At 47.9% G+C, this 68,561-nt stretch overlaps 7 protein-coding genes across 10 annotated transcripts; 2 read left to right on the top strand and 5 right to left on the bottom strand.

The window, feature by feature from the left end:
* Positions 1-18,628: 18,628 nt before the first annotated feature.
* On the bottom strand, positions 18,629-20,064 carry LOC106866181. Its single transcript, XM_014898937.2, has 2 exons — positions 19,026-20,064; positions 18,629-18,921 (listed from the first exon to the last, which is right to left on the bottom strand). Exons 1-2 carry the CDS (start codon positions 19,888-19,890, stop codon positions 18,905-18,907), a joined length of 882 nt encoding a protein of 293 aa, XP_014754423.2. The 5' UTR covers positions 19,891-20,064; the 3' UTR covers positions 18,629-18,904.
* Positions 20,065-25,079: 5,015 nt separating this feature from the next.
* On the bottom strand, positions 25,080-27,169 carry LOC100820892 (basic 7S globulin 2). Its single transcript, XM_010234951.3, has one exon. It carries the CDS (start codon positions 26,574-26,576, stop codon positions 25,248-25,250), a length of 1,329 nt encoding a protein of 442 aa, XP_010233253.2. The 5' UTR covers positions 26,577-27,169; the 3' UTR covers positions 25,080-25,247.
* A 179-nt stretch (positions 27,170-27,348) lies between these two features.
* Positions 27,349-30,422, bottom strand: LOC100846699 (alpha-1,2-galactosyltransferase gmh3-like). The gene is made up of 5 exons (XM_003566268.4): positions 29,910-30,422; positions 29,659-29,691; positions 29,455-29,545; positions 28,868-29,128; positions 27,349-27,767 (listed from the first exon to the last, which is right to left on the bottom strand). The coding sequence occupies exons 1-5, from the start codon at positions 30,351-30,353 to the stop codon at positions 27,667-27,669; spliced, it is 930 nt and encodes a 309-aa protein (XP_003566316.1). The 5' UTR covers positions 30,354-30,422; the 3' UTR covers positions 27,349-27,666.
* A 5,834-nt stretch (positions 30,423-36,256) lies between these two features.
* On the bottom strand, positions 36,257-37,504 carry LOC104582688 (holotricin-3). 2 transcript variants are annotated; one of them, XM_010233173.2, is made up of 3 exons: positions 37,377-37,504; positions 36,863-37,150; positions 36,257-36,756 (listed from the first exon to the last, which is right to left on the bottom strand). In XM_010233173.2, exons 2-3 carry the CDS (start codon positions 37,104-37,106, stop codon positions 36,635-36,637), a joined length of 366 nt encoding a protein of 121 aa, XP_010231475.1. In that variant the 5' UTR covers positions 37,107-37,150; positions 37,377-37,504; the 3' UTR covers positions 36,257-36,634. The 2 variants fall into 2 exon arrangements, with proteins under 2 accessions (XP_010231475.1, XP_024314428.1); XM_024458660.1 differs by having other exon boundaries at positions 36,863-37,428.
* Positions 37,505-44,924: 7,420 nt separating this feature from the next.
* Positions 44,925-52,153, top strand: LOC100822229 (protein BONZAI 3). Of its 3 annotated transcripts, none has more exons than XR_002963070.1 (17): positions 44,925-45,225; positions 45,972-46,019; positions 46,989-47,134; positions 47,215-47,263; positions 48,469-48,525; positions 48,683-48,853; positions 48,929-49,063; positions 49,168-49,229; positions 49,309-49,396; positions 49,486-49,597; positions 49,692-49,768; positions 49,842-49,979; positions 50,673-50,837; positions 50,907-51,020; positions 51,264-51,360; positions 51,480-51,697; positions 51,895-52,153. XR_002963070.1 is itself a non-coding variant. In XM_003568531.4 (16 exons), the coding sequence occupies exons 1-16, from the start codon at positions 45,052-45,054 to the stop codon at positions 51,620-51,622; spliced, it is 1,776 nt and encodes a 591-aa protein (XP_003568579.1). In that variant the 5' UTR covers positions 44,926-45,051; the 3' UTR covers positions 51,623-51,854. The 3 variants fall into 3 exon arrangements, 1 of the variants encoding a protein (XP_003568579.1); XR_730586.3 differs by having other exon boundaries at positions 51,780-52,125; XM_003568531.4 differs by lacking the exon at positions 51,895-52,153 and having other exon boundaries at positions 44,926-45,225; positions 51,480-51,854.
* Positions 52,154-54,137: 1,984 nt separating this feature from the next.
* On the top strand, positions 54,138-59,827 carry LOC100846087 (RNA-binding protein BRN1). Its single transcript, XM_003566266.4, has 9 exons — positions 54,138-54,646; positions 55,871-55,953; positions 57,228-57,279; positions 57,392-57,517; positions 57,630-57,712; positions 58,278-58,460; positions 58,755-59,091; positions 59,177-59,320; positions 59,403-59,827. Exons 1-9 carry the CDS (start codon positions 54,406-54,408, stop codon positions 59,531-59,533), a joined length of 1,380 nt encoding a protein of 459 aa, XP_003566314.1. The 5' UTR covers positions 54,138-54,405; the 3' UTR covers positions 59,534-59,827.
* Positions 59,828-60,194: 367 nt separating this feature from the next.
* Positions 60,195-66,560, bottom strand: LOC100845784. The gene is made up of 5 exons (XM_003566265.4): positions 66,110-66,560; positions 63,022-63,131; positions 62,550-62,921; positions 61,147-61,870; positions 60,195-60,673 (listed from the first exon to the last, which is right to left on the bottom strand). Exons 1-5 carry the CDS (start codon positions 66,351-66,353, stop codon positions 60,600-60,602), a joined length of 1,524 nt encoding a protein of 507 aa, XP_003566313.1. The 5' UTR covers positions 66,354-66,560; the 3' UTR covers positions 60,195-60,599.
* Between the last annotated feature and the right edge of the window lie 2,001 nt (positions 66,561-68,561).

Raw genomic sequence — 68,561 nt, 5'->3', positions numbered from 1 at the left:
ACTGGTTCCACCTCCACCCATTTGAAGAACTTGTCGATGGCCATGAACAAATATTCGTAACCGCCAACCGTCCTTGGTAGCTTGCCGACGATGTCCAGCCCCCAGACCGCGAATGGCCATGAGGACAGGATGACATGCAGGGCCTGCGCCGGTTGGTTGCTCTTCTTTGAGTGGAACTGCCATGCCTCGCACGTCTTCACAAGTTGCTCCGCATCGGCCAGGGCCGTGGGCCAGTAGAAGCCATGCCGGAACGCCTTGCCGGCTAGAGCCCGGGAGGCCACATGGTGTGAACATGTGCCTCGATTTATGTCTTCCAACAGTGCGCACCCTTTTTCCTGCGACACGAAGATGAGTTTGACACCGTTCGCACGCCTGCGGTAGATGTTACCATCTACCACAGTGTACATCTTGGCTTGCCGTGCTACACGCTCCGCGGCGACGTCATCCTCCGGGAGAGCCTCCCCTTTCAAATAGCGGGCGATTTCTACTGTGACGCGGTGCGCCTGGAAGTAGTGGCGCAGCTTGCAGGACGCAAGGAGAATCCCCAGAAGGAGCTTCTGTACTTGCGGGTACCTTGTCCGCGCGTCGCGCAGCACCGTACTAACGAAGTACACCGGGCGCTGCACCAACCGTTTCCGCGGTGCCAAGGTTGTCGACTCGGGGGCGGTCCCCGGGTCTGAGGCGGTTGCCGGAGGCCGCTCAGCCCCCTGCCCGCCACCCCAGTCCCCGGGACGTCTTCCTCCCTCTCGGCAATCAGCACCGACCTGACCACCTGGTCAGTCGCCGCTAGGTAGAGTAGCAGCGGCTCGCCCAGCTTGGGGGCGACGAGGATGGGCGGCGACCTCAGGTACCGCTTGAGTTGTTGGAACGCCGCCTCGGCCTCGGGAGTCCAGTCGACTGGACCCTTCTTCTTCATTACCCGGAAGAAAGGCCAGGCACGCTCACCCAGCCTGGAGATGAAACGTCCCAGCGCGGCAACACAGCTGTTGAGGCACTGGACATATTTCACCTTGCGGGGGGCCTCCATCTTCTCGATGGCTTCTACTTTGGTCGGGTTGGCCTGTATCTCCCGGTGTGAAACCAAGAAGCCCAGAAGCTGCCCGGAGTTGACACCGAAGGTGCACTTATCAGGGTTCAGCTTGAGCTTGATCCTGCGGAGGTTGTCGAATGTCTCCCGCAGGTCATCAACCAGCGAGTCCCTACGTTTCGATTTGATGACGATGTTGTCCATGTAGGCCTCCGCGTTGCGGCCTAGCTGGGGCCCCAAACATTCGCGCAGGGCGCGCTGGAATGTAGAGCCCGCGTTCTTCAACCCGAAAGGTATGCATGTATAGCAATAGCAGCCAACCGGGCTGATAAACGCTGTCTTTTCTTCATCCTCGACCGCCATCTTGATTTGATGGTAACCGGAGAAAGAATCCAGAAAACTCAGCAAATCACAACCAGCGGTAGAATCAACTATCTGGTCGATACGGGGCACAGGAACGGGATCCTTGGGGCATGCACGATTAAGATCGATAAAATCTACGCACATGCGAAACTTATTCCCTGCTTTAGGCACTACTACAGGGTTAGCCGGCCAAGTGGGATACAAAACTTCCCTGATTGCCCCGGCAGCCCTAAGCTTTCCCACCTCTTGCTTGATGAAATCTTTCCGCTCTTGTGCTTGCCGCCGGATCTTCTGCTTGACGGGGCGCGCATCCGGGCGCACCGCGAGCCGATGCTCAATCACCTCCCTGGGGACTCTGGGAAGGTCCGACGGTTGCCAGGCGAACACGTCGGCGTTATCCCGGAGGAAGGTGATGAGGGCTCTTTCCTATTCGGTGGCCAGGTTCGCACCGACGGTAACGGTGCGCTCCTTGTTGTCGGCTTGGAGGGGCAGCTTCTTCACTTTGGCGGCCTCCTCCCGGAGCCCCTGCCCCTTGCCGGGGCGCGAGCTCGAGCCTATGCCTCCCCTGGCAAGCCCTTGCGGGGTGGCGCGGGCCTTCTTCATTGCCGGGGCATCACCCGGCAAGCCGTCGTCCTCGACAACATCCTCGTCGCTGGCGTCAGCTGCAGCAGCGGCCCGGACGACCTCGCCAATGCACCAAGCCGCGTCTTTGAGGTCGCACCTGATGGAGAGGACCCCATAGAAGGATGGCATCTTCATCACGCCATAGGCGCAATGCGTAGCCGAAATAAACTTGATCAGCTATGTGCCACGTCGAACACTATGTGCTCGGTCCTGAACGCTTCCCGGGACCCGAAGGTGACCGGCAGCGTGATGCGTCCCAGCGGGTGCACGATCCCGGAATTCACCCCCTGGAACGGTTCGGTGGGCTTCAGCTGCTCCATCGGCAGCTGGAGCGTTTCCACCAGCCTGGCGGACAGGAGGTTAAGCCCCGCTCCGTTGTCCACCAGCACGTTGGTCACCGTCATATTGCCAATGATCGGCGAGACGACGAAGGGTATTACCCCTGAACCCAACTGCCGTGTTGGGTGATCGTCGGCGCTGAAGGTGATCGGCACGTGCGACCACCTCAGCGGCTGTTGCGGCTCCGCATCCGGCAACAGCGCGCACACGTCGCGGGTGAGTGGCTTCACCGTGGCGTGGGACGGGAGAGCGTAAGCTCGCCCATGAATGCAGGCGACGCCACGAGGCTCCTGGAAGCCTAGTTCTCCGCTGCCAGTATAGTCGGACTCGCGCTGCTCCTCAGCGCGCGCCCTATCACATCCCCGAGGAGGGCGTTCCTGCCCAGCGAGGGGATGGCCGCGCCCCCCTTGGGGTTCACCCCTGCCGGCACCACCGCCGGCCGGCCTCGGACTCGCTCTAGGGTCGTTCGGGCAATCTCGGGAGAGATGCCCGATGTTGCCACAATTGAAGCAGGCGCCGGCGGCGCGGCGCTCCTCGTGGCGCTGCTCCCGCCGCTGCTTGATCTCCTGCAGAACGCGGCAACTCTGCGCGTCGTGGGTGGAGTTGCTGTGGATGGGGCAGCGGGGCGCGTCGCCCTGCTTCCCGCCAGACTCTCCACCCGGCGAGGCCTTCTTCGCGGGCCTCGCGGCAGGAGCCCCCGAGTCCGCAGCGAGGACTTGCTTCCCGCTGCGCTTGCGGGAACCCTTCTTCTGCGAGCCCTCTCCGGGGCTCGCGGCAGCCTGGGCTGCCAACTCGGGCGCTAGGCGCCCTTCCTCGGCCATGGCGCACTTGTGCGCCAAGGCGTACAAGTCCTGTGTCGTCCGGATCCGATGCGTGCTCAGCTTCTCGCGCATCTTGGGATCGCGGACGTTGATGGCGAAGGTGTTGATAATGGCGGCCGCCTCCGCCTCCGGGATGGACTAGGAGAGGTTGGAGAAGCGGTTAAAGAAGGCCCACAGCGTCTCTCCCGGTTTTTGCACAATAGTGTGCAGCTCCGCCATGGTTCCCGGGCGCTTATAGCCGCCCTGGAACGCGCTCACGAACTGCTCGCACAGGTCTGCCCAAGTGGCGACGGACCCGGCAGGCAGGTTGAGCAACCAGGCAGGCGCTGATCCCTTCAGGACCATCAGGAACCAGTTCGCCCTGACCTTGTCGTCGGCGCCGATGGCATGCATGCCCAACGTGTAGGTCAGGAGAAAATCCTTGGGGTTAGCGGTCCCGTCGTACGTACCGAGCGCAGGCGCTTGGAACTTACGGGGCCACACCACCCGCCGCAGCTCGCGCGTGAACGCGCTGCAGCCGTCCTCGGGGCCCATGGGAGCGTCTTCCTGCTCCTGTGGGCGCTGGCGCTCCACCTCGCGCCTGCGCCAGCGCTCCAAGCGCTGGCACAGATCCACCTGCTGGCGGGCGTTCAAGATGCCACGCGCATCGCCCCCCAGAACGGTGGGCGATGAGTTCGAGGACCCTTCCGGGCCCCCGTCTCCCTGGCCTTGCTGAGGAGGGAGAGGGTTCTCCCCCTGTCGTGAGGCGGGTGGCGCATCTCCGCGCTCTGGGTTTCGCCCGTGGCCGGAGCCTACCGGGGCGCCCTCGCCTTGCGACTGCTGGGCGGCTAGGGCGAGAAGCGCTTCCAACTCCTCGCCCCATGTCTCGTGCGCCGGCGTGCCCTGCTGCGGCTCGTACCGCACCATGACGCGCGCGGCGACAATGGCTTCAGCCGGGGTTCGCACGGGGGGCAGCCGGTTTCCTGAACGGCTGCTTCCCGCCCTGGCCCCAGACGCCTCCGGGTGTGCAGGGTGCGAACCCCCAGGGGTTGCTCGTGACGCGCCATGCTCCTGGTGCCGCTGCCGCGGGGCATCCTCGGGCCGCGACTCAACCCGTTGGCTAGCCCGGGCGACGCCGTGCGTGCTCGCCCGACTGCCCCCGGCACTGGGGGCAGCCGGTCCCCTTGGCCGATTGTCGGTCGACGATCGACGAGGCGGCGGAGGCAGTTGCGTTTGCTGCAACCTTGCGTCGCGCAGCGGTGGTACCCCAGGAGCCACTAGTGCGACAGCTATTGATAGAGTGTTTGTCACTACCTGTTGGGAAACACACTTCCCCCTCTCCTCCATCTCTGCTCTATCCTCAGTGATCATACCCGTCTGGTGCTTGACTTTGAATATAACACCCCTCCTCTCAAAAGACCGTTTAGATTTGAAAAATGGTGGCTGGAACTGGAAAATTTTAAACAAATTGTCATCTTGAATTTGAATCTCTCCTGTCCTTGTTATGACCCCTTAGAAATTTGGCAATTTAAGATCAGGAGACTCAGGAAGCTCCTTAGAAGCTGGAACTCAAATGCTGAAGCTGACCATAAAAAGGTTAAGCAAGCACTTACTGCTGAGTATACTTGCCTTGACATTATGTCTGAAACACAAACCCTCCTTCCTGAAGAACACCAACGTCTGAAAGATATCAGGAATGAACTCAACGTCCTCTGGTACAGAGAGGAAATTAAGGCTAGACAGAGATCTAGGGAAAAAGATATACTTGAAGGAGATAGAAATACTAAATACTTCCAAGCTGTGGCCAATCAAAGGAAAAGAAAGAAATTGATTCTCTCCCTAGAGGGAGACAATGGACCTATCACTGATAATAAGGGTACGATGGAGATTGCTGTAGCTTACTACAAATCTCTATTTAGCTCTGAACCTCACTTAGATATCTCCCTTTCTCATGATTTCTGGGATGATGCTGATTTGGTTTCTTCTGAAGAAAATGAACTACTCACTCAGGATTTCTGTGAAGAGGAAATTAGGACAGCTGTCTTCAGTTCTTATGCCGAGGGAGCCCCTGGCCCTGATGGCTTCACCTTCTTATTCTATCAACAATTTTGGGGGGCCATTAAAACAGACTTAATGTCTCTAGTGTCCAAATTCTGCTCTAGCACCTTGGACCTGTATAGACTCAACTTTGCTATGATTACTCTTATCCCCAAGGAGGCTGATGCTACTAGTATCAAAAAATACAGACCAATTGCTCTCACTAATTGTAGCTTCAAGATCTTCTCAAAGGCTTGTACCTCTAGGCTTAGTGCCTGTGCAAACAGAATTATTAGCCCCAACCAGACTGCATTCCTGAAGGGGAGATATATTTTGGAAAGTGTGGTTGCTGCTCATGAGATTATTCATGACAGTCACATGAATAAAACCCCAGGTCTGGTACTTAAACTAGACTATGAGAAAGCTTACGATAGAGTTGATGTTGAGTTCCTTAGAACCATCCTTCAACAAAGGTTTTTTTTTTCCCAAAATGGATATCCTGGATGGACAATATCCTCTTTAGAAGATCCATTGGGATCAGGTTAAATGATGTTGATGGCCCTTTCTTTTCTACCAGTAGGGGGCTCAGGCAGGGGGATCCTCTCTCCCCCATTATCTTCAACATTATTACAGATGTGTTTACAAAAATTCTGTCCAAGGCTGCATCTCTCAATCTCATTTCTGGGATGATGCCATCCGCACACCAGGGAGGTGTGGTGAGTCTGCAATATGCAGATGACACCCTCCTCTTTGTTGACAATGATCTCTCTAAAGCCAGAAATCTTAAATGGTTCCTCTCTCTCTTTGAGCAAATGTCTGGTATGAAATTAATTTTCATAAGAGTGATCTTTACTCCCTGAACCTAGAGGATGAGCAGATCAGACCTTTTGCTCAAACTCTAGGTTGTAAACTATCACAATGGCCCATGAAATACTTAGGGATTCCTCTCCATTTTTGCAAACTAAAGAAAGAAGATCTACAACCTGTGGTAGACAAAGTTATTAAAAGAGCCGATGGATGGAGAGGGAGACTTCTTTCTTATGGGGGCAGGCTTACTTTGATCAAATCCTGCTTGGCTAGTATTCCTATCTATCTTCTCTCTGTGATCAAATTCCCTAAATGGGCCATCAACGAGATTAACTCTCAGATGGCTCACTGTTTGTCGCACCAGCGGCACCTGGGGTGCCACCGCTGCATGACGCGTGGGTCACATCGCTTGGTCCCTGGGAGAATCGCACCCCGGGCGGCAACATGCAGGCTGTCGGCAAGCTACCAGCCCGGCAGGGCTAGTGGGGCTTCGGGGAATAATCCCGCCTGGGCACCTCCCGAGAAGGTGCTTGCCAGGAGGGGTGCTCCCGGGCGTAGGTCTCCACCACGAGGGAAGGGCCGAGCAAACAGAGCAGCAGCGCCACGTGGGCGCGCGGCAGGTGCCCAGTGTGCAGTTTCGTCAGGACAAGTGAGGCCCACGACGCATTTAATGAGCCGACAAGAGGGGGGTTATCTGTTTAGTCAGCCAAACAGTGGCTGCCCAGAGCTAGTTTTTAGGCCTAGACCCCTAGCTACAAGGCTAGCATTTCTGCATGTATGCCAGCGCACCGAGGAGGAGCTGCCCAAGCTTCCTGCTCACCACTTGTAATTCATGCACCGTGGCACCTGTGGTATCCCTCTTGGCTATAAAAGGAGGACCCCCGCCAACGGTCAAAGGGTTCGATCTTTCGTTGGTTCAGTACAGGTATTACCAATAGCCAGAAGTAGCAAGAAGCCCTTAGCGAAAAAGAGAGAGAGAGCACCCGGGGACTCCCCCCGGCAACCTGTAAACCTTGGTTCACCGGCTAATAACAAACTCAGAAGCAGGACGTAGGGTTTTACACCGCAGGGTGGCTCGAACCTGGGTAAAAACGTTCTCGTGTTCATTGTGCTCTTGCGCTTTACATTGGCCTCGCCGACGATCGCCCAACCGATCCCCGTCGCCCACTGCCAAACCTAAAAGGGGGTGCTCGCGCATCCCCGGTGTCAAAGCCCCGTGCTGCGACATCTGGCGCGCCAAGCTAGGGGGCGCGTGAGGAGAGCTCGCTGGTGACTGCCGGCGGTGACGTCTACACCAACATTGGCCTCGTCTTCCTCGACGACAGAGCCAACCACCATGCCCCCCAAGCGGGCTGGTGACCCACGGATCGATCCGCGTGAAGCCCCAGCGGCACACACGCGATCACACGACGCGCAGCCCGCGTCGCGGGTTCAGGAAAATCTTGAACCCTCGCAAGCGCAGCTGCCACCCCCGCCTCCTCGACCGTCGGCAGACAACCGGTTGAGGGGGCTGGCAGCCCTCAGTGCAAGGGCCAGTCGCGCGAGCAGCCATGGTGCCGTCCGCGCCGGCCAGCGAGTCGAATCGCGGGCTGAAGACACGCAGCGTCAGCTGCGCCTCGAGCACACCGCGTCGTGAGCGACGCTGACGGGGTCGCACCCCACGCGCCCGGGTGCGCCCGGGGATAGGGCGAAGGGTAGCCGGTCGGAGAATCGGGTTCCCCCAGCCCAAACCCCAGCGGAGGCCATCATCGTCGCGCGGGTCATGGTGCGGTACGAGACGCAGCAGGGCACGCCAGCACACGAGGCATGGAGCACGGAGCTGGATGCGCTCCTCGCACTCGCCGCCCAACAGCCACAGGGCGAGGGCGGCCCGGCAGGCTCAGGCCGCGGGCAGAACCCGGGGCACAGAGATGGCGTGATGAAGATGCCGTCCGTGTACGGAGTCCTCTCCATCAGGTGCGACCTCAAGGACGCGGCCTGGTGTGTTGGCGAGGTCGTCAGGGCCGCCGCCGCAGCCAACGCCGGTGACAAGGACGTTGCCGGAGATGAAGGCTCGCCGAATGACGGCCCGGCAACTAAGAAGGCCCGCGTTACCCCGCAAGAGCTTGCCGGGGGAAGCGCAGGCTTGAGCTCATGCCCCGGCAAGGGCCAGAAGCTCCGGGAGGAGACCGCCAAGGTGAAGAAGTTGCCCCTCCAAGCCGGCAACAAGGAGCGCACCGTCACCGTCGGTGCGAACCTTACTGCCGAATAGGGAAGCGCCCTCATCATTTTCCTCTGGGAGAATGACGACGTGTTCGCTTGGGAGCCGTCGGACCTTCCCGGAGTCCCTAGGGAGGTGATCGAGCATCGACTCGCGGTGCGTCCGGACGCCCGCCCCGTCAAGCAGAAGATTCGCCGGCAAGCACAGGAGCACAAAGATTTCATCAAGCAAGAGGTGGACAAGCTCAAGGTTGCAAGGGCTATCAGGGAAGTTATGTACCCCACTTGGCTAGCTAACCCTATAGTAGTAACCCAAGGCGGGGAATAAGCTCCTCATGTGTGTAGATTTTACTGATCTTAACAGTGCATGTCCCAAGGATCCTTTCCCTGTACCCCATATCGACCAAATATTTAATTCCACTGCTGGTTGCAATTTGCCGAGCTTTTTAGATGCATTTTCCGGCAACCATCAAATTAAGATGGCGGTCGAAGACGGGGAGCAAACGGCGTTCATCACCCCGGTTGGCTGCTACTGTTACACGTCCATGCCTTTCGGGTTGAAGAACGCAAGTTCAACATTTCAGCGTGCGTCGCGCGAGTTTTTGGGACCCCAGCTAGGCCAGAACGTGGAGGCCTACATGCACGATATCGTCATCAAGTCAAAGCGTGGGGACTCGCTGATTGATGACCTGCGGGAGACGTTTGATAACCTCCGCAGGATCAAACTCAAGCTGAACCCTGAGAAGTGCACCTTTGGTGTAGACTCGGGCCAGCTTTTGGGTTTCGTGGTTTCACACAGGGGAATTCATCCCAACCCACAGAAGATAGAATCTACCGAGAAGATGGGGGCTCCCCGCAAGGTGAAGCACGTCCAGCGCCTCAACGGTTGCGTTGCCGCGTTGGGCCGCTTCATCTCAAGGTTGGGCGAACGCGCCCTGCCTTTCTTCAAGCTCATGAAGAAGAAGGGTTTGATTGATTGGACCCCCGAGGCTGAGGCGGCGTTCCAGGATCTCAAGCAATACCTGAAGTCGCCACCCGTCGTCGTCGCCCCCAAGCCGGGCGAGCTGCTGCTACTCTACCTAGCGGCGACTGACCAGGTGGTCAGCTCAGTGCTAGTTGCCGAGAGGGAGGAAGACGTTCCGGGGACTGAGGCTGCGGGGCAGGGGGCTGAACGGCCCCTGCCAACCGCCTCAGACCCAGGGACCACCCCCGAGCCGACAGCGTCAGCACCGCACAAGCGGCTCGTGCAGCACCCGGTGTACTTCGTCAGCACGGTGCTGCGCGACGCCCGTACGAGGTACTCGCAGGTGCAGAAGCTCCTCCTGGGCATTCTGCTCGCATCCCGCAAGCTGCGCCACTACTTCCAGGCGCACCGGGTCACGGTGGTGTCGGGGTTCTGCCTTGAGCGAGCCCTCACCAACCGTGAAGCCACCGGGAGGGTGGCTGAGTGGAGGATGGAGCTGTCGGAGTTCGATCTGCACTTCACCAACTCCAAGAGCATCAAGAGTGCGGCCCTGGCGGACTTCGTCGCTGAGTGGACGTCGACGGGTGTAGAAGAGGAGCCGGAGACCAGCCTGCCAGGCAAGCTGGACGAAGGCCACTGGATCCTATATTTCGACGGCGCGTTCAGCCTCCAGGGAGCTGGCGCTGGGGTCGTCATCGAGTCACCGACGGGGGATCAGTTGAGGTTTGCTATCCAACTCGATTTGCCGAACTCCACTAACAACACGGCAGAGTACGAGGGTTTGCTCGCCGGGTTGCAGGCAGCAGTCGCCCTGGACATCAAGCGCTTGGTCGTTCGCGGGGACTCCCAGGTCCTGATCAACCAGGTTAACAAGGACTACGACTGCCCGCAGATGGCACCGTACGTGGAGGAAGTCCGCAAGTTAGAACGCAAGTTCAAGGGTTTGTGATTCGAGCACGTCAAGCGGAAGGACAACTTCACGACTCACGAGCTGTCCAAGATGGCAGCAGAACACCGAAAGCCTCCGGCGGGGGTGTTCTGCCACAAGCAGGCGGCGCCTTCAGTCGCCCCCAAGCCGGTTGCCGGGGAAGCCCCTCCGGCAACCGAAGGAAACCCCGCAACAGCGGAGGTCCATGCCGCTGACGTAGCGGCATGCGTTGGCAGGGAGACCCCTCCCTGGGCGGTGGAAATTGCCCGTTACCTGAAGGGAGAGGCCCTCTCGGGAGACAACGTCGCCGCGGAACGAGTGGCCCGGCAAGCCAAAATGTACGCCGTGGTGGACGAGAACCTCTACCGTAGGCGTGCAAATGGAGTCAAGCTCCTCTGCGTGCCCCAAGATGAAGGGTGCGCACTATTGGAGGAGATACATCGAGGCACATGTTCCCACCATGTGGCCTCCCGGGCGTTGGCCGGCAAGGTGTTTTGGCATGGTTTCTACTGGCCCACGGCCCTGGCCGACGCGGAGCAGCTGGTGAAGACGTGTGAGGCATGCCAGTTCCACGTGAAGAAAAGCAACCAGCCGGCACAGGCCCTGCAAGTCATCCCGTCCTCGTGGCCATTCGCGGTCTGGGGGCTGGATATCGTCGGCAAGCTGCCGAGAGCGGTTGGCGGCTACGAGTACCTCCTTGTGGCCATCGACAAGTTCTCCAAGTGGGTGGAAGTGGAACCAGTGCGGAAGGTGACCGCCCAGACGGCCATCAAGTTCTTCAACAGCATTCTGTGCCAGTTTGGTGTGCCTAATGGCATCATCACCGACAATGGCACGCAATTCACGAGCACGGTGTTCCAGGCCTACTGCGAGGGCATGGGCACCAAGATCCACTTTGCGTCTGTTGCTCACCCAAGGAGTAACGGGCAGGCAGAGCGAGCCAACACGGAAGTGCTGCGGGGGCTCAAGACACGAACCTTTGACAAGCTCAAAGGCCACGAGAAACACTGGGTCGAAAAACTCCAGCCCGTGCTGTGGTCAATCAGAACCACACCTAGCCGGGCAACGGGCGAAACTCCTTTCGCCCTTGTCTACGGGGCAGAAGCGGTGCTGCCCCTCGAGCTCAAACACAGATCTCCCCGGGTACGCGTGTATGGCAACTTCAGCCAACACGAGCAAAGGGCTGACGATCTGAAGTTCATCGAAGAGCTTCGGTGCCGGGCTGCTGAGCGAGCCGCGCGCTACCAGCAGGGACTCCGTCGTTATCACGACAGGTGAGTCCGTCCCCGGGGGCTCGAGAACGGAGACCTTGTCCTGCGCCGGATACAAGGAACGAAGGCCGGGAACAAGTTGACTCCGAAATGGAAGGGGCCCTTCCGAGTAGTGCAGGTGACCAGGCCGGGGGCTGTCCGGCTGGAAACCGAAGGAGGCTTGCCGGTGCAAAATAGCTGGAATATGAGCACTTGCGCAAGTTCTACCCATGAAGCGGCGGAACCCGACCCTTAGGTGATGCCGCCGATGCATACCTCTCGAACTAGTGTAGCCGGGCACCCCCATTTGTAAACCACTAGTTACTGCGAATAAAGATAAGTGTTGTTTCCTGAATTTCAAGATTGCCTCGTTTATTTGTATGTTCCTCCTCCTTCTGTCTCCTGCTCTAAGTGCACAAAAGTCTCTTTCCATACTTGGGTGTGAGCAAAGGGCTGCCGGAGCCTCGAAAACGTAAACCCGTTGCCGGATTACTCTGACATGGGGCATGCAGTTGCCGGGCTTCCCGCAACGTGCATCATGCAGTCGCTGCGTCTGGGAATAAAAGTGCTCACATCCAAGTTTGGCATCGACCCTTCTGTGCCCGGGGGCTGGGAGGCAGGAGAGTCATCCATACTGCTCTGTGTTTTCGTGAATTTCGAAAAAAAAATTGCAGCATCTCGGGCTTGGTAGGAATCTAATGTGCAGGGTAAAGGTGGAATCCTGCGCACTGTACTGCTCGTGGACCGCCCACGGGCCGTGGCGTGTAGCGGCGCCTGGTGGTGTGGAGTGACCGCATCACGAGGGACTCGCCGCACTTCGAGGCCTCTGATTCAGGAGGGAGCCGCCACGTGTGCCGCCACGACTTGGCATGCAGAGTGGCGAAAACCATACCGCACTTCAAGGGGCGGGGCGCCACGTGTGCTGCGGTGACCCGGCGCGCATGGTGGCAAGCCCCTCCCCCCCGCTTACAAAAGGGGTGTCCCGGCCATGGAACGGCTCAGAGCGAAGCCAAGGAAGAGGCTGCGAAGGCGAGCGGTGCTGCAGAGGCGCGATGGTGGTGCATGCCATCCGCGCTCAGCACCGACGGGTGCACTGCCATCGCGCCCTTGTCGTAACCCTCCACCGACCCCACTCTGAGGGGTGCCGCAGAGACACGGTGGTGGTGCATCCCACCGACGCTCGGCGCCGGCGGGTGCACTGCCACCGTGTCCTTGCCACACCTCCTCTAGCGAGTGGCTCCGGGGCGAGGGTTGCCGCGGAGACACTGTGGTGGTGCATGCCACCAGCGCTCAGCGCCGACGGGTGCACTGCCACAGTGCCCCTGCCGCATCCCTCCAGAGGGTATCTCCGCAACGAGCGAGGGTTGCCGCAGAGACACTATGGTGGTGCATCACATCAGCGCTCATCACCGACGAGTGCACTGCCGTAGTGTCCCTGCCACACCCCTCCAGAGGTGAGGGTCGTCGCGAAGACGCTGTGATGGCACCAGTGCTGGCGTTCGCTGTTCGCTCTGGCCTGCCACAACGTCCCTGCTGCGCCCCTCAGGTAGGCTTTCCCCAAGCAGCGAGGGCTGCTGCGGGGACGCCGTGATGTCTTCGCCACCCGCGTCTGCCGGTGGTGGCGAGGATGTCACGGCATCCCTACTGCACCCCTAGGAACAGGTTCCTCCGAAGGCAAGGGCTCTTTCGAAGGCGAGGGTTGCTGCGGAGACGCAGCGGTAGCATCGTCATCGTCATCGGTGGCCCGATCTTTCGATGAGATTGATAACTCTCGATTTGGGTAGGAGGTGACGTTGACGATCCGACTACAGCCTAGAAGGCAGCGCCTTAGCAATCGATACACCAACTCCAGAGGGTTATTGATCACGCGGGGGCACGGTCAACCTGACCACGAAGGTCTTTGTTCCTGCAAGCAATCGAAGAACAAGCAAGAACAAGATAAATAGCGGATGCAATCTGAAATTGCGAATATACTATATCAAACCAATGTCTCAACGAGACGATAAGTTGGGGTTCCGAAAGCGGTAAAACAGGTGGTCTAACCGACACACGCGATTACACGAAGTAGTAGCGATGGCTAACTTTTAACTAAACAAAACCCAAAGCTCCTTAGGGGGGCAAAACGACTAGTGAGCTTTAGCATCACCGCTAGCCGCCAAGTGATCTGGGTAGGCAACACCTTGCCAATCGCATCTCATACGACTCCTGTTAGTCGGGTGGCATCACATGCCTCGGCTCCCGACCTACCTCGCCCCGAGCCCCACAACCGTTGTGATGGACTCGTCTAGCTTACCAAGTGCTTCCGCTGTAAGAGTCCGACTCAAAACCCACCTAGTTGGAAAGAATTGGTAGCACCTCAATTTCATGAGCCCACTACCAAGAATGTCCAACTTGTGATGGTGCAGCACTTGGCGGGGCGACCGACTAGACCTTCTTTGAGAGATTTAAACTACCAACTATCTAATAGAGGTAAAACTGAGACATAACAATAACACAAATAAAGCAATTATAATGTGAAATGGTATGGCTCTCTTCATGGTGATCTCCATCTCCACAAAGCTTGTAAGTAGACTCGTGCCAATTCTTGTCACGTGCCGCCTTACTCCATGTCGCCGACTTGTACATCGGATTGCATGTCCTCCAGGTTCTCCAAGTAGCTACACTAGCTAGTGAACGGAAATTACATGGAAAATTCGACACGCAGGTCGTTATACAATAAATGACAGCACCTAGGCTCCAGCCGGCTGACAAAAAAAAACGTGACACGCAGATCACGTATGGATTACACACATCACATGCACATAAGCCATACCATTCACAACATCCTGCAAAACAAGTTATGCATAGAAACGATATCTATCGGCGTTGTGAATCTCGCAACGACATCTAAGGCGCTACGACAGGGCGAAGCCGGGGATAAAACAATTTTACCCAGATCCGATCTGTGTTCCGATTCGACCAAACTCTTTGATCTTCGATCACCGCAACTGGATTTACGTGTCACAGTATACCCCGATGGCGGAAACCGACCGGTAGGGGTATGTCGTTCCACGACCTTAGCAGTATGATCACGGACAACAGATCATCCATATCCCCGAGTATGATTGATCCAATCAACCTTGTACAAAACCGATCTATCTCATAGACCGACCACCAAAACAGCAACTAGATCCAATCTAATGCCTACTGCATATCACATATGCGCGATCAAGGGCCTAATACCAGAAGCTACCGCTCTGATACCACTGAAGGGGCGCGTAGAGATAAACAAAAACTTTTCCTACGCGAACTCCCAAGATCTAGCCGAGGTAGAAGGCCACGAGGATTACCACTAGACGCGCAGTTGCGGATTATTGATGCGGCGCCTTGATGCAGTGCAGTCCCTCGATCCGATCCAGCCGATCCAATCCCGCGATCGTCGAAGTGCTGAACGTACAGCACCTCTGCCGGTATCCACACGTGCGAGGAGGAGCTCCGGCGGCGGACTGCTAGATCCGGTGCGACGGTTGAACTGAATCGGGCTAGGGTTCTCAACGCATGAGAGTGGAAAAAACCGTGCCCTTTAGGCATCCCACGCCCCTGCTTATATATCGAGTGGAAGTGGGCTCCAAGCCTTGTGGCCCATCCACCCTGCGAGTCCAACTCGCATTGTCAGCCCAATTCCAGTTCGGGTCCAACCCGACCAAATACTTGCTCCCGCTCTTAAGTGTGTGACCCCACAGGCTCATGGCGACTTGGACACGATTGGAGTCCGACTCACAATCGATCAATCGGTAGCGGCTCCTAGCAGAACGTGCCGACTCCCAAGTACCATCGAGTCATGACGACGTACCTTCCAATGTGACATACGTCTTAGTCCCTTTTTGCCTCACGATATACCTTGTCGAACTATAGGCGATTAATCGTCATCCCTTTAATAGTTCAACTCTCTTCTCGATCTGTGATATACGATTCATCCGACTAACTCTTAGTCGATCAACCCGGTTAACAATTAACCAAGTCGCGCATGGCCATGCTTCCCGAATCATATCACTCAAGAGGGCCCAGAGAATATCTCTCCAGTCGGAGGGGCAAAATCCCATCTTGGTTATCCACATCACACAGCTTGATTCTCAGTCAACCCGAACTCTGCCTTTATAACTGCCCTGTTACGGAACAACGTTTGACAGAACCTAAGTTGGTGATCCACAACTCGGATTGTGCGATAACCTCAGGTCTAAGGATTACATTGATTGAGACATGCAAATGACGACCTACTCGTTGCATCTCAATATGGGTCAGTCCGACTCGCTAAACTCTTTAGCCGAGTCCGTGTAAGCTGGAATGACATCACCATGCCCATGACAAGTGGAACCGAGTCATCAGCCAACTTTCACATTAGTCTAGGTTATGTGTCCAGCACAACCTCAATGACTAAGGACAATTTAGTATGAACAACATGAATACATAGTTCCACAATCAAATCACATATTCAATGATACATATCAGATGTTCAAACAAGGACAACTCAATAATATTTATGAATACATTGGGAATTACATCATACATGATTGCCTCTAGGGCATATTCCCAACAGTCTCCCACTTGCACTAGAGTCAATCATCTTGACATCATATGTCTAGACATCTAATGCCCATACCTCTCATGTGCGCCTCATGCTTAGGCTGTGGTAGCGCCTTTGTCAATGGATCTGCAATGTTTGCATCCGTGTGTACCCTGCATAACTTGATATCACCTTGTTCGACGAACTGGCGAATGAGGTGGTAACGCATGAGTATATGTTTGTTCTTCTGGTGTTGTCTAGGTTCCTTGGCTTGTGCGATAGCACCATTGTTGTCACAATATACGTCCAATGAATTGGACGCGCCCTGAACCACACCAAGATCAATCAGGAGATTCCTGATCCAAACGGCTTCCTTTGCTGCCTCCGAGGCAGCAATATACTCAGCCTCTGTTGTAGACGCAGACACAGTATCTTGCTTGGAACTCTTCCAGCTCACAGCCCCTCCGTTCATCACGAACACATATCCAGATTGCGAACGAGAATCATCTGAGTCGGTGAGATAACTCGCATCCGTGTAACCCTTTACACTGAGTTCATCCTCACCTCCATAAACTAGGAACATGTCCTTAGTCCTTCTCAAGTACTTAAGGATGTTTTTAACTGCTACCCAGTGGCTTTCGCCAGGGTCAGCCTGGTATCTGCTTGTTGCACTTAGAGCATAGGAAACATCAGGCCTAGTACAAATCATGGCATACATGATGGATCCGACTGCCGAAGCATACGGGATCGCACTCATCCGATTTCGCTCATCAGTTGTCGAAGGACACTGAGTCTTGCTAAGCTTTACACCATGGGACATCGGTAAGAATCCCTTCTTAGACGATTCCATGTTGAATTTCTTCAACACTTTGTCCAAATATGTACTTTGACTCAATCCAATGAGCCGCCTAGATCTATCTCTATAGATCCTGATTCCCAGTATGTAAGTTGCCTCACCCAAATCTTTCATTGCGAAACTCCTTTCCAATGATTCTTTGGTTTCTTGCAACATCAAGACATCATTTCCCATCAATAATATGTCGTCCACATATAAGATTAGAAAATTTACTTTGCTCCCACTAAACTTCTTGTACAAACAAGAATCATGATCGCTCTTGATGAAGCCAAAAGATTTGACTACCTCATCAAAGCGAATGTTCCAACTCCGAGATGCTTGCTTCAGTCCATAAATGGATTTCTGAAGTTTGCATACCTTGTCAGCGTTAGCCGGATCGACAAAACCTTCGGGCTGTATCATATACACGTCCTCAGTTAAATTTCCATTGAGGAAAGCCGTCTTGACATCCATCTGCCATATCTCATAGTCGAAATAGGCTGCTATAGCTAACATGATCCGAACCGACTTAAGCATTGCTACGGGCGAGAAGGTCTCGTCGTAGTCAACTCCTTGAACCTGTCGGAACCCCTTCGCGACAAGCCGTGCTTTATAGACAGAAACATTTCCATCCATGTCAGTTTTCTTCTTAAAGACCCATTTGCTCTCGACGGGTCTTGCACCGTCTGGCAGATCAACCAAGGTCCAAACTTGATTTTCATCCATGGACTTTAACTCAGATCTCATGGCTCCAAGCCATGACTCAGAATCAGATCCCACCATCGCTTCCGAATAAGTTGTCGGCTCATCACTGTCTAACAGTAATACTTCACGAGCACTTTGCAATCTAGCAGATCTCCGTGGTTCTGGTGCTTTTACCGGCATAGATACCACGACCGGCTCAGCCTCTAAGACTGTAGCTGACTCGCCTCTAGCAGGTTCCTCCCGAATTTCTTCGAGTTGCACTGTGCTCCCACTGACTCCCCGACTGAGAAACTCTTTCTCAAGGAAGACACCGTTCCGAGCGACAAACACTTTGCCCTCTTCTCGGTTGTAGAAGTAGTACCCTAAGGTTTCCCTTGGATACCCCACGAAAATACACTTATCCGACTTGGCCGTGAGCTTGTCCGACTGAAGTCGCTTGACGAATGCTTCACAGCCCCAAATCTTAAGAAAAGACAAACTCGGCCTTTTGCCAGTCCACATCTCATGCGGTGTCTTCTCTACCGATTTCGATGGTACTCTGTTTAGTGTGAACGCTGCAGTTTCTAGACAATATCCCCAAAATGACAAAGGTAGATCTGTTCGACTCATCATTGATCGTACCATGTCCAACAAGGTCCGATTCCGCCGTTCTGATACACCGTTCCTCTGCGGCGTACCCGGTGGAGTAAGCTGAGGAACTATTCCACAACTCTTTAGATGGTCATCAAACTCATGGCTCATGTACTCGCCTCCACGGTCCGACCGTAGAAACTTTATTTTCTTGCCGAGTTGATTTTGTACCTCACTCTGGAATTCCTTGAATTTCTCAAAGGCTTCCGACTTGTGTTTCATTAAATAGACATATCCATATCTACTCAAATCATCAGTGAAGGTAATGAAGTACTCATAACCACCTCTGGCTGTCGTGCTCATTGGGCCACATACATCACTATGTATTAGATCCAACAAGTCAGACGCCCTTTCACAACTCCTTGCAAAAGGCGTCTTGGTCATTTTGCCGAGTAGGCATGACTCGCATGTCTCGAACGACTCCAAGTCGAACGAAGTTAAAAGTCCATCATCATGGAGCTTCTTCATGCGCTTCCAACTTATATGACCAAGCCGACAGTGCCAAAAGTAAGTCATATTCAGATCATTTGGTTTTAACCTTTTCACATTTATGTTATAGACTGATTCACTATCAAGATTCAAAATAAATAACCCGTCCAGGACGGGTGCAAAGCCGTGAAACATATCTTTCAAATATAAAGAACAACCATTATTCTTAATATTCGACTCATAACCTTGTCTCATTAAACATGAGGCAGAAATAATGTTTCGACTAAGCACTGGAACATAATAACAATTATTCAGCTCCATTAAGAATCCTGAAGGTAAATGAAGTTGCATCGTGCCGACTTCCAACGCAGCGACTCTCGCTTTGTTGCCGACTCGAATATCAACCTCGCCTCTTGCCACGCTCCTAGTTCTTACCAGCCCCTGCAACGAGTTGCAGATGTGAATTACTGATCCGGTATCATATACCCATGAACTGTTAGGTGCATCAGCAAGATAAATGTCTATAACATTACAAACAAGCGTACCTGAGTTAGAAGTCCCACTTCCACTCTTGGCTTTGTCAGCCAAAAACTTGCTGCAGTTCCTCTTCCAGTGCCCATCCGTCTTGCAATAGAAGCAAGTGGATCCAGCTGTAGGAGATGGCTTAGTCCCTGAGGCAGCGCTCGGGACAGAGTCCTGAGTTTTGCCTCCTGACTTAGCCTTCTTCTTCTTAGTCCAAGAACCCTTCTTGAACTTAGCCTTATTCTGCACCATCAACACTTGACTGGTGCCTTTCTTGAGGTCAGCCTCTGCTGTCTTGAGCATCCCATGTAGTTCAGTGAGCTTCTTATCCATACCATGCATGTGATAGTTCGAGATGAACGGAGCATATGCACTAGGAAGAGAGTTCAGAACTATATCTGTAGCGAACTCATCGCTTATGGGAAAACCCAGCCTATCCAAAGACTGCACGTAACCAGTCATCTTGATCACGTGCGGACTCAGTGGATCGCCGTCTTTGAGCTTACAGCCAAGCAAAGCTTGAGAGACTTGATACCTCTCGGTCTTTGCCTGAGCCTGGAACATACTTTTGAGGCTTTCGATCATATCGTAGGCCTCAACATTCTCGAACTGCTGCTGCAAGTCCGGTTCCATGTGTGCAAGCATAAGACAGCTAATTTCCGTAGACTCATCTCTAGCCTTACGGTGGGCATTCATGACAGCGACTGTCGCATCTTCATCAGGCTCATCTGGGAGTGGAGTGTCTAGAACATGGTCCTTCTTTTCTTGCTTGAGGACTATCCTCAGATTACGATACCAGTTGGTGAAATTAGTTCCATTAAGTTTATCTTTCTCTAGGATCGACCTCAACGCAAAAGTGGACAAATGAGGAAGGTTGCTAGGTGCCATTGATCTACAACAGAAAATATGCAAAACACTTAAGACATGTATTCATAAAAGAGCAGGAATATTAAACGCTTTAATACTTATGCTCCCACTAGAACCAACATCTCTCCGATGGTTACTAAGTGATTCAGGATCCTAAATAAGCAAAACGACTAGTGAGCTTTAGCATCACCGCTAGCCGCCAAGTGATCTGGGTAGGCAACACCTTGCCAATCGCATCTCATACGACTCCTGTTAGTCGGGTGGCATCACATGCCTCGGCTCCCGACCTACCTCGCCCCGAGCCCCACAACCGTTGTGATGGACTCGTCTAGCTTACCAAGTGCTTCCGCTGTAAGAGTCCGACTCAAAACCCACCTAGTTGGAAAGAATTGGTAGCACCTCAATTTCATGAGCCCACTACCAAGAATGTCCAACTTGTGATGGTGCAGCACTTGGCGGGGCGACCGACTAGACCTTCTTTGAGAGATTTAAACTACCAACTATCTAATAGAGGTAAAACTGAGACATAACAATAACACAAATAAAGCAATTATAATGTGAAATGGTATGGCTCTCTTCATGGTGATCTCCATCTCCACAAAGCTTGTAAGTAGACTCGTGCCAATTCTTGTCACGTGCCGCCTTACTCCATGTCGCCGACTTGTACATCGGATTGCATGTCCTCCAGGTTCTCCAAGTAGCTACACTAGCTAGTGAACGGAAATTACATGGAAAATTCGACACGCAGGTCGTTATACAATAAATGACAGCACCTAGGCTCCAGCCGGCTGACAAAAAAAAACGTGACACGCAGATCACGTATGGATTACACACATCACATGCACATAAGCCATACCATTCACAACATCCTGCAAAACAAGTTATGCATAGAAACGATATCTATCGGCGTTGTGAATCTCGCAACGACATCTAAGGCGCTACGACAGGGCGAAGCCGGGGATAAAACAATTTTACCCAGATCCGATCTGTGTTCCGATTCGACCAAACTCTTTGATCTTCGATCACCGCAACTGGATTTACGTGTCACAGTATACCCCGATGGCGGAAACCGACCGGTAGGGGTATGTCGTTCCACGACCTTAGCAGTATGATCACGGACAACAGATCATCCATATCCCCGAGTATGATTGATCCAATCAACCTTGTACAAAACCGATCTATCTCATAGACCGACCACCAAAACAGCAACTAGATCCAATCTAATGCCTACTGCATATCACATATGCGCGATCAAGGGCCTAATACCAGAAGCTACCGCTCTGATACCACTGAAGGGGCGCGTAGAGATAAACAAAAACTTTTCCTACGCGAACTCCCAAGATCTAGCCGAGGTAGAAGGCCACGAGGATTACCACTAGACGCGCAGTTGCGGATTATTGATGCGGCGCCTTGATGCAGTGCAGTCCCTCGATCCGATCCAGCCGATCCAATCCCGCGATCGTCGAAGTGCTGAACGTACAGCACCTCTGCCGGTATCCACACGTGCGAGGAGGAGCTCCGGCGGCGGACTGCTAGATCCGGTGCGACGGTTGAACTGAATCGGGCTAGGGTTCTCAACGCATGAGAGTGGAAAAAACCGTGCCCTTTAGGCATCCCACGCCCCTGCTTATATATCGAGTGGAAGTGGGCTCCAAGCCTTGTGGCCCATCCACCCTGCGAGTCCAACTCGCATTGTCAGCCCAATTCCAGTTCGGGTCCAACCCGACCAAATACTTGCTCCCGCTCTTAAGTGTGTGACCCCACAGGCTCATGGCGACTTGGACACGATTGGAGTCCGACTCACAATCGATCAATCGGTAGCGGCTCCTAGCAGAACGTGCCGACTCCCAAGTACCATCGAGTCATGACGACGTACCTTCCAATGTGACATACGTCTTAGTCCCTTTTTGCCTCACGATATACCTTGTCGAACTATAGGCGATTAATCGTCATCCCTTTAATAGTTCAACTCTCTTCTCGATCTGTGATATACGATTCATCCGACTAACTCTTAGTCGATCAACCCGGTTAACAATTAACCAAGTCGCGCATGGCCATGCTTCCCGAATCATATCACTCAAGAGGGCCCAGAGAATATCTCTCCAGTCGGAGGGGCAAAATCCCATCTTGGTTATCCACATCACACAGCTTGATTCTCAGTCAACCCGAACTCTGCCTTTATAACTGCCCTGTTACGGAACAACGTTTGACAGAACCTAAGTTGGTGATCCACAACTCGGATTGTGCGATAACCTCAGGTCTAAGGATTACATTGATTGAGACATGCAAATGACGACCTACTCGTTGCATCTCAATATGGGTCAGTCCGACTCGCTAAACTCTTTAGCCGAGTCCGTGTAAGCTGGAATGACATCACCATGCCCATGACAAGTGGAACCGAGTCATCAGCCAACTTTCACATTAGTCTAGGTTATGTGTCCAGCACAACCTCAATGACTAAGGACAATTTAGTATGAACAACATGAATACATAGTTCCACAATCAAATCACATATTCAATGATACATATCAGATGTTCAAACAAGGACAACTCAATAATATTTATGAATACATTGGGAATTACATCATACATGATTGCCTCTAGGGCATATTCCCAACAGCGGGTGCGCTGGGATTACTACAGATCGTGGGGATAATGCGATAAGTGGCCTTAACTTCCTTGTTTAAGGGGGAGGTTACGGCGAAAATCTCGCACCCACCTCTTTGCCCGTAACGGCGGGGTCACTTGAAGACGAAGAGACATGGGCCCGAGACGAGTCGGGACCCACACGTCGGTTGGGGCGTAGCCCGGCAACCGGCCAGGGAAGAGTTCGCTAGGGAACAGGTGTTGTCGGCCCACGCCCGGGGCCTACTATCCCACCAGCGGCACCTGGGGTGCCACCACTGCACGACGCGTGGGTCGCATCGCTTGGTCCCTGGGAGGATCGCACCCCGGGCAGCAACGTGCAGGCTGCCTGGCAAGCTACCAGCCCGGCAGGGCTAGCGGGGCTTCGGGGAATAATCCCGCCTGGGCACCTCACGGGAAGGTGCTTGCTGGGAGGGGCGCTCCCGGGAGCAGGTCTCCACCGCGAGGGCAGGGCCGAGCAAATAGAGCAGCAGCGCCACGTGGGTGCGCGGCAGGCACCCGGTGTGCAGTTTCGTCAGGACAAGGAGTGAGGCGCACGGCGCATTCAATGAGCCGACAAGAGGGGGTTATCCATCTAGTCAGCCAAACAGTGGCTACCCAGAGCTAGTTTTTAGGCCTTGACCCCTAGCTACAAGGCTAGCATTTCTGCATGTATGCCAGCGCACCGAGGAGGAGCTGCCCAAGCTCCCTGCTCGCCACTTGTAATCCATGCACCATGGCACCTGTGGTATCCCCTTAGATATAAAAGGAGGACCCCCGCCAACGGTCAAAGGGTTCGGTCTTTCGTTGGTTCAGTACAGGTATTAGCAATAGCCAGAAGTAGCAAGAAGCCCTTAGCGAAAAAGAGAGAGAGAGCACCCGGGGACTCCCCCTGGCAACCTGTAAACCTTGGTTCACCGGCTAATAACAAACTCAGAAGCAGAACGTAGGGTTTTACACCGCAGGGTGGCCCGAACCTGGGTAAAAACGTTCTCGTGTTCATTGTGCTCTTGCGCTTTACATTGGCCTCACGGCGATCGCCGGAGCGATCCCCGTCGCCCACTACCGAACCTAAAAGGGGGTGCTCGCGCATCCCCGTTGTCAAAGCCCCGTGCTGCGACATTGTTTTCGGGATAATTATGAAGGTCATGTGAAATATCACCTGGCAAATTGGGATTTGGTTACTCTGAAAAAGGAGTTTGGGGGGCTAGGCATTTCCAATCTAAGAGACCTCAATGTTTGTTGTTAGCTAATTGGATTAAGAGATACAATCTAGATACAAATAAACTTTGGAGGCAGATTATTGACATCACATATGACACTAGTTCTCCCAATTTATTTGCTTGTCCTGATACCTTTGCCTCTCCTTTTTGGAAAGCTGTCTTTGGGCCTCTCATGCAGCAAACCTAGGTTATTTTTGGAAAATTGGTAATGGGAAAAATGTGAAATTTTGGGAAGATCAATGGATAGGGAGCTCTAGCTTAGCTATCCAGTTTTGAGAAATATATTTCATCTGCAATGAGCATCACAAATCTGTGGCTGATGTATGGGATGGCTCTGAACTCAAACTCTCATTTAGGAGAGGTTTCTCACCTCGCCGTATGCAACTCTGGCATGATTTGATAGCTTTAATATCCTCTGTCACCATTTCTGAAGACCCAGACCGGTTAGTTTGGAAATTAAACAGCAAGGGTGTATACACCACTAGCTCATTGTATGCTATGGTCAATTTTAGAGGGATCACACATGTTTTTGTACAAACTGTTTGGAAATTACATTTACCACCCAAGATCCATACCTTCCTCTGGTTAGTGAGTCATAACAGAATTCTAACTAGAGATAACTTGCAGAAGAGACAACATGTTAATGATCTTACTTGCTTGTTTTGTGCTGAACCTGAGACTACACAACACCTATTCTTTGACTGTGTTGTGGCCACAATTGTTTGGGAACTCATGAGTTTGTTGTTTGGGAAATCCCTGGGCTCTAGCCTAGAACAAATTGCACACTTCTAGGTGGGAAATAGGAAAAATGAAGTACTTAATATGGCTATTGCAGTTGTTCTTTGGTCGTTATGGAAATGTCATAATAATCTCTTTTTTCGTTCTTCTGTATGTACTTCAATGCAGGTGATCTGGCGAATGGTCCTGCTACACCTACGCTCGTGGAAGCTTCTCTGTTCAAGCGCAAATCAGGACGTTCTAGCACTTATGCTTCGACGGTTGGAGGACAAATCAGTGGAGACCCCAAGGCTTCGCCCGAGATGAAGAAGAGGAGGGCGATCTCGATGCTGACACTCAATGACTGCCAGGGAATCATGTCGAGGTCCCTCAAAGACCCCTCCCTGTGAGAGATCAAAAACCTTCGGTGATATATTCGATGTCATTTTGTCCAGCTATCATGTGGAGATGTAATTGACTGTAAAAGAGGCGCTAGAACTACTCGTAGTTGTTTGGCATTAGCATTAGGGCTTTGTATGGCCAGAAACTCGTTGGAACTGACTGCTGAGACAATGTTTTGGTCTGTTTCGTTCGTATGGATGGAACAGGGACAGGAGCCCTATCTTTCTAAAAAAAAGGCGAATGTGATCATGACGCATTAAAAAAATTAGGAAAAGAAAGACCCATACAAAATGTGTTCACTTTATTTGTTCACCCGCATGGTTGCTGCGCTGCAGCGTGATGAAAAGAAGCGGTAAGGAAGTCAACATACTGGAGTACAACAACACATCGCTGCACTGCGTTTCCTAGGGCCTAGGAGGTGAAGTTGAAGCTACTGCAGGTGGCGCCGGAACCCCAGAGCAGGCCGCTGAACCTGAGCACGTCCTTGCCTGCGTCGAACACCAGCAGGTTGTCCTCCAGCTGGTACGTGCCGATCACCGCCGCCGGCCCATCCTCACGGCCCATATCGACGAACGCAAGGCACACGGTGCGATCCGCGACCTGCACCAAGGAGTTGCCGCTGTTGATGGTCCAGTTGCTCGACGCCCCCGCGGCCAGCTCCAGGCGGATCGTGGGCACGTCCCACCCGGTCCGCTTCGTCGGCCGCAGCGTCCACGCGTCGTAGCACACCTCGAACGGCGACCCCGCCGGCGGCTCCACCTTGGTCACCGCGTACCCGGGGGGCGCCTTCCGGACGGACGCGTCGTACGCCTGTAGGACCGCCCGGTACACGTCGGACCGCAGCGCCGTGTACCGCGCCACGGTGCTCAGCGTGACCCCGCCGCGTCCCGTGGCCGTGTCCATCTCCAGCGCACGCGGCGGGAGCGCGGCAGAGACGTCCGCGGCAGCGCCTGCCGTGGTCCAGAACACGGAGATGGCCACGACGGGGACGTAGTATGCGTCTCTGTTCTTCGGGTTCCTGAGGAGCGGCGTGGACGCGATGACGCCCGTGAGCTCCAGCGGGAAGCCGCTGAGGTAGATGGGCGTGTCGCCGAAGACGGCCACCCCGGGCAGGCAGAGCGCGAACCGGCTGCTCCCGAGCGCGTACGAGAGCTGCGAGGGCAGGGACAGCGGCGCGCGGGACAGCCCCGCGACGCCCACGGCGCCGGCCGGGAGCGAGTCCAGCAGGGCGTCCGGCGCGCACGAGGTCACGGAGGTGAAGGACACCGTGTAGCCTAGCAGGCTCCGGCCGTCGGTGGCGTTGGCGGACATGGCGGAGCGCGTCAGGTCCCCCGCCGCGCACGCGCCCGTCACCGGGTTGCACGGCCGCGCAGTGCAGGTGCACTCGCATGATTCGCTGCTGGGCGCCTGGCTGCTGGCCAATGGGCCACTGTTGTTGGCGGCCGTGCACTCGTCGGATCCGCAGGGGAAGGTGGGGTGTTTGGGCCGGCAGGTGGACCAGAGGAGCGGTCCGGCGAGGTCCACGACGAGCGGCCCGCTGTCCTGGATGGAGATGGTGTAGAGGGAGGTGGCGGGGTCCCTGGCCAGATGGGAGACCAGCGGCTTGTACGGCGACGAGCCCTGCGCTGTGCACTGGTGCAATGTGGCTGGTGGTGATAGAGCTAGCAGGAGCAGTGAGATGGCGAGCGGGAAGAATCGGGTCAGATGCATGGCCATGGGAGAAAGCTTGGGCTGTGACATGCTATAGCTGTGCTTTGCTAGGCTTGATGCGAGTGATTTTATACTCCAGTTATGAAGACCATTTGATCGTTGGTTAGACTTCTCAAGATCTCAGTAAAGATGAACTCGAAATCTATCCGGCGAATTGTAAGTATCGTACATCCACTTGACCACTGATTTCTTTGTTTTTAGTCATGACAAGAGTTGACTGTGCACTGGCAAAGCAAGAGGATTTTATCCATCGGGTCATAATCCAGCGTCAATCTTCATGCAGCGATCGAATGTAATTACAGTTCTTTTTTTAATACAGTCGAGTGATTAAACAACCGAAAGTCCAAACATGGAGATCTACGCTGCTGCGAATGCGCTGGATCGATCCGGCCTATTGTACCCAAAACAAATCAACTGTGGCTTGCTTGACCTTCAAAGTTGACACTCACCTCTCTCAATGCTCCGGCCGACCTGTATCTTATGTTAGTGTTAACCTTCTGTCAAAATGGATCATGAAGCTTGAAAGGGGAGATGAGGACCTCAGCTGTACTCCACTCTGAAGAAACGGTTTGTTCTTGGAAGTGAGTATGTAGTCCGTAATGGGAAAGTGTGTTTTTCTAGGAAGACGTTTGGTTGGGCGAGTGCCACTTAACCCTCTATACTAAGTTGTTGTTCGAGTACGACAACAATTATAAATGCATCAAGATACTCTATGTTGGAGGTTTTTCACGGATTATGGAGGCATAAGGTAAGACACCAAGAGGTTGAATCAAACTTGCGCTTCAAATGATCTTGGATAAAATTATTGGAAATTTTAACGATCGTTATATATGCTAATTGTGTTTCTAGTGCATAAATGCACCTATACCTCAAGTGAGCAGTGCATATAACATGCCCCCCTAGACAAACAAGATGTCGGTACCTTTCTCTTTTTTTAAGAGGGAGCATGCATGTTGTATGGCATACCTCTCTGGCTGCGTAGTTTGTGCTGCTGAAAATGGAACATGTTATCCAACTATAAAAGGACAGAGTAGGAATACATCTGACGATGCACGAAGAACCAGGCTCTTCACATTCTTCTGGTTCTGCTTCGCTTGTTTCAAAATTGGAGTAATTATGCTCATCGTCGAGTTCTTATATCTCTAAGAAATTTAATAGTCCAACCTCGCTTGTCATTCAGGCCAGCAAAATGGACCATAAAGTCTCCATCCGAATAAACCCCTGCACAATCAATATGCAATGAGCAAAATATATGTACACCATCATACACAAGGCAACGTATGAAGTAATATGACAATCTGTAAAAAATTTGATAAAAAAATCTTGATTCAGGTACCAGATAACATATGTATATTTTTAAAAATAAATCGAAGAGTTTTTCTTTTAATTCGTGAAACATATCTTGAAAATTTCAGTTCTAACATAATGTCAAGGATTTTGCTTTTTAGTTTCTACTAAAACAAATTCAATTTCAACTCAAAATTAAAAGAGAAGTGTGACGAATTAACATGCACCTTCCAAATTCTTCCGGACTTACGTTTTCAAGTTTTCATGAAATGGATAATTTCACCTGATAAGTTGCCAAACTTCTTATGAAGCAAGGGAATATCTACTTGTGTGAATGGCACTGCAACTAGTTCTGTTAATTTCTTTATAAATTAATGCAGCGATAGGCAGCAATACATGGTGTGTCTAGTAAGTTATAATTTATAAACAACTGATATGTACTCATTGGAAAACTTGTTCATGAATTGTGGCAAAGAGTCCATGCCATCTTTCTTGTGTATGAGCAACGGACTTCTGATTTAATTCAATTTCTTGTTCTTTACAGTGGGAAGAATAGTTTATTCAGAAATATTACACGTCAACCACATATATCATGTTTTCAATTATAAATACTTGACCTTGATGTTTTGCTAGTAAATTCATGCTCAATCACATAATCGTATGTACCTTAATCTTTCCTAACAGAACACGTACAACTTTATCAGGTTTTACTGATAAAAATGGTACTCCCTCCGTCCAACTAAAGATGTCTCAAGTTTGTCAGAATTTGGATGTATCTAGACATGACATAATGTATAGATGCATTTAAATTTAGTCAAAGTTGAGACATCCTTTGTTGGACGGAGGGAGTATCAAACTTTAAGTCAGTACAAACTTCTATCTGGTAAGTTAATTTTTGGCAAAGCCCTCAGGTAGTATAGCAGATTAGCAGATAATGAGATAAACTAAGGAACTCTTAGGAAGTCCAGTCCTCGGCCTCTTTCACTATGGAATGTAAATACTCTTATGCAGAGTGAAAAAGCACATGAGGAAACCTTTCCATGTAGTGGACGGGTGGAAGATCATGCGGTAAACTGACTTCCATGTGGCCGTCGAAGGATATGAGTTGAAGAGGCACTGCATATTTGCTGTACGGACGTGTGCTCGCATTTCTTCAGGTGATAAGTGATCTATGATATGCTTCAGTGCTGCATTATCTCCACTTTTTGTGGAACCAAATTGTACAAATGTTGTTTGGTTCCACCAAGTATCCAAGAATCTCTCACTCCATTTTGACCTCCTTATGAAGAACAGTCCTACATAAGCAGTATGGTTATCTTGGTATCATGATAACTGATGGATATGGTGTTCATCTCTATTTTTGTACAGAACCTGCTGTTAACAAGAGCGGAAAAGTAAGGTTGTTGATTATAGTACCGAAAGAATAAGAAAACTAAAAATGATTGCTAAGAATGTATCATTCCAAGTACCAGCATATTCTGAAGATATAGTGCTATTACTGTAGGTAAGCAGAAATTCATGTTCATGGGTGTGATATATCACAAAAGTGGGAATTGCTTTGCTTGCAAAATGGTTTTGATAAACATAAAGTACATATGAATTGTGTGCAAGAATTCCCTACCGGCATTAACCCCATTGAGATCCTCTGTCAGAATCAGATCAGGCGATGCATCAAAATCACTATGTCCAATCACCGAATACAAAATTATCTCCTTCATCACATAAAGTCAGGAGTATTAACTAGCAAACTACTAGTAGTACGTAAACTTATCCTCGTGCATACTTATTGGTTAGAACAAAGATTCCATATAAGCATCAGACTCACCAGCGGGATGTCCGGGTTAGTAACCAGCGTGTCCTGAAAAAATGACGATAAAGACAAAACGATTCAGGATAAATAAACCACGACGATTCTTTCCAAGAACGTTTAGTACAAGTGATGCAAACGGGAACGGGGTCCCGAATATACTATCCCGCTTCTAGTTCTAGGACAAACTCCAAATCTCCTAAGTTCAATTTTGAGCATGAATGTTGAACTAGCGACTCAAGGGGAGTGGTAGAGTAGCCGCGACTCACCGCGTCGTTCCAGAAGAGCCAGTGGTGGCGGTGCAGGTGGGCGCGGAGGGCGAGGACCTTGCTCCAGGATGGCGGCCGCCGGGGATCGACGGCATCGGGGGGCAGCACGGCCAGGCCGTACCCGTGCGCGGAGGCGTAGGCCTGCTTGTTCCGCGCGGTGGCCGCCAGCAAGCCGCGGAAGGACCGCCCCCGTGCGCCGCGGACCGAAGCGCCCTCGTCGGAGAGGGTGACGATGGAGAAGCTGGGCCGGTGCCCGGGGACGAGGTGGTGTCCGGCTCCAGCCTCGAGGGACAGGCACCGGCGGCCGCCGAGGGAGTTAGCGCGGCGGAGGAGGAGGACGCAGAGGTGTGGTAGGAGGAAGAGTAGGAGGAGGAGGAGAGCGAGAAGGCGGTGGTGCCGGAGGCGGGCGCGGTGGTGGCCGGAGCGGCGTGGCGGGGTGACCATGGATGGTGTTCTTTCAGGAGGTGGGACTAATAAAGAATTCACACTTCATGATTCATCACTCAAGTGAGATGCGTTACTTTTAGGGAAACGATCTTTGTAGACCGACCGATTAGATCTCCGTGTGATCCCTCTGTGTCGTGCACGAGCCCGCATGTGCGCTGCTGCTGCTGCAGGCAATTGCACAAGACACTCAACATTGGTCCAATCCTTATGAATAACGATCGCTATTCGTCTTTTTCACGCAACACTTGCTGTTCGACTAATCCATTGCACATTAGTTCTAAGCCGAGTTTAAGTGTGTTAACAAGATTTCTGACCATTCGGATCCACACCGCAGGGCCAACATGGCAGCTAGGCGTTGCCAGCGTGGATCGGGTCAACGCAGTGGCGTCGTGCCCAGTGCAGCGCGCGCGTGCGGCTGGGCGCGCACCACAGCGGCGACGCACGTGGCCGCGTCGACGGCGGCCCGCGGCGGAGACGGCCTTGCTCGTGCTCTTGCCCGATGCCAAGGCAGAGGCGGCGGCCTGCACACCAGGCAGTCGCGGCGACGCCCCGCGCACAAGGCGGCGGCGGTGGCTCATGCCCGTGAGGCGCAGTCGGCCGCCAGGGCGACGGCGCGGGTTACAGGGGCAGCGGCGGCCTACGCGCACAGGACGGCAGCGCACGCGCCCAAGGCCACGGCGGCGTTCGCGCCAGTGGCAAGAGACGCATGGCCGGAGCGCTGAGAGCAGTGGCTTGGGACGACTCATGGCCTGGAGCCTGCGGTGGCCGGCGATGAATAACGGAACCCGACCTGATCCATGCTAGCAAGGCCAGGGCGCCACGGTGTCACTGACGAGTGGGCCCCACCAGTCAAATCGTCGTTAGCACGCTGAAACTCGAGTTAGAACTTATTTGCAATGGATTAACCAAATAGTAGGTGTTTTGCGCAAAAAAGACGAATAGTGGGTGTTCTCCGCAACAACCGGACCAATGTTGAGTGTTTTGTGCAATTTCCACGCTGCTGCAACTCTACGTGTTTACTGCATGTCAGCATGTGTACGCATCATTCACATCATCGAGGTAGAAATAGCATCGAGACTAAGAAAAATGTTACCAAGACTGACTCTGACCAGACGGATGTAACGCAGCATGTATTTTGCTAAGACTGCATGGCTAAAAATATTGCAAGTTTCTGGTACTTTTCATAGACAAATGCGGCATCTCTCGCAACTTCGGTATGTCACGACATAAAAAATCTCGTATGAAACATTGCAGCATCCAAAACTTATTACAACATTGGTCTCTCGCATCATAAAAATCTCATATAAAGCATTTCGTCGCAACATTGTTCTCTCGCAACAAAAATTCTCGTAAAGCATTTGCAACATCGAAAACTTATAGCAACATAAAAAATCTAACATGTAGTATTTCGTCGCAACATTGGTCTCGCAACATAAAAAATCTCATATAGAGCATTTCGTTTGTTCTCTCGCAACATAAAAATCCCGTATGAGGCATTTGCAACATCTAAAAACTGATCGAAACATTGGTTCCTCGCAACATAAAAAGTATCACATGTAGTATTTCGTCGCAACATTAGTCTCATAACAATTTTTTTCGTATGAAGCATTTGCAACATTAAAACAAATGCTCCATATCCAGAATCGTTGCAACATGATGTGTTTTTGAACATAGCAAAACAAATGCATGCTTGTAGCATATAGAAACATATATGGTTTGCAACATCAAAAAAATTCAAATGCATTTACCTTGTTTTCTCCGACGCCAACGGCTCATGCGACAGGCACAGAGACATCGTCAAGAACGGGTGATGACTCCAAGAGAGAAAGGAAGGACTTGGTGGCATGCCGAATCAAGAAGACGAGCGGTGAGGTCACGAGGGCAGCCGGAGGCGTTGCGTCGAGGCAACTGCGGCAGCGGTGTGGTGGCACGGGGCCTACGGAGTAGAGGATGGCGCGGCGGCGGAAAAGCAGCGACGGGGCGCCAGGCCGTGTGTTGGAGTCGCGACAACCGGCAGGCATTGGATCCGGCGAGGTTGCATGCACGCACAACTGCTGCATGCGCGGCCGCTGCGAGTACAGGGAGCTGCGAACTCGCCGGATGGAGCACATGGGCTGCTACGGAGATCCTCGGACAACTGTAGGCATGGGGCCGTTACACGCAAAGCTACTGCATGCGTGGGGCTGCTACAGGGCTGCTGCTCCGCCGAAGTCCACGGTGATTATCTAAACCAATCGTGTGCGTTCGTTCGTTGCCATCGCACGGCTGCCGACCAGACCGATTCCGCACGCGGATCCCCTAGCCGACGCCTAGTGTGCTCCTTACTTTTAAGGGGAACTAAGAGCATCTCCACTCGTCCCCCTGTATGGCGCCCGGCCTGTCAGTTTTTTCGGCCGTATTGGGGTGTCGGCGCAAAGATTAATTTGGGGGGCCGCAGTTTCCTAGCCGCGCCCCCAATACTAAATTTCTATCTCGGCAAAAATTCATCGAACCTGGCGAAAATTCTTCAAATTAGGCACGGCAACATTTCATTGAAATTTGCGAAAATTTACAAAAGAAAAAGAAAATAAAAACCCTAGTCATCGAGGCCATGGATCCAGGAGCCGACGCTACTGCTGTCGTCGTCGAGGACGATGACGCCAGACTCCTACTTCACCTTCGTCGCCGCCTTCTTCTTCGCCGCCGATGCCTCCTCCTTCACTGCCTCCTCGTCGAGCCAGGCCGGGATGTCGTCCTCCGTGGAGGTGTAGACGAGGCGGCGGCTCTGCTCCGCCTCCTCCTAGCTGGCGCGCTGGGCGGTGCGAAAGCCCGGGAACTCATCCGGGTCGTCTTCGCGCCGATGCTCAAGCGCTAGGCACTCGTACTCGGCCTTCCGCGCCCATTCCGGTTCCGGCTTCGGCCAAACTAGTCAAGGGTCCGGCCCGGCTACTGCCAGAAGGCACGCTGGCCCTCGATGTTGTTCCGCACCGTCAGGTGCGGAAGGTCTTGGACGCGGCGCAGTTGCTCTGCCTCGAAAAACGGCATCCAGGCGGTGCCCGTGTGGCGGTCCCACTCAGACATCGTCTGCTGCGACTCTGTCAACGATCGCTTCGCGGCGGCGTGCTCCCTGAAGTGGCGGCGCCACGGGTCTGCCGTCCAGGCTAGGCACCCATCCATGGGGCAGGCAGTAGTCCTGCGCCGTGGGGTAGCCAGCCCGCGCCAATGCCTCGGCCTTGTCGACGCCCAGCCACCAGCGGGTCGTCCATGGGTTACCGTCGGCCATTGGGGAGGGGAAGGGCTAGAGAACTGGTGGCGAGGGCGATGAGGCGAATGGCAAGGAGAATGGCGATGGCGAGCTCTCCGAGCCAGTGCTACCTTTTATGGGTGCGGAAGATAACCCGCCGGCGGTGTGAAACACGGTGAGAAACAACGTTGGGAATGCGCGGGGATGCGTCATGTGGAAGCCGACGAGACAGGACGGCGGTTTGATCCGGCGACCACCGTAAATCGCCTGGGAAGCCGAGGCGATGCCGATGAGGGCAATAAATGGTGTCTGACAAGGCGGGCCGGCAGCAATAAAAAATTTCGCCAGCGCCCCAGCTCGCCTCCCTGTGGATTGGGTTTGGCCTGAGGGTGCCAAAATTAGGCCGCGCCAACGCAATTTGGAGGATGGAGGACCTGCTGGGTCCGTTTTTGGATGCCGGTGACCCCAAATTTGGTTTGGGGGGCCTTTGGAACCGCCGGCTGGAGATGCTCTAAGAACTAATTAATCAACAAGCTCTGGTTTGCACTCTTTTGTTCCGACGAACGGGGCAAACACTTGGAGAGAGGTTGGTGACAAAGATGAGCTTCAAGGAGCTCATTTCCCTCCTCCTCTCCTGCTACAGCTCCGAGCTCCTCCTTCCTCGCGTCCTCTCTTCGTCCTCTCCGGCGGCTTTGCTGTCTGGAGAGGGAGGGGAGGGGAGGGGAGGTTGGGTTGGTCCTCGTTTTAGCTATGTATATTAAAGTTGTTGCCTGAGGGGACTGATGTGGATCGGTTCCATTGGATTTGAGGTTCCAGTAGAACCTTAGATAGAAGAATTTTTCTTGCCACTGCTTTCTCCACCGAATCCTTCGTTTTGAAGGTTTTGGTTCTATTTCTTCCTCTGATCCTTTCCTAAATAATTGCCTCCCCTTAGATCTGGCGGTCCTTGGTTCGTTTTTCCTTTTGCCTAAAGCTACATCTGTGGTTCCCCCTGTTGTTTTCTTCGAGTTTCCCTGCAAGTTGGTTCTTCTTGATGTTCCGGATTCGTTCCCCAAATATCTTCTTCTCCGGAGATCTTGCTATGTGCTTGATTTCGTCTCCTTGAAGTTCATGCGGGCTGGTTGGGAGAGGGAACATGAAATCTTGGTGAATCCCACGGTTCCTTCTTTCCTAATCTACTCGGGTGATGTTCTTCATCTTTACCTCATGCACCAGTGTAGAGCTAGTCTTGGTCTTCAGATCCACCCCATGGAAGGCTCTTGCTCCCCTCAACCTCCCAATCGGAGGCCCGCCAGTCGGTTCCGGGACAAGGCTTCCATGGTGTGGAATTGACGATCATGCATGGTTCTTCGGCTGGAGATTTCTGCCCGTTCTAGGGGCGATGCTGCTTGCCCTGTTTGGGCACTTTGGTGTGGATGACGCAGAAGCTCAACAAAGAATCTTGGCTTCGTCTACTTCTCCTTCCTCCGATTCTGCGGAGGCAGTTTGTCCTAGAGGATCTCCTGCTCGCTGGTGGCGGCCAGCGGCTTGCCCTGCCCTTCGGTGGTGCAAATCTCGGTCGGCAGCAGGACAGTGGCTGGGACACGTGTGCGCCCGATGGGTGGAGTTGGACGCGTGTTTGTTACTTTGCCTGTGAGCAAGCCGCGTGTTCTTGTACTTGAATGTAATTTTTCCATTTTTTTGAGTCCTTGTTTGTATCGGGTTGTACCGTGTGGGCTCTCTGGGCCCACTTGGGTTTAATATATTGCAGAGAACTTAAAAAAAAAAGATGAGCTTCACAGGCTTGACATCCCTAGCACCCAAGTACCCAACCCTGAGATTCTCAAAACAAAACAAAAAAAGTACCCAACCCTGTCAGATATTAGCTCCTAAAAATGGGCAAATTGCTGAAAAAAATAAGCTTTCTTTCGAGTTGACTTTGCACAATTATAGAGCACATCGCCGCTGCAGCGATGCATGCAGGATGCAGGATACAATATCACCGCGTTGACCTCGCGTAAACAAACAGAGGGAGACACTGACCAACTAAGCTATTGCTTGCTAGCAGATCAGGGACTTGGATCCCCTAACTTAAAATCAATGACTTTACAGTCACTGACATGTGGACCCGACCCCACTCTTTAAGTCAGGGATCCCTCTCCGCAGATCAGCTCAATAATGTGAGCAAACAAATACTTGAATTTTGCACAGCGAACTAAAGAAAATTAATTGTAGCATAGTCATGGCTGCTCTCTTTTTTCTTCTCCTAAAACGGAAGTCATGGTTACTTTCAATGTCATGTTTCTTTCAGTAATGAAATCTGTGCAATGTGAATACACAGCCCATTTTTCTTTAGAAACACATATATGTACAAACAGATGTTCATCGACACGCCCACCATAGATATGTAGTCTAATGGGAATTTTCTGAAAAATGCAGTCGAATGGTGATTCTTTCGAAGAGCTACATACAGAACGAGGATTCTTTGTTGGGGGTAAGTCTATGTTTCAGAGTTCACACTGTCTAATAGTAGCACTGTATTTCTCTCCGTCCAACAATAAGAGGTATATTAGAATTCGGTTGACCAAACATTTGACCACAAATTACTTCATGAATATGTGATTTTTTTGCGAAGAATGAATATGTGACTAATATGATCAAAATCATAATCATAAGCAAATATTCTTGAGTAGGAATATAATGTATATGAATCTATCTCATATAATTATATATTAATAGAGTAATTTGTAGTCAAAGTATCGTGGAAAGTAACGAGAGCGGCGGGCAGAAAAGAAAACGACGAGTGATACGTGCCGATACGTTTTACAACGGCATGACCAGTCGAATACGGTTCGGTATATACATCACACCTTTATTTTGTGCTGTCATACGGACTCACGGTACCGCAAGCAAAGCTATCACACACCGTACGTGTGCGGGCGTGCCTAGCTCCTTATTTAGGTATACATGACACGGAGCATGGCCGTTGATCGATCGAGATACGTACGTAAGCGAGCTTATACAGAGTAGCTGCCTGCCTGGTTGGGGCGCGCACGATGTGTGTAGGCCCACTTGTTCACTTCCACTTCCTGCCGTGCTTGCCGCCGAACATACCACCGCCCTTGTGCTTCCCGCCGCCGTAGACGCCGCCGCCGTGCTTCTGGTGCCCGGTGTGGTATGACCCCATCCCCATGTGACCTGCATGCACGTTTGAAATTCAAGGGTGGCACGTACGTCTCAACTTGGCCCAGCTCGTGCACACTATGTATATAGCTTGATGATGACAATTTATAAGTTATGTTACCGTGTTGAGCCCCGTGCGAGGGGTAAGCCGCCGGCGCGTAGCCGGCGTGCCCGTGCGGAGGGTAAGCACCGGTGGTGGGAGGATAGCCGTGCTGCTGCCCGTACCCCTGCTGGTAGCCGTGCCCATGTCCATGGCCGCCGCCGGCGTATGATCCGTGGCCCTGGCCTTTACCGCCGGTGACGAGGTTGGACACGAACCCCTTCACGCCGCCGCCGTGGCCGTGCATGTCGTGCCCGCCGCCCATGATTCCTTGCCTACTTACTTTGGTGTCGAGCACCGGGTATCCCTCTGACAGGAAAAATGTGTTGATTAAATCAACGCCGATGGATTAAATCCCTGTCAGTTCCTACTCTCGGCTTAATCATTGCTATATTGCAAAAGTAGAGATCGATCGACCGATATACAGCTAACAATTAACAGGCCGGGTCAAAAAGAACATGGTACTGAATACGAGATGCAACATGAATAAATCCATCGAGTAAACCATATTGAAGGCCTTTGTGATCTCACGTACGAGAAGCTGTTCGTCTGCGTGTGTACGTAAGTCGATCGAATGATCTGCGTCTGCTCTTGTTTGTCGAGCCCCTGTGGCACGTTTTATATACCCGCGCGCGTGGGCATGCAGCGCGCCTCTTGCGGCTCCGCCCGGCCTACTTCTTCTTTTCGACGTGTCGCGTTGTAAGCGTGAGGAACCGTCCATCCGCGGCGGGCGAGACCACGTACGTGCTTCTTCGGCGAGCGGAATCTGCACACACGGCGGGGCTAGCTCTAGCTCGATCGGTGGTTTATGATAGGGTCGATTCTTATGCTCTCCATGTTCGCCGATATTTCAAAGGCGAGATTCTTTTTTACTGCATTTGACGGGTGAAATGGGTTTGAGTGTCACAGCGACACGGCCATGTATAGCATGTCCGTGACCGCCTCTTTTTTTGTCATCGAAGTAATACGTACAACTTTGTTCAGCTTCTTCACCAAGCAGATTTTTTTAATACTGATTGTAAATTTCGTCGTAAAATTATTTGGAAACTTAAGATAGCCCTGACTCCTATGCCGAGAGGTTGTCCTCACTAAAGATAACTTGGGTAAAAGAAATTAGGATCGCAGAAAGTGTGTCTTTTTTTAAAAAACAAGACTGAGCTTGTATTAAGATCTGAGGTCAAAGGACCTTAGTGCAGAGTTACAACCAGAGATAACTTCTGGGACCCAATAGAAAAACATAAATACAACTTGGCCCTTGCAAGACACGTACATAGGGCACGCGTCGATTTCTCTTCTTCTGGTTGCCACGCGTTCAGAAGCGTAGTTCGCTGCCGACCACCGCTGGAATCGCAGGGGATCCCACGCCGGCGGCCACCACGTGCAGCAGAACACGACCTCTTCGAAGAACTCCTTCATATCTGGAGGAGGAAAAGCTTCTCCATGGCGCCAAGGTTCTTGAATACGCCTGCGCATCGGAGAAGCTGGATTTGCCCCTACCTCGGGCTGTCGTCTCCATGAAGAGGAAGATGCGCCGCCGCCCTTCTTCTTCCAAACCGGCAAGTCCTGAAACCCACAACGGGGGCCTTGCAAGGAGGTTGAAGAAGGAGCTTGCCAAAGTTGGATGAGAAAAGGAGCTTGCATCTGCCACCAAGAGACCTGAAATGTAGCTTTGAACAACCGCCGACAAATTAACCTATGAGATGTGGAAACAAGCGGTTGGGTACACCGATCTGGGCAGGATTTATTCAAGCAAAGAAAACGAAGAGAAAGGGGAGTAAGCCAGTCGAGGCAGCAGGAATGCAACGAGCTTGCCGTGCCCGAACCAAGCAACTCAAGAACAACTATGTACGTACATACTCTCCTTCCCCTTCCACTCCGGCCAGCTGAGCCGGTGGAGGAAAGGGGAAGGAGAGCAGGCGGAGCTAACGGCACAAGGCCAGACAACAAAGCTGCCGTGGGAGACGAGAGCTTGCATGGTAGGAGTAAAAGGTGTTCTTTTTTTATCAAGATGAAACTATTCATAATCGTTTTTCGATTTTCCTATGGCGTGTTTGGTGTGAAGAGTTGTCTTTGTGACTTTTAATTTACCACCACCAACTTGCATCTCGAATATGTTTGGTCGTTGGTTTCATGGGATGGAGAAATCGCTCATTCTTGTTGGGTTTTGTGCGATTTGTTGGTCTATTTGAAATTGTTGGAATGACCTCGTTTTTAACAGAAAAAAGTTTCCAAATTTTTGCAGGTGATCTGTCGGGCGGCATACTGGCTCCGTACTTGGTCCCCACTGCTTCCGACGGGGCCCAAGGATTTTATGAATTTTTGGTGCAGCCGTATGGAGACGGAAGCACGGGCTTTCTACGGTCAGTTTGGGTGGCACGCCGACCGTATGCTAGATAATGGATGATCTTTTCAGCCTTTATGTTTTTTCTTTTGAGCATTCTTGAGATAATTTGTGGATGTTGTTACGATACTTGACTTAATAATATTATGTCTGTGTGCATCAATCCATGCAGAGGCCAGGAGTATTCCCTCTTTTTCGAAAAAAAAATACAACTTTGAGTTTAAAAGAGGAGTTGTAAAAGATTTTTTTTCTTTTGTACATCCATGGCGATAAGTTTTTTTCTTCCCGCGAGTCGGCAGTATCTCCCTGTATATTATCCCCCTTATTTTACAAAGAGTAAAGTCTGTTTTAAGAGTGTTTTAAGCCTTGTCTTTATATACGTTGTCGTAGTCAAACTTTCACCTCGAATCCCTAAAACTGGCAGCCCATAATCATTTATTCCGGTCTAAATAGTTTTAGAGGACGGGATCGATGACGTGGTGTGAGAAACATTCCCCTTCGCCTAACTCTTCTTCCAAGCCCATCCGTCGCCGCCGACGTTGGTGCCAAGATGACAGTCGCTGCTTCCTCGGTGAGATCCACGACGAAGGGCAAGGAGCCCCTTCCTTCCCTGCCCGCCTCTCTGTTCGTCACCACCAAAGGGCGAATCCATGGATTGCGGAGGAGGAGGACCTGCACCTACCCGTCGTTGGTGGCCATGGCGAAGCTGCTGGCTCGGCCTCGATTCGTCCGCTCCGGCAACGCAGCGCAGGAGCAGGAACAGGGCGCGGCGGGAGGGAGCGGCGGCGCGGCGTTGTGGGAGCAGGAGCGGCGCGTGGGACTGGCGGGCCGGCGGGCGACGGCGGGAGGCGCACGAGGTGTCGGTCTTGCAGGCAGCGGCGGGAGGGGCAGGAGTAGTGGTAGATAATCTCTAGACTGCTATCTGTTGAGTTTAAAATATTTATCTTTATAAACAGATCTAAATGTACTAGTGGTAGGTAATCTCCAGCCTGCTATCTGTTGATTCTGCCTAAACCATTGATGTATTATGAAAATGAGTATGGATTAGTAGATATATTAATCAGTTGATGATAGTACACCATTCATTTTAAACATGTACCGTATTCTACTCCCACGACTATTTATGGCACCCGATGGGTTCAGGGCCGGGTCCACCCGCCATGCAACCGCGACCCGATCCAAGACCCGGTGTCGGGTCCAAATTCAACCAGACCCGGACGCGACACGGGTCTTGCGGGGCGACCCGACCCGACACAACACTTGGAGGCACTCGTCCGGTCCAACAGGGCGAGCATCGCCATGGCGTTATGGAGCACCAGGCGGAGGCGGCGCGGCCATCCCAGTGGGGGCACAAGTGACGGGACACATCCTCGTAGAGCTCCTCGCCGCCGGCCATCAAGGCCGGCATCCGCGCGGCCTACAGCATCTCGTGCGACAACGAAATGGATGAGGAGATCCGGCATGGCACGCACATGCGTCACCTCTGGCTCGCCGTCGGCGGCCTCGAGACGTGGCTGCGTGCTTTGCCTCGCCTCCTTCCCCGACGATGCCGTCGTCAGGAAGCAGCTCAACATCTACACGTGGCGACTGGATTTTTGGGGGAGAGGACGAGAGGCCAACGGGATTGTTGGCGGCCTCGACGCTCGGCTACGTGCTCTACCTCTCCTCCTTCCACAACGGTGTTGGCATCAGAAAGTAGCTCCTCATCCACAGGCGCCGGCTGGATTCTTGGGGGGAGAGGAGGAGAGGCCGACGGGATTGGACTTGTGTAGAGCGAGGAGATGTGGGGACAGACCGACATACCGAAGGGAGTTAAGGTTCGGGGCTGGGCCTGGGCCGCCAGTGGTTAGATGCTGCTAGGCCATTTTAAGTTGGACCAGCCGCATTCATTTTACTGTATGGTATGGTGTATGATGTGTGAGGTTCAAAGAAACAAAGCGGGTATGCGGTCCGGATCTGGCATTAACAAACTTGAACCCTGCAGATCTGACGGGTCCGAAATTTTTCCAATTACATACCGGCGGGTATATTTTTACCAGACCCACATGCCCGTCGGCTATTCGGGTTTGGGGACCATTGCCATCTGTACCCGCGACCCCCACCTGGCACAGCTCGCCCGCGCGATCTGGAGCACCAGGTTCGCTTTCTGCCCCCGAGCTATCTACCTCACGGGCTAGTACCCCCGAGCTCACGCTAAAGCGGAGGCGGTACGAATAACGCTATCTACCCCTATCATGGTCGCCGTAAGATATGCCTTGAGATTGATGCCAGCCACTATGCATTACATTAGAGAAAGATGATCAGCAGTAAGGGCTAACACATGATGATGTGATGTGCTGACAACTTTTTATCTCTCTCATTCTCTCTCCAGCTTTTGCATGTGACAGTCTGACACATTTTTGCATGCGACATGTATATATATTTTTCCTCAGCTTTGCACCAACTATTTTGTGAGTACAATTTGGTATATGACAAACACCTTATGAATTTGTACATGCGAGGTACATCAAGGTACATGACTTGTATATTAAGGTACATGACGTGTACATTAAGGTACATGAAAAGTATATCATTAATTATATATGCACACCGTATGATGTGAATCTTTTTCTCCCAGCTTTAAGTACCTCGTGAAAAATTAAGATTGTGTACCTCAACTCGTAACAGTATGTCATGTACTAGAAAAGATACCAAAACTGACTACATCAATCTCATGTACCAAGAAAAAAAAATCACAATACGAACTGTATCTCATTATTGCTTACTACCTCCTCTGTAAATACATTATGGTACGTCATGTAACATGAAAAAAATCATAGTACGAGCATGCGGTAAAACTTAGTACTAAGTTTCTTCGCTTTTTTTCTTACCCGTGCTCTTAATTCAGAGAGAAAACCAAGAAATCCAAAAGCAAAATAACAAGATCTAGCCTCCTTATGGTACAACAAATACGGAGTACATAGTTAATACGAGATAGAGCTCACCACCGATGATGGATCTAGAAGAAAAAGAAGAACGAAAAAAGAACTATTTGCGAGTGAAACTATGAACCGCACGTCCCTCATGATACCACGGATAGGGGAGAAGTGCTATAGATAGAGGTGGAGTTAGGTCGTGATGGTGGAGGTCGGCTGCGAAGGAGACGGTGAAGATCTAGCCTCCTCCTTCTGCTGCTCCCCCATCTTCTCCTCCACGTCTAGCTGCTCCCCATAGCCGCTTGGGCAACGGCGGACCAACAACGTGCGGCATCGGGCGCCCATGCGGAACTGCTGCAAAAGCATGAGAGATTGGGGAGAAAGAGAGAAGAGAGAGAAAGCTGGTGCTTGGATGGGGGAGACAGAGAGAGAGGGAAGGAGATAAAGATGGAGCTGCACGTGGGGTGACAGAAAGATTATCAGATGTGTGACAGAGGGATTAAGAAAGGGAGTAGACATGTGCTGGACAGAGATGATATGGATAGACGCCGTTAACGGCACCAAGAAGTTTGGCGAGCTCACTGGCATCGTATCGCCCCATTGCGTCCATGCCGTTGGTCAAGAACCCGAAGAGCCAAGACGGTGCTTACCACATCCCCGTCTTCCTAGGATCCTTGGCTATTATAAAAATCAAAGTGTGTGCTTTGTGTCTCAGTTTAGGCTACGTGTGTCCCAGATTTGAAATGCAACTTCCAAGTAACGAACTATACGCGCTTCACCCCGTCAAAAAAAAGTATACGCGCTTCACGGTTCCAGATTTGGTGAATTGCACGGGCATTGCACGAACGGTACGATTTGTAATCAGTGCGTGCGCGCGATACTTTCCCGCGACCAACCATCGGTCCGATCTCGAGAAATTCGATTCACCAGCTAATTAACCAACCGGGCAACACGGGCAGCAAAACGCGAGGCAATTTGCCATTGACCGGAAGTCAAGGTCACGACGCGCTGGATGTTGGACGTGACATTTGGAAATTTGGAACCACGTCTCACCTGGTCAGTTTCAACAATAGGAGCGTGAGCGTGGTGTTTTTCTTTTTTTGGCGCATAAGCGTGGTGGTGATTTGACTGATACAGTGACATATTCATTCGGAACAGAAAACCCGCATGACGAGAAAGCAACGCCCGCGTGCGCTCTCATTTTTCCCATTTCCCTTTCCAGTTTGGGTCGTGATTAGGATACAAACATGATCATACGTACTTCCCTCCGTCGTATTAAGTATTGAAATATTACATGTAAACGTTATTTAGTTATAAATATATTTATATTTGTGCAATTTGAGTCACTTAATATGAGACGGAGGAAGTATATCTTGTTTTTCGACCGATTTTAAGTCTTTGAATTAAATATTGGAGTATTTTTTTAAAACTAAGCAGCATCCTGTCGTGCCATAAAAAAACACGCAAAGAAAAAAACAGTAAAGTATCTCGCTATCAAAAATAAAGGAAAAATGGATAGCAACAAATAGGCCTAAATAACCTTGTAAGGTCTCTTGTGAAAAATGGTATGACCAAGTATAGTAAAAGAAAAAATGCAGAAGACGTAAATGTTGAAAAACAATAATACCAAGATGAAACACCTATATCAAAGCAAAACACCACTACTAAAGCAAAAAAATACCTAAATGCGTGCAAAGGAATAAATATTGGAATGCCAATAAAATTAATGTATGTGGTCAATAGTGATTTTTAGAGATAGACTTTTCATACACGTACAGAGGAAATATACAAAGTTAGAGATAAACATTGATCGATCCAATGGTAAGCTGAAAATAAATATTCTCAATTAGAGCACATACCATGGTAAACCATCAAGGTGTAGGAATTTGTCTGTCTTAGTACAATTTTTTATAGTTTCTCTCGGGTTAGTGTGTGATAATGCATATCCCAGATGCACCAATTTGATAATTTATCTCTCCCACGTAGATAATTAAGGAAAATATACACATTATTTACATTACTTATTGTCACCGTAAAAACAACATTTTTTTCGAGAACCTAACAGGTGGGGCTGTTGTTTCATTCACAGTAGGAGAAAGTTGCGACAATGTTATGTTGCAATGAACCATGTATGGTGGCTTTACGCTAATCTTACGGTAGAATGAATAATACTCGATTGCATTAATAATAATTCTTAATAGGTTTGCTAAGGACTTGCTATTCCCTATGCCGTTACTAGAGCCAATGCCACGCTCTTATATTGCTTATGTTGCTACGACTAAAAAACATACATTACCCGTTTAAAATGAATGTTGTCGAATACAGTAATCCATAATCGTTTCACTGGTTTGTGCAAAGTTAACAAGTGTCAGTCCTGCCAATTTTGATCTTCATGGAGTAAAGATTTAATTTGTAAATTGGATACACAAGTGGGCTGCCAACTCGCGGGAAAAATAGCTGGCAACGCTTGTAGCACCTCACAATAGCTCCATGGATCTATAATCTGGAGTCACCAACAAGAGAAATATTTTTCTTCGCAAAAAAAAACAAGAGAAATCTTTTACAATGCCGGCTCTTTACTCTTCCATGCCTGGAAACTTCCGGTATTCGAGCACTACTAAATTTTCCGTGTACTTTGTTGTTGATTGAAACTACCCTAGTACTCCTACATGGTTTTAGACCGCGTAATAATGGGAAAAAAGGAAGATTTTCGGAGAAAAAGGAAGAGGAAGATTCATGCTGCAGATCGGTTTTCAAAAATAGAAAAAGCGTGTGGGACCGCCGCGTCATCGTGTCCTCCGAGCTTCCAGGCTCAACCGCTTCCCGTCTCCCGTCCTACAAATATTTCCTCTGGGAGAAACAGGATTTCCGGAGAACGCAACGATCAGTTCACAAGTCAACTCGCATTCAAACTTCAGCAGGCTCCGTTGGGTGAAGGGAGAGAGATCGGAGATATGGGAGGGTGCTTATCCGGCGACGTGCGCGGCGGCATGGAGGCCGTCGGCGGCGCAGGCGCCAGCGGGGGCCGCGGGCCGGCGACGGCGGGCCAGGGCCAGGGCGGGCTGAACGAGGCGGTGGACTACCTCCTCCAGAACAACGGTCTCCGCGGCCTCTACATGCCTCTCGAGGTATCATCGCTCCGCGGAAAACCCTAGTATCCACCACTCGCTACTCGTGGATTTGTATTGCCCGCCCGTTGAGATTGAATTGAAGTGGGATTTTGGAGTTGGGGTTCGTCGCGATGGGTTATCACGAGGTAGATTTGGGGCTTCGCTGTCCGGTTAGGCGGGTTTGGTGTTGTTTATTTGATAAATGTGGTTCGTTTTTCACTAGATCACAGCGAACTAGATGTTTCGATTCTCTCACCAACCTTTTCAGCATTGCAAATTCTCTGCCCGTGCGAATTACGGATTTGGTTTTGGTTTCAACGGTACTTTTTTTTTCTTTGTCTGTGTCGCTATATGCAAATTTTGACATGTGAAGTTTTGGGGGCTATCACTGAAGTTTTGAAAATGGTGTTGCTCGTCTGAATTGGGGATTTAGGAAATGCTTCATAGTGGTTTTAATGCATGCCCAAATATAGTCTTTTGCTTGGAGAGTTGGAGTGTTTTTTACCCTATATGTTCAAGCCAGCTATACTGTTTACGAATTTGATGTACGACGTACGTGCCCATTGCATGCTAACATGTTCTCAGTTACTTCCTCCGATTCATATTAATTGTCTCAAATTTGCACAAATATGGATGTATCTATGCCTAAAAAGCGTTTAGATACATGTAATATTTCGCCAATTAATATGGATCGGAGGGAGTAGTCAATTGTGGATGTCGATCTGATCTCGTACACTGACATGTTACATCTTCCTTCATCACAGCTATCTTTTTCGGCATCCAAGTTGAGGAATATGGATGTTCTTTCTAAGGTACAAATTGTAATTATTATTTTCTAAGCATTTCAATCTCTATATTGCAATTTTTGCATATAAGAAGGTAGACAATTGTCTACCTCATATATTCCAAACAGACAAGGAGTCTGAGGTAACAACGTCTGTCCGATCAACAGACAGAAAAGGGCAGAAAAAACTGGAAGAACGAGAACGAAAAGAAAAGGAAGAAAGGAAAACAAAATATATTCCATTTTATATTGCAATTTTCATTTCAGTAGTACAGCTTACTGTGTCATAACTTAGAAAATGGAATTAAATTGTTGGAACTGAAACAGGTGCTTCTCAACATTGGATACTCTTTGGCTCTTCACTAAAAGCTTTAAGTTAAGACTAAGGAAATAACAAGTTGTTGTGTGTGAAGCGATGTAGTTTTGTGCTTCTATGTCCATGTGTCCTTTTTATACCCTCTTATTAATTATTATACAGTTTTTACCTCTTGTAGACCAATAAATTTTGTGCATGAGCTATAATTGCATTTTTATATTGGCATGATTTGGCTTATTGTTGTGATACAAAAGGTAAACAAAGATGATTTTCTAGTTTAAACTTGTAGGTTCTATGTAATAGAAGAGCAACGATTCCAGTGGGACATCTACTTGCCATGCAAATATTAAGTTTTAACAAAAGAAAAATATGGCTTACATTGTGAATAGGTGAAACCAAGTTTTACATGATTCATGCTCAAGGCAAACCACCAACCCAGAAAGTCAAATGCCTCATTTGAATGATATGTTGATTTGATCTCTTTTAGTTTATACTCCGTATATGATATATGTGTTTACATGCCGAAGATCGTTGCATTATTTACATTCACGAGTTGTGTTTGAATATTGTTCAAATATTTTTACTGCATATAGCAAAAGCTATGGTACTTAATTGTGCTTGGTTGCTTGTGTATGTGCATGTATCAACCACAACTTTAACTATTATCTGCTACTGGTGTAGAGTGATCCTATGCTAGTGGTTTACGCAAAGATAGATGGGAAGTTAGAAGAGATTGGCCGCACTGAAGTGATATTGAATTCACTGGAACCCTCATGGATCACAAAAGCTACAGTTAATTACCAATTTGAGATTGTGCAACCTCTTGTGTAAGTTTGAAACATATAAATGTACATTTCACCTGTAGAAAGCTCGTACTTACTGCTACCTTTTCTTCTACTAATGACAGATTCAGGATATATGACATTGACACAAGGTACCATAATACACCAGTGAAGGTATGTCATTCTTAATTCATTTTTTTTACTTTACACATTCAATTGGAATACTTGATTATCTGTAGAGCCATGCCTGAAGTCAAACCATAGTTGCTTTTGTTCAGCCACATTTGGTGATGCAAATCCTTTAAGCCTTTCATGCTCCTAATAGAAAATAATGCAAAAGGGTTCCGGTCTCAATACAAGACAAGGCAGTCATGCAGAAAAAAAAGCCCAGATGTTGAACATAGTCTAGATGCCTAGTAAAGGGGTAACAATTCAGTACATTGTTTTCTACCAACGGAAGCTTTATTACCCCCGGCCTCTTCATACAGGACGCATATAGCCTAATGCCTGACATTATTAATATCAAACACAAAACATGTGACCACATCTCAAAGTGTGAGAGGCCACACCATGAACTGGTCTACGAACTAAGCAATGTCATGCTAGCACGCCACCCAAACTGAGACATAAACTCCCTAGTGATCCACTCTACTTGCTTTGCGCCAAACTATCAATTCCTTGTACTACGCCTTCTGTAGCGATGCCTATAAATGCAGCCAATTGGTACATAAGAGAAACACCTGCATACATGAGTGCATTTTCTTTTTGTCAAAAAAATGTTATTACGTAATAACCAAATATACCAAAACACTCCGATATGGATATGCATATTTACCAACAAAGAGTTAAAACCCCTCTAATACTAATGGATCGAGTAACTGGTGTAAAACATGTAGTATATATCCAGATTGGACATTATATTTTATACTTGAACATCATGATTTCTCCCACACACATGTGAGCATGCTAGCTGGTGTTTGTAAACTCATTATTTTGCACCTGCCTATTGTAATATCTGGTCAAAAGGTCAAAAGGTATTAAACTGTACATAATTATTGTACGCAAACAGTCAACAACTGCTCAAAACAAGATGTAGAATTTTTGCAGTTGTCAGTATTTGTTCGATACAATCTGGGTAGTGAACTGATTCTCAATTATTTTGCTTTGCAGAAAAACTAGCAATTACTCCCTCCGTCCCATAATTCTTGTCGTTGTTTTAGTTCAACAAGAATTATGGGACGGAGGGAGTACTAGATAGGCTATCTTTTACCTAAGCTATTTACAGCATTAGCAAGACAGTAGCAGCATAGCCTGCGTAGAATTTCTACTCTGTTCCTTTATATGCAACTTTGAAGCTTTGCATTATTTGTCTTATGCAGATGTTGAACTTGAATGAGCAAGATTATCTAGGGGAAGCAAGCTGCAATTTATCTGAGGTTGTGCAACGTCATATAAATGATCAAATGCATCTACCAGAAATAAGAAGTCTCATTGCAGTATACAATTTCTCTAAATAAATGCAAATGACGAAGAGAAAAAAGCACAAATGCCGTCTCTTGATATTTATTTTGCGCTCCTTCGCTCTTCTCACAGATTGTCACGAAGTCCAACCATAGCCTGACGTTGAACCTCCGAAGTGGTTCTCAACATGCCCTTCTGGGCACAATAACAGTACATTCTGAGGAAAGTTCTTCCTCAAGGACTGCAATCGAGATGACATTCCACTGCCTGAACCTGGATAACAAGGACATGTTCTCCAAAAGTGTATGGATAATTTCCATCCTAGTTATAAGATGTCCCATTAGTTGCAGTTCTAAATAAATTATTTTTATTGTGCAGGATCCCTTTTTGAAAGTATCGAGACTGACAGAAAGTTCTGTTGCCGTTCCTATATGTAAAACAGAAGTGGTCATTAACAATTTAAACCCTGTATGGAGGCCCATAACACTGACATCACAACAATACGGTAGCAAGGCAAGTGCATTTTTCTGTATATATGGATATTTGTGTTAGCATTGGTTTTACACAAACGCAATTCTACAGTAGTCTGCTGGTTTTAATCTGCTACTTCATTTCAGGATAACCCACTGCTAGTTGAGTGTTTTGATTTCGATGCCAGTGGAGACCATCAATTTATTGGGTAGGTTGACCGAGAAAGTATTATGGCATGTTCTGCCATTCATCCTGAGCATAACTGTCGTTGTTTTTCTGACAAATAGGGCCCTCCAGACAACTATCACTCAGCTTCAAAATATCCATAATTCTAAGGCTGGAGCAAACTTTTACAGCCATAAGGGACAAAAGAAGGTTACATTTTTTTTCTTATATGATGCAATGTACTGAGCAAAATATTCCACTGGATCTAACCTGTTTTGATGTATCTAATCTGTGTTCAGTTGAAAGGGCAGTTGTTCTTGGATAAGTTCCAGGAAAAAGTTCAACATACTTTCTTGGACTATATTTCTGGCGGTTTTGAGCTCAATTTTATGGTGGCTGTAGATTTTACTGGTAAGTTCTAGATTCTGATCATAAACTATTTACCTGTAGCCCTGTCAATCATATAAGTTTTATGTCTGTTCTTTATTTTGTTATATGTTTCCAGCTTCAAATGGTGACCCTCGCACACCACAGTCATTGCACTACATTGACCCCTCTGGCAGACCAAACTCATACCAGCAGGTTAGGAATTGTCTGACGTGCTAAGATATTTCTGAAAAGGATATCGCTCTTATCAAGTCATTTGATGTACCAGGCAATACTAGGGGTTAGCGAAGTTCTGCAGTTTTATGACAATGATAGGCGATTCCCTGCATGGGGTTTTGGAGCAAAGATACCGCAAGGACATGTATCCCACTGTTTTAATTTGAATTCAACTACCAATGACTGTGAGGTGAGAGATTCATATCTGATGAGTTCTGTCTATTTTATTTAGTTAATTTTTGACAATGTACAATAATCTTGGTGCTAAAATTTGGTCACCCCCCTTAATAATCTTGGTGCTAAAATTTGGTATAACCACCTCAGAGCAACCAGTCATTCCCCTATGAACCAACTTTTGGATATTTGTTTACTGCAGGATTGAACTCAAGCCATGAGCTTCATTTGTTTCCACATTTTTCAGTAGTATTAACAGAACAAATAATGTCCCACGCAAGAATTAGTAGTGCTCTAACCCCAATTGTGTTCAACTGCAAATAGCCTCCTGTTTTGGCTTTCCTTGCAAATGTTTATGTGCCCCTATTGCTCATTCGGAAATTAGATTCTTGTTGAATTTATGAATGACATATAAAGGAGTGTGTTAAAAAAAATCTCTACATTGTTTAGAAGTGTAGAAGATTTGTACCTATCGGGTTACATGCCATCACTATTGTAACAGCCACAAACTATGGTGCTACAAGTTATGTGTGGCACTGTTTCTGAAGTCATGCTGAATGTTGCCAGAAAGGAGTGCGTCATATATATAGCACTGATCTCATTTATACTGCTTAGACTGGTGTTTCGTATTTTCTAATTTTACAGCAGATACCATTTTTACTTCTTAGACTGCTATTCATGTTTATGGACTGTTCTATTTCGAAAACAGGTTGTTGGAGTTGAAGGCATCATGTCAGCGTACTCCTCTACTCTTTACAGTGTTTCCCTCGCTGGGCCGACCTTGTTTGGACCCGTGATCAACAAAGCTGCAGAAATTGCTAGCCATTCTGTGCAATATGGAAACAACAAATATTTTGTCTTGCTCATTATCACAGTATGTAATCAGGTATCCCCGTGTGACCTCTGTTAGTTCATAAAATTCACCTGAGCATTCTTTTTGCAGGATGGTGTTATCACTGATGTGCAAGAAACAAAAGATTCTATCGTAAGGGCATCAGATTTACCATTATCAATTCTCATTGTGGGAGTAGGAAATGCTGATTTCTCTCAAATGACGGTAAGGGATTTACTTGCATTTGATAAGATTTCATTCTCTGAACGATTTCACTTAAGTCTTGAATAAACTGTATGCATATACACTGTAAATGGGAGCATGACAACAAACGAAAACCTCACCGTTTTTAGGCTGAGCTGTTACACGTTGTACCTTGGCACCTGGGTATTTCTTAGTGTTGCCTTTACTTTCCACTGCAATGCAAAGCACCGCCACATGTTTATCTGGCAATTTTCTCTCTGGCAGATCCTAGATGCAGACTTTGGCAAGCGGCTGGAAAGCTCAACCGGCAGGGTCGCGACACGTGACATTGTCCAGTTTGTCCCCATGAGAGAAGTTCGAGGTTTGGCTCTTGCTACTCCAGCTGTTTTATACCAGTGCAAACAGCAGCAGTACTCAGATCCTGACATGAAACAAGCCTGATTTTTTCGTTGCTGACCTATGACAATTTTATATGTGCAGGTGGTAATGTCTCGGTTGCCCAGTCTCTGCTGGAAGAGCTGCCGGGGCAGTTCCTGGAGTACATGCGCACCCGGGACATCAAACCGCGACCTCCCCAGCACGCAGCCTCTGTGCCCGCATACCCCCCTCCTCCTCCTCCCTAGCTGTGGAAAAGTCGAAGAAACTCCGCCGCTGCTCCTCATCATCATGAGCTGGTCTGCGAGTACCAGCTAGCAAGTGTAAATTCTGCCCTCTATCTGACTTCCGTGCTACTTCTGTTAGGCCTATCTGATACTGAAATCCTCGATGCTATCCACCCAGATTGAGTACGTCGCTGTAAATTAACACTACTGGATCAGATAATTCGTTTTGCAACTCAAGTTCTTGGCTGAGATGATTCGTTGTGCAACTCAAGTTCTTGCATGTTGGGTTACAGGAGAAAATGGAAGAAGGCTCATCAATCAAAGATACAAAGAAAAGAAAACGAGTTGATGGTGGACATGAGCCGTCTGATCCGAGGATCCAACGGCCCCTGACAGTAACGTTTAAAATGACGTAATAATATGATAATACAACTGCCATAAAGGTGGTCGCTTTATAAAAAACATATTGTTGGATTCCAGGAGGAATAAATGAATCGAAGCAGTGGGTGATGCAGAAAAAAAAAGGAATATTAATTTTGGTGGTTGTTCTGAGTTGACCATCGGCAGCCTAGCTAGCTAAGCCAGTTGATGGCCAACCGGCATGGCGTGGCATGCGGCATGTGGCCGCACTGGAAGCCAGCCTAGACTTGGCGGGCATGTTACACACAATTACCGGTGAGCGCCGATCATGCATGTGGCGCGCTTGCCGCCCTGTCTCTGTTTCTTCTTCTCAATTTGTCCCCTATTTTCAACAACTGGAATGCGCTGGAGCCGGCTTAATTTGTTTTATATACACTTCTCCTCGCTGCGTGTGTTCTACTCCGTAGTATTATACTCTGTCTTAAGTTAACTGCGGTAGGTTATTTAAAAACAGATAACCGGGAAAGGTTTTAGTTGGCCTTCTTGAAGTGTTATTAGAAGCGAGACAGTCTCGGTCGACCAGGGCCTCAGATGGTGAAGTTCTGGAACATTCTCTGTATGTTAATGGCGAAGCAGATTAACGGTTTGTCCCAAGCCTGAACTGTGTAGGAGTATCTCTTTTTTGAAAAGTTATCTATAAAAAGGGAGACAGCCTCTATGGCACTGGTGCCCAAGGTCATTTCGGACAACGCGGCACCCACCCTGTTATTAGTGTTAGGCATCACTGTCTTTCCCTTTTTCTTAACACATGCCAAAGCAAAACGGAATGATCATTCAGATTGCTACGGACACCATGTGGTTTCTCTCTCGCTCTCTTTCTCTGTCTCTTCTCTTTTTTGTTTGACACAGAAGGGTTTTATCTTTTCCTTTTTGCAGCATATTTTTCGAGGTGATATTTGTTTTTGCATTATGGGAACAAGACATGGTTACCTAGCCATTTCTCCATGGAAACACCCAGCACCATTTTTATCAGACGGATTAAGGAGAGAGTGACATGCCAACCTTCCCAAGACGAGGACTGAGAGGGATAGTTCCAATTGGGGTGCAGGCCTGTTCTGTCCTTGTCCCCATGGTGACTCCAATTTTTCATGGTTGGCAAGTGACTTTTACTGCATGCTACTCCCTTGGTCAGTGGTTTCTAAATTCAAATTTGAACTAAAACCATGACAAGAATGTAGGAACGGAGGGAGTAACTTTGATTTCCAATTCCAAAGCATGAAGAAGATCGATGCGCATGCCTGCTTCACTAATAATTAATCTATCATCAAACTAGACACTCCTTAGTTAGTGTGAATTAAGAGTTTTTCTACGGAGTTGACATGGGTGGCAATCAAGTGACGATCATCTAACAAGCTATTAAATAGTCTTGGTCGGGTGAATTGACGACCACCAACTCAGATCTTTATATGTACTAGCAAGGTGCCCGTGCGATGCTACGGAACATGTTACATTGCGACAGAATAATAACACTATGTGTTGTTTGATTTTTGTCACTAGTATTTATTTTGCTCTAATAGTCGGTTGATGGGGAATTGGGAATTAGAAAGTGGAGACGGCAACTGCGGCTTCATTGAGGGAGGAGGCCGCAAAAGAATAAGATATTGGAGGAACTTGGAGTTTGAAGCGATAGAAGAACGTGAGGTCACTGTGATGGGGGCGGGCCCATTTGTCACTTGCCAGTGTTTGGAGAGAAGATGCATGGAAGGTGAATTGACGACCACCAAGTAAAAACTCTTTAAGTAGTAATAAAGATAAAGATATTCAAAATATTAAAATTTAATGACACATGTGTAATACGATTTGTCTAATAATTGGTCATAAATGATTCATATATCTGGACAAAGGGAGTAGATCCATATTCAAAAAAATAAAATTTGATGGCACATGTGAAATATTATTTGTCTAATAATTAATCAAAATTTGCCTTAAATGTTTCATATATCTGGATAAAGAGAGTACTCCAGTAAATACTAAATACAGACACATATCTTTATGTTACAAATGGATGCAACCATCTCACAGATGGAAAAGAAAACACCAGCAGATTTGAAAAGCGAGCGCAGACGAATAAAAAGGGGGAAAACCGTTGGGACCAAAGAAGAAGAGGGGAGGGGAAATCACAGGAAGCAGCACACACACAGCTGCCTTCCCCTCTCTGTCTGTCACTCTGTCTGTCTTGGCCGCCATACCATATCCATCGCTCTTCGCCTTGTCCTAATTCAGTTGTACACTATTTATTTACTGCTATTAATTGCCCCGACTCCGTCTCCGTCTCCTCCACCGCCACCTACGCGAGCTAGACCAGGCCAGCCGAAATTCCCACGCAAACCCTAAGCCAGCTAGCTCGCCAGCCAGCCAGTCAGCCAGCCGCGCGCCGCAGCCCAATGGCGGAGGACGCAGGCGACAGGGAGCAGCAGCAGCACCACCACCACCACCAGCCCGCTGCGGCGGCGGGAGGTGGCGGCGGGGAGGACGGCAGCGGCAGGGAGGAGAGCTCCGTCAAGCTCTTCGTGGGCCAGGTGCCGAAGCAGATGACGGAGGCGGAACTGGCCGCCATGTTCCGCGACGTGGCCATCGTCGACGAGGTCACCGTCATCCGCGACAAGGCCACCAAGGTGTCACGAGGTCCGGATCCGTACAGCCCCCCGCCAGAGGATTTCCACACTGCTCGCTCCCCTTTGCAATGTGCCATTCCGTTCTTGTCTCTGTTTTTTCTTTTCGGAGGGGGTCGGGATCTGGGCGCGGCTCTGTGGGGGAAGGACGGAATATGGTTCTGTTGCTTGCATTCTTTTTTCCCCGTGTTCCCGGCTGCCCATGTGTGTTCTGTGCTCTGCTCGCGGCAATGCCGACGAGGAATTTCAGCTCGCATATTCTGTTTCTTCAGAGTTCAGACCAAAAGGTTTCGTGCTTTACTGAGAATTGGGTTCTTTCGTGGCGATTTAGGCGCAATGTGAGGAATTCCGGCTGTTCATGGGGAGTTTTGTGCTGGGTTCCGTTGAATTGGTAGCTTCTGCTATGATGTGAGCTTCATGGGGGGAGAAAAGCCAAAACCTTCGCCAAAGTCTTGTTTATCCTCGATTCATTTTGGGTTACTCATCTTATGGCCGCTGTTTGCCAAATTATGTACTAGGAGATTTGGGTGTTTACTGGAGATTATCCGCTTTTCGACCACTTGAGCATGCATTGTTTGCTGAATGAGTGGGGTTTGGCCCAATGCCAGTAATTTGTTTTTGGAATTTTGTGCTGTTCATATGCGTGGGGTCTAAACTCAGATTGGTATTTATTTTTCTTGCCAGAAGTTTGGTTTTCACTAACATTTGAACTTTGTTGCTCCTGGTGTATATTTTGACCCTGGGATGCAAATTAAACTTTTGTTCGAAAATTTAGATTGACTTGATGTCGAATTTGAGCTGGCTGATTGGACCCCGGATGTAAGCTGTGCATGTTAGTACAGATTCACTTCAACCAATAGCTGGACAAATATCTGCCATCTCTGTACCTGTGATAGGCTGGAATTGAGGACCAGTGGAATTATGATGTGTTTGTTGCTGTTTCGGTGGATTTGTTTTTTAAAAAAATTGTGCCATCATGGAATTTACCTTTTCATGGTATTTCAAGTTTTGCTACCTTTAAGTGTTGCTTTTATTCTCCCAAGGGCAACAATTAAATAAGATATCATCCTACATATGCAAATTCAAAATTGTGTTTGCTACAAACTTTGAGATTATTACTCCAGTGTTTTCATATGATAATCTTTGTTACCTTCGGTGTTCCAGTGGACTTCATTTCAGATGGCTACCCTCGTGATATATCAGTTTCATTTTGATAAAGTTATACTGGATGTTGCAGGCTGCTGCTTCCTGATCTGCCCATCAAGGGAGGAAGCTGACAAGGCAGTGAATGCATATCACAACAAACGCACACTTCCTGGGGTATGTGGACACAACCCTGCTTGTTTCACATGTATCTACCTGGGTATAATTTAGCAACTGATCGCTCTGAAGGCTTCCTTCTTTCTGGACCAGTACTTCTTGGGAGCTTTTAAAAATATTGGGTGTAGTACGCACTGGATGAATCAGGAGTGAATGCATGTCTATGGAAGTCTTGTTAGTAGTTAGGTTTAAGTGAATATTTAGTGGGAGATTCCTAGGGAGTTAACTATTAATTGGTGATCTATTAAACATCAAGTTTTGGTTTGACTGTGTCAGTACCTTTGTCGGTATCGTTGCATTTAAGTAAGATAGCCATTTTGAGGTTGCATATGATCATATAGTAGTACAAACGAATAATTTACCTGACTTACATTATCAAGAGTTTGGTCACATTGGGAATTGCTGTTGTCAAGGCCTTCCATGCCTAGGGTGGATCAAGTGACAAAATGTTATTTTTCGAGTACATGTTACTGGCTCATCTATTTAATTTAGCATATTAGTTTTTGGAACCTTCTATTAATTGGGTCCAGTGGAAAAGGTAGTCCAGGTGTGTCCTTAATCCTTATCTGGTCGAATTAAGCTGTGTTGATGGACTGGCCATTTTCTTGAATAAATGTCTATGTGGAATGCATGTCGTCATCTATTATGCTAGATGAAGACACAGTATAGCGGTGCAGACAAATTTATATTCAAATATTCTGTTAATCGCTCCAGTTATTTCTGTAAATCCTTTCCTCCAAATATTCTCTGGATCTCTCTGCTTGAAACAAGTGTATAAGCTCCCAATTAGAATGAGTAACCAGGTCTCTCAGTCCAATTTTCCATCCTTTCTGCTGAGAGTTCATTGGCAGGTTCATATGATCTCACTCCTGTTGCATCCCTTAAAAGTACGTGAATCATATCAGTGTATATTTGTCAGGCCTTTTTTTTCTTTAGAATCAATATAGCTGATCAGACTTAAACCTTGAACCTTACGAATCTATGATTTGCACAATTTGATAACTTTAGACAACTGATGACTTAGCTTAGCCAACAGTGATGCACTAGTCCTTGACTCCTTGCATATGGACCATAGTTATGAAGTTATAGCTCATGTTGGTTGGCAATCAGCGTATTGAACAGCAGTCCAGTAACTGTTGGGTTTGTTATTTTTTCAATATCTTCGTATATTCCATAAACACCAATTCCATTTTTGTAGCACTGCTGTTAGTCTGTTAGTTCACTCTGACTGTCCTCAACATTTTTTCCTTGCATTTTACTCTGTTTGAAACCAGGCCCCAAGTCCACTGCAAGTAAAATATGCCGATGGAGAGTTGGAAAGATTGGGTATGAGGCTCCCTATAATGATTTCATCCATTAAGGACATTTGTCTATCAATTATTGGTCAGGATATTATATTGCTCCTCATTCAACTGACATGTCCACACGTTACTTTCAGAGCACAAACTTTTCATTGGAATGCTTCCAAAAAATGTAACAGATGCTGAAATGACTGATTTATTTTCACAATATGGCAACATCAAGGATTTGCAGATTTTGAGAGGTTCGCAACAGACGAGCAAAGGTAAAACTACCTCGTTAGAGGAGTTGCTTTTTTCTTATGAATTGAAACGAAGTTCACTTTTCTTCTAGACTTACCTGCGCTATTATCTGCTTACCTACTGTGGATGTTGCAGCCGGCTGTGCCTTTCTGAAGTATGAAACGAAAGAGCAGGCTATGGCAGCTATCGAAGCTCTAAATGGGAAGCACAAAATAGAGGTTTGTGAAAATTAAGTATTCTGAACAATTCATATTGACCTGGTAGGCTGGTAGTATCTTGGTATGGCTCTCCTGGAAAACATGCTGCATACCCCACTATAGTTGGATTACTTCAGTCAAATCTAGCTTAGCCCACATGTGTGTTGGATTGTTCTATCTGTCCTATTTGAGATGAAAATTCTTAATCTTGTACGAGTAACAGGAGCAGGGTTGCAAAGATCAGACTGCAAATTTTCAGAGCCCAGATATTGATCCAACTAACTATGTAAATTTGTGCAATTGACACCTGCAGAAGAATGAATGTTGGTCTTGCTGGATCCTCAAGAATTCACACAAGAACTGATCACTTGTGGGGATCCATAGAGAACCCATTTTATGATATATCTGCAGAGAAAAAAATATCATGGTTTATTTGCTGCATTTTTTGTTTATTTTTTCCAAAATATAATGGTTGGAGCTTGGAAATTTGGGCAATATTACACACATCTATATTAATCATTTCCTTTCCTTTCACAACTTCATGACTCGTAAAATAAATCCTAATGTGCCCTTATCTTTCTGTTAGGGTTCAAGTGTACCTTTGGTTGTAAAATGGGCCGACACAGAAAAGGAAAGGCAGGCTCGAAAAGCACAAAAAGCTCATTTTCAGCCGTCTAATATGTCAAACGCAACTGCCATGCAGCAGAATTCGTTGTTTGGTGCCTTGCAGATGGGATATATGCCTCAGTATAATGGATTTGGCTACCAGGTGAATTATGGTACTAAAATCTTGAGGTTATAGTGCATCATACAATAAAAGGCTATTCCTGTAGTTATACAATTTAAACTAAATAGCAGTACTCCTAGCTTACTCTTAACACAGATTTTCACTTTGCTGAAACAAACCCTTGTCAAGGCATACTCTGTGGAAGTGGAAACTTTTCGTTCTTACCTTTCACTATTCATGTCGTTCTCTAGATACTTCCATATAGTTGCTGTACATTTACTGTTGCAACCATATCTTGTGTTGGGGGATATAACTCTAGTTCGTTGATCTTTGCAGCCACAGGGAACCTATGGACTTATGCAATACCCTTTATCGCCTATGCAAAATCAAGCAGCCTTCCAGAATATGGTTCAGCCTGTCAATCAAGGAAGCTCAATACGCGGCGTTAATTCTGAACTTTCCCCTAACTCAGTTACTAGATCATTTAATTCAATGCAGTTGGGCAGCCCTTATCCGGCTGCTCCTGGTATGCAGTATCCTGGGTCATATCCTGGTGGTGCTATCAATAGTCGTCCTTACATGAATTCTCATAATGCAATTAAAGTTCCAAACACAAATGCTACATCTCCCACATCTTCAAGTACCAGTAGCAACCCTGGTCCACAGATAGAGGGTTTGTCTCTAATACTTATGAAATTAGTCATTTCATCATTCATTTCTTCTGAAATTTGTTTTACAGATACTTATCATGCGTACAGGTCCTCCTGGAGCCAATTTATTTATCTATCACATCCCACAAGAATTTGGTGACCAAGATCTAGCGAATGCATTTCAAAATTTTGGTAGAGTATTGAGTGCCAAAGTTTTTGTAGACAAAGCAACTGGTGCTAGTAAATGCTTTGGTAACTAACTCTGCCAAGCTGGAATTTTTGGAACTATCATCATACAAACATTATTTGTTAATTTGTTCCTGACTGGATGCAGGTTTTGTAAGCTACGATTCTCCTGCCTCTGCGCAAGCAGCCATAAGCATGATGAACGGGTTCCAGTTAGGTGGTAAAAAGCTGAAAGTACAACTCAAGAGAGACAACAGCAAGCACAATAAACTTTATTGACAGTGCAACTGATAACCTCGTATGCCAACACGATCAGGAAAATCGGTACATATGTGTCGCGCAATTGATCGTTCCAGTGTTTCCTCTGGCCCTCCACCAGGTGGGGGCTTGTGTATCTTTGTTCAATTCACATTCTTGAAAATTGTTAAATTGTGTATTTCGTTGCAGCATAGACGTAGAATTAAAACTGTACTGCCAGACCACTCATTGTACATCAGACATTGATTCATTCATTTGTTCCCTTATTTTTGTACTCATGGGTCACTCCTTGTGGCAACACCGTTCGGTTTCCTTAACGCCTTGAATGGTTTTTCCTTGTACGTTTTGAATGTTTTTTCCTTTACAAGTAACCTTAGCAACAGTCAGGTTATGGAACAGCGATCCTGCTCAGTTGCATAGCCAAGTGTGGTCTGTAGGTCGTGTTTGTGCTAAGTTGGTATTTTAGCTTGTCTTGCTCCATCTGAATTCAAGCGCACAGTAAACGCTGCTTAAGGTTGTATATCCAAGATCTCGGTGCAAATTCTGGAAACATTTTCCTATGTGTTCGGGAAAAGTACAATCTGATCTTATTCCTTTTCCTTAGTTTTTTTTCTGAAAACTTTTTATGTTTCCTCGCTGTTCAACAGACCTGAGGCATTCAAAATCACCAAAAATGCAAAACTGTTTTTTTTGCGGGCCAAAATGCAAAACTGTTGATTTGAACCCCTGAGAACTGGAATTGAAGATAACTGCTATACCCTCATATCAAACAGTATAAACCTCTATGCTGGATTCCACCATTTTTTAACACCATTGCGCAGCAAAACTGGGCAAAACATGTGCAACAACACAAGGGCCTGCCGCACTGGCTTTGACCACTATATATAGAGATGCCCATTTTGCCTTATAACCCCCCCACCCATATTTACATGCTCTAACATCAACACCTGAAAGGGTGTACTATATTTTTCGCGCCTGACACGAAGGACCTTGTGGAAACAGCACGGCAGCTCGCAAGACAGACTGATGATTGACGGAGCTGCTTATTTTCGATTATCTTTAGTAATATATATATGACCTGTACTCGTCATGGTAGACCCATCAGCAAACACAGCAGGAATGCGAGGGCCCATTGACATGAATGCCTTCGGGCGGCAAATGCTGTAATAACAAAACAGTGGATGATAAATAGCAAGAGGATATGATAATTTACATGACAAATAGGTAACACCGTAACAGGGTGGATAACTGAATAATTTGCATATGGCAATGCAGGTAACAGGATGAACAATTTCCTAACACAGAAATATTAAAACAAAGAGCAACGATGATAATGATATTAATCGATTATTTATGTAAGAACTTCTCAAGACATAAATTAAGCCATTAACTAGTTTCATCGGCATCAGTGACATAGTATTGCAGTTTTCATGCACATGTAGCATCACAGTTCACCACAGCATCTAACTAAATCACACAAATTGCAATGACAAGCATGGAAACTGATATTCAAAGTCTGCATAGAATGTAACTGCTGTTTTATAGAATAATCTACCAACTCCAATCCTTGAGTGACGCTTAAAATTAACAGTAACTGACAGTTGTGGAAATGTGAAAAGGGAGAAAAGACTCACATGAATCAGGGGCAGGAGGCACAGCTTGCACTTGAGCAGGATGATGTACATGAGAGAGAGATAATGTACGCAGCGGGGGCTTTGCAGATGCTGGAGATGGAGCAGGGGAGATGTGGTGCCTACTGGGATTAATTGTAACAGAAGGTGATGGACTAATAGATGATGGCGACCATGCATGAGGCATGGTGTGAGGTGAATCATAATAATTATTAGCTACTGGTTCAGCCGCTGGGGCTACAGGAGCTTTATTCTTTGGTTTATTGGTGCATCCATATGAACAACCAGATGGGGTTGGAGATCCATATTTGGGCTGTTCCACATGAGAATGTACAGGTGCAGGAGATGGAGCCAAATGCTTCTTTACTTCGTGACTATGGTGATGGCTGTGGTGGTGGTGGTGGTGGTGGTGGTGATGATGACGATGATGATGATTATCATGATGGCCTTGATGAGCCACAGGTGCTGGACTAGGTGCATCAGTACCAGCGCCACTGTGCAAAGAATGGCAAAGATAAGACGAAAGGCTTATCTGCTTTACTCTGCCAAATACAGTGTGGTTAAGTCCCAAGTTTCCTGAAGATGAATTAGTGATAGTTTGTGCCAGCTGCTTCATTCTTGGAAGGGAGGGCTGATGATTCCCAACTTCAAGAATAATGGAGACCCGAACAATTGTTGGAGGATCAACTGTTGAACCTTGCAAATTTGTCAATTTGATGTACAGGTTCTGCAAAGCGGGAACAGAAGATCAACTGAAGAACAAAAATAAGATATAATAATGCACATCATTATTACAACAGAAAATTATGCCTGACACCCCAAATTTTCTAAGCCCAACGAAATAAGAGTGTTGAGGCAAGTACGGAGTTATGGAAAACCAGAGATCTGTACTGATTGCGGGTGTTCTAGACTGTTTATATTGCATAGGAATATATACCTTTTCTTATTTTTACAATGTTTAACAATGCAGTATGCAAGCGTACAAAGTTGAAAAATAAGATCTTGTATATATTTCTTGCTTGTTCTGCCAGTCTGCCACATTCATACACAAAAATCCAATATTCTCAGTGTAGATTGTCCCTCACAGACAAACTACTCGGATGACATGAAATGCACCAGGGTTTTCTTCAGAAACATGTCCAGCAGGGCCATGCACGCCTTGTCAGAGTAATTGCATGGCCATTAGACTATACAATTATTTGATGTGAGCATGTGCATACACATGGAAGCTCAGGAATCTAAGCAAAACAAGTACCACGAAGCAAAAGCATCCAAACCTTTTCAGATATGGTCCAACAACAATGTGGTGACAACAAGTGTAAACAGACGTGGTCCAAACTAGAACATCGACAATCATTATTGGAATAAAACTATTAAAATGTAAACTGAACTAGAAGAGCACCAACCTCATAGGGATTGAGAAGTAGTCCTGTCTTCATTTGGTCTTTCAACTCATTTGTTTTGTCCTGCACCTTGTAGATTGGGAAATGCAGAGTGAAGTTGAAAGATGCATAAGGCTTCTGCACAAGAAATGCAGCTTGTGGAGGGATAATGGTTATTCCTCCAGGGAACTTCATCACCTCGAAGAATGAAGAGTTCCCAAAAAGTGACTCTGTCAAGTGGAGTGTTGACTGCTGTGCAACCAAGGACATAAAATAAGACCTAAGAATGCTCAACCATGTCGATGATATAGTTGAGTACTTTGGATAAGGCACGACGCTGAAGATGACGTTTGTCCAGTTTGATGCACCTAATGGTCGTAGAAAATTTACAGTTACCTGTACAGTCATTCAAGAATTAGAAATCACTAGGATAGATTGTAGGACACACTGTACATGACAAGATGCACATAAATAAGGTGCATAGTTTCTGCCTTACAGTAGAGTTGGGAATGCCAATTTCCTCATAGATGTCTAATTCAAGCTTAGACGTAGTTTCACTCAACTCAGAAACTGTCTTTTGTAGTATAAAGCCTGCCACTATATCAGCTGCAAAAAGAGCATGACTGCAATAGTCAATATTTTCAATATCATTGCGGTAAAATCTTTGTTTCAAGTTATAAACAGATAAAACTACAAGATATATGCTCTCAAAATGAGAATGACTACTCATAGCATAATATGATGTATAATTTAGTTTTAGTAGCTCTGCTCTGTTCTGCAGATTCACATGTCAAGGGCCGTGCCAAGGATGTTTTAAGGAGCTCCTAGATGGTTGTATTGTGGGTCTTTAACTGCTATCTAAAGGCTAATATGGTCAAACAAGGATTTAATTGAGATCACGGTATATATCAATGAAAAATATGGCTGTCAATTAGGTAATAATCAAAGATGATAATCTTATTTGATACTCCCTCCGATCCATAATAAGTGTCTTGGATTTAGTACAAAGTAGTACTAAATCCAAGACACATAATTAATGATAACAAACTAACCTGCCATGTTCATTGAATCTCAACAATTATACTGACATACATTAAATGCTCAGTAAGCATTTTTATTTATTTCAAATGCAATGACACATCAAATCCTACAAGTAATTATCCAAATCATTATTAAAGCACAAATATTAAGATTATGGTGTGCTACTATCAATTATTGAACGGAATTTTACATGTCAAATTTAAAAACAGAATCATAATCAATTATCTTACGTATTCCAGGGAGGTTTGAAGCGTGTAGTGTTGAGAAAATAGAAATACCAAATACTTTATATAGAAGTCAAATGTATGCACCACTATACGTATGTACTAATGTTAAAAGAGAAGCATGTCTTTGACTGTAGAATTCTTGAGTAATATTGGCACAGACATTTAATATGTTCTATTTTTGTGTTGACCAGTCATAGAAGTTTTTTTTTTGAGGCCTCATAGAAGGTCAATACTTAACATCCTGTTTATCAGAGCTACTCTTGACAACAAAATAACCGAAGTCCAGCTAGTCATTCCAGTGGTCTAATCCATTCAACTACCACTTGTCGTTACCTTGTTTATCAGAGCTACTCTTGTCACTCCTATGTAAGTCATGTGCATCCACATGTTGAGAGCCCATGCCCAATTAAGACTGATAATACCTAATCAGTTCATTGACTTTCCACTTTTCTGTGTTCAAAGTTACTTAGACAGGTTCCACACAATATCCAAAATCACAAATAAGACTTTGCTATTTGTCGCACACCCTATGTGTTGATTTTGACGATAATAAACAGCTAGCATATTTGAATGCAGCTGAGGTTATAAATTAATTCATACATCACATCCTGAACTAGTGAACTTGCACACTTCCATGGATTAACCTAATTCTTGTAAAAGTTTCTCTAGATCAAAATCTGCAAGTGCTGAAATCTAAAGCTCCAAAAGTTGACATAATCACTTCCATTAGTTCAATACACTCGTCATTAATAAAATAAAATAAAATAAAACACGCCTCTTCAGTGACTCCTAACATCACCATTTGATAAAGTTTTGCTTTTCTATGCAGCCTTTCTTGTCGGGTGTGGAACTTCTAACATACATACTATTTTGTAAGTGATGCCTTTTCTATGGCAGCAATTTTTTTTACGATTGGATAAGCATTGACTCTTGCACCGAGACATTTTCTGTTGGGACCTCATGACATGACCATTAAATAAACTTGTTTTATATCGCTGAAACTTTTGTCGGGGCCTTCTATCACGGCACTTTTTGTCAGGACCTTTTAACATGGCTATCTGATAAATTTTCGTGGCAATTTTTGTCAGGATCTTGGAAGTGTAACATTACCTGTCAAAAAAAGTGCTGCCTTTTCTTAGGCGGCAACTTTTGTAGGGATACTATCTCACCTACCCAGTACCCATGAAAAATTGTTGTTTCTTTCACTAAAAATTGTAGCGAGATGCCATACATAAATCTTGCATTTTTCTCTCCAGCATTTTTCATCATGATCCTGTAATGTGACCTTTCAATAACTTAACTCAGGAGCTAAGTAACCAACATCTGTGAGACTATGTTTTTGTGAAGAACAAAGACTACAGAAAACCAACAAGTTCCATCATTGTGTCATCCGGCTAGCTGGAACATATGTCAATACTTCCATACCCATATATCTTCAATAAACAAAATGCTCCTATTGGCAACACAGACTATCCACAAGAGTTCTAGAGACAATGAAAAAAGTGAACATATCACAACTCAACTTCTAACCCTTTGTTGCCTAACATCAACAGTTCAATGTACATTTCGGTTGCACATTGAGCTCCAACATAATCATTAAGGAAACTATAGCCCAACAGCAACATTGTGACAGAGTCATACACCAGAAGTACCACTAGGAACGCCTAAAAATGTGATATGCTATCTAAATAGGCAAATCACACAACCAACCAGCAAAAACTGAAGAATGACCGAACAGATGCTTGAACTGGATATTTGAACTAAGCAGCAGTCCAGAAAAGAAAAGGCATTTACCAGAATTGGCACAAAGAAATGTTTGTCCCAACATTTCATATCCTGGACATTAGCAAGAATGGAACCTAAATAACTGTACTACACAATGATGAACCAAAACATGTGAGTTCATCGAGTAGCCATATGTGCCTAACATTGGGAAGACAGAAGCTAATAAAAATGGATTAACATCATAACGCATCACAGAGCTTAAAATGCAGAAATAAACAAAGCTTGGATTGCATGTTGCTCTGAAAGGAAACAGAACACAAAACTGACGATATAACAGGTTTGGTTCATGTTTACTCAAGAGCCGTGAACTTTACTAGAGACCCAAAGCTACGCACCAAGCCCAGAATCAAGCGCAAATCTCCAACTCATCAAGCTCGTAAGTAAAACAGCCACTCACTCTAGTGACTTCTATTCTATAGTCACTGCTCGACTGCTCGTAGCGTCCAGACCACGAGACCGATTTTAAAAACTATGGAGTGGTAAAATAAATTAAAAGCAGGAAGTGGCCGAGATCTCGCAAGGCGAGCTCACCTGCGAGCGCGTCTCCCGGGGGTTCCGGCGCCCCCGCGCGGCGGCCGCTCCCGGCGAAGGGCGGCAGCCAGAACAGTGCGGAGAGCATCACGGCGGCGCCGAGCAGGAGCGCGGCCAAGCATTGCAGCCGCACAGACCCGCGGCATGCTCTACACGTTGTTCTTCTTCTTTCTCCTCCTCCTGTTCCCTCCGCCGCTGCAGCCACCTGCGGCTGCTCCTGCTGCCCCCCGCCATCCTTCCCCATGGCGCGCGCTCTCACGCATGGCTCGCCACCATTGCCGCCGGAGGGTACGGGACTCGCGCGAAGCTGCGCTAGGGTTTGGGCTTCCTCGGTTGTGGCGTCGCTGCGTACACAGCACGGCAGTGCGGCGCGCACGGGTGAGGTACTAAGGTGGTGGAGTGGAAATGGTGGGGAGAGACTTGCTGGTGCTGGGCACTGCTTCCGCCCGAGGACAACGGGTTTATGGCCGCTTCATTTATTTCCAGTTTGGTGAGTGAGCACATCGACAATTTTACAAACAGTACTTTATGCTCCACATGCATAAATTTGACAGAACAAATACAGTAATAGGTGTAAATTAGAAAAATTTGATGGTAACAAAACGAAGAAAATATGTGAAGTTGCATAAAGATAGAAAGAAAATAAAAAATGATGGAGATTTTTTTTAGAAGCTTACATGTACCATTTAACATCGAATATAAGGTACAAGACACGTACTCAACAAAGAGAACTCTAGAAGGCACAAGGTTCCAAACAATTGCACAAGTGAGTTTTAAACGAAAAAAACATACAAGAAAGCCCTTGAAAGTCTATAAGTCTATGTGCCTGAACCATTGACTGCCGCCCATCTCCGGCGCCGCTTCACCGACCACCTGGGATAGACGGGATAAAAACCAACAAACCCGAATTCGACGTGGCTCCATCGCTGCACAACAGCTTTATGGACCTCACAAGAAGCTCGCCTGAGGCGAATCCATTCCGTTGTGGCTCGTGGGCCGGGGCCACATCCCAAGCCTGCCGCCGAATTCCAGATCTAGCCCATCATGTCGACACATAGGAAACCGCGTGAACGCATACGGTTCGCCTCGGCAAGAGGAAAAGGACGGTTAGAGTTGTTAGGTATTACCACCATCACCTATGAGTATCCCTAAGAAAAACTTCACCTATGAGTTTGGGCGAAAACGGAGCAAAATGTTTCTATCCGTTCCTTCTTCTTTTTTTTTTTGGAAAGATAGCTTTGTTTTTGTGGAAACAAAACCCGAAAAGTGCGAAAGATGAGCATAAGTGAAATTGACTACATAAACGAAAAGAGAAACGAAACAACAATTTCTGAAGAAACACATAAGCGGAACTGGAATTTTCTTATGCGCCTCGTCGGCTTGTTGAGCTCACCGCCCTACCCGGCCTGCCTGGCTCACAAGTCCTGCGGCTCGTCAACATCGTCATTACCCTCGACCGACGAAACATCAAGCCACCTTGCACCGCTGCATTAAGAATTTAACATTTGGTCGTTCATTAAAAAAATAGAAGAACACTGCTTTTCGTGTGGCTTTCGTAAATTAGGTACTCCCTCCGTCCCAAATTAAGTGTCGAAATAGTACATGTATCTAGACGCTTTTTATGTATAGTTACATTCATATTTGGACAAATTTGAGACACTTAATATGGGACGGAGGGAGTAGCATGAATTGGTGCATGCCCATGATGCTGCTCATTTTTCCTTTCCTCATTTTGCTTCATGCACGGTATTGTAAATTACTGTGCACGGCGCTACTCATTTTGCTTCATATTGCGTTTGGCTTAGTTGGAATTTAGCACTAAAATTGTTTATTTTGCATTAGCAGATTGAGGAATTTGCACAAGATTCATGCATGTAGTCTCAAGTGTGTATGAATCTTTTGGGACCATTTAGATAATGTCTCATGGTGTCATGAAATGATAGGAGAATTTGTCTGCGTTTTAGCCTAGAGAAAAGTCAATTTTAAACCTTAAACTCACCAACAAAGTCTGATTTAAATCCTAACTCTGTAATCCCGGAATTTCGAAAGCCGACGTTGCTAATCCCGGTCAATCCTAGTTGTGTTTGGTTTGAAACCTCATTAGGGCATTGGGTTTGCTGACGCAGTCGGGGTCAATTTTGGGATTTGCCGACGTGGTTAGGGTCAACCTATTAGCATAAGAAAACAATGGCTTCCTCTCCTCCAACCTCATAGAAGGCCTCCGTTCACACACCTGCCATCCTCTACCATGAGGTTATTTGACTGCTTTGGTCGTCGTTGAAAGGGCATTTCGATTCCTAATGAGTTTTGGTGTTAATGACAATTTTATATGTGGACTTACCGTATGCTAAGTGTTTTCAGAAATTATATAGAATCAAGCAAAGCGGTTCGTTGCCCTCAAAGGAAAGAAGCGTAGAAGGATTTACGGTTTTTTATTTATATTGAATCGTAT

The sequence above is a fragment of the Brachypodium distachyon genome, chromosome 2 (genome assembly GCF_000005505.3).
Source record: "Brachypodium distachyon strain Bd21 chromosome 2, Brachypodium_distachyon_v3.0, whole genome shotgun sequence".
NCBI lineage: Eukaryota > Viridiplantae > Streptophyta > Magnoliopsida > Poales > Poaceae > Brachypodium > Brachypodium distachyon.
The sequence above is the reverse complement of the archived record's forward strand: the minus strand, read 5'-3'. Positions and strand labels throughout refer to the sequence as shown.

What these genes read in the sequence shown, in the direction of transcription:
- LOC106866181 (XM_014898937.2), bottom strand. Translation starts at nt 19,890, where the DNA reads ATGGCACCTAGCAACCTTCCTCATTTGTCCACTTTTGCGTTGAGGTCG.
- LOC100820892 (XM_010234951.3), bottom strand. Translation starts at nt 26,576, where the DNA reads ATGTCACAGCCCAAGCTTTCTCCCATGGCCATGCATCTGACCCGATTC.
- LOC100846699 (XM_003566268.4), bottom strand. Translation starts at nt 30,353, where the DNA reads ATGGTCACCCCGCCACGCCGCTCCGGCCACCACCGCGCCCGCCTCCGG. An exon ending in CTAACCCGGACATCCCGCTG is followed by an intron (nt 29,546 to 29,658) that starts GTGAGTCTGATG and finishes TATGTGATGAAG; the next exon opens with GAGATAATTTTGTATTCGGT. An exon ending in CCCGTCCACTACATGGAAAG is followed by an intron (nt 27,768 to 28,867) that starts GTTTCCTCATGT and finishes TTGATTGTGCAG; the next exon opens with GGGTTTATTCGGATGGAGAC.
- LOC104582688 (XM_010233173.2), bottom strand. Translation starts at nt 37,106, where the DNA reads ATGGGCGGCGGGCACGACATGCACGGCCACGGCGGCGGCGTGAAGGGG. An exon ending in CTCGCACGGGGCTCAACACG is followed by an intron (nt 36,757 to 36,862) that starts GTAACATAACTT and finishes ACGTGCATGCAG; the next exon opens with GTCACATGGGGATGGGGTCA.
- LOC100822229 (XM_003568531.4), top strand. Translation starts at nt 45,052, where the DNA reads ATGGGAGGGTGCTTATCCGGCGACGTGCGCGGCGGCATGGAGGCCGTC. An exon ending in ATATGGATGTTCTTTCTAAG is followed by an intron (nt 46,020 to 46,988) that starts GTACAAATTGTA and finishes CTACTGGTGTAG; the next exon opens with AGTGATCCTATGCTAGTGGT. An exon ending in CTGATTTCTCTCAAATGACG is followed by an intron (nt 51,021 to 51,263) that starts GTAAGGGATTTA and finishes TCTCTCTGGCAG; the next exon opens with ATCCTAGATGCAGACTTTGG.
- LOC100846087 (XM_003566266.4), top strand. Translation starts at nt 54,406, where the DNA reads ATGGCGGAGGACGCAGGCGACAGGGAGCAGCAGCAGCACCACCACCAC. An exon ending in TGGAGAGTTGGAAAGATTGG is followed by an intron (nt 57,280 to 57,391) that starts GTATGAGGCTCC and finishes CGTTACTTTCAG; the next exon opens with AGCACAAACTTTTCATTGGA. An exon ending in CCCTGGTCCACAGATAGAGG is followed by an intron (nt 59,092 to 59,176) that starts GTTTGTCTCTAA and finishes TCATGCGTACAG; the next exon opens with GTCCTCCTGGAGCCAATTTA.
- LOC100845784 (XM_003566265.4), bottom strand. Translation starts at nt 66,353, where the DNA reads ATGGGGAAGGATGGCGGGGGGCAGCAGGAGCAGCCGCAGGTGGCTGCA. An exon ending in TACTTCTCAATCCCTATGAG is followed by an intron (nt 61,871 to 62,549) that starts GTTGGTGCTCTT and finishes CCCGCTTTGCAG; the next exon opens with AACCTGTACATCAAATTGAC. An exon ending in GCCTCCTGCCCCTGATTCAT is followed by an intron (nt 60,674 to 61,146) that starts GTGAGTCTTTTC and finishes TTGTTATTACAG; the next exon opens with CATTTGCCGCCCGAAGGCAT.